Genomic DNA, 72,089 nt, shown 5'->3' on the forward strand with positions numbered 1-72,089 from the left:
GGTGCTTATATCAGCCCCACTCCTTAGCGCTCCCGACTATAGCCATGACTTTCTTCTATACCTGGCAGCCTCACCATCCTCTCTTGGAATGGTCTTGGTTCAAACTCATGATGACCAGAGTGAACATGTGATCTATTATCTGTCAAAGGCCTAGCTGGGCCCGAACTCAGAGATTCACATGTGAAAAATCTGTCATTGGTAGTCGTCTTTGCTGTCAACCGATTCTAACACTACATACTACAGCGACAGACTACTGTCATCCCTTGGAGAATCCCATGAGACATATTTTGTCTCGTCAAGTAATTGGCAGAAAATATTCAAAATGGATCGTGATCCTCCAACAATTTGATTTGGTTTTAACAAGTGCCAAGGAGAATAACTCCTTAGTCTTCATTGAACTTTTGTCGGAACTTCCCATCGTCGATCCAAACGAGAAAGCCCATGATCCTCTCTCAGGTGAGGCTATCTATCTTATCGACACCACTGACCCTTGCTATGGGGACATTCTTTTCTACCTCCAAGCACAACGGTTCCACCCCGAACTATCGACAGGCGACCGTCATTATATCCGCCACCAAGCACGACAATATCTAGTGATTAACGATACGTTATATCGTTGTAGTGCGGATACAGTGCTTCAGCGTTTCCTCACTCATGAAGAGGCAGAACACGTTTTAAATGACTTCCATGTTAGGGCATGTGGCGGTCATCTTTCTGGCATATCTACCGCACAGAAAATCTTACGCGCAGGCTATTACTACCCGACCTTATTCAAAGATTGTGTCAAGGCCATCCAGCAATGTCATCCTTGTCAAGTATTCACGAAGAAAATGTGCGCTCCTCCGATCCCACTGCACGTGATGATCTCCATTGGCCCCTTTTCCAAATGGGGGATAGACTTCGTAACATGCAATCCCATTTCCTCTGCTGGACACAACTACATCATAGTAGCTATGGACTATTTCATGAAATGGGCCAAAGCCCTTCCCACATACAAAGATGATGGAGAAACCGCAACGCTATGCCTATTCAATCAAGTTATTTATCATTTTGATGTACCCTGCATGATCGTTATAGACCATGGATCTCATTTCCAGAACCATATGATGTTTGATTTAATGTCGCTGCTTGGTTTTCATTAGGATCAATCATCCTCCTACTACCCCCAAGCTAATGGTAAAGTAGAATCCATCAATGGTGTCTTAAAAACCATGATCCGTAGGTTGGTAAGAAATCATAAAACCAATTGGAATCGAATGTTATATTCAACATGATGGGCATACCAAAATTCAGTAAAAGTAGCTAGGGGCTTTACACCTTTTCAACTCGCTTACAGCCTGGAAGTAGTTTTACCCATCGAGGGTCAAATCCCTTCCCTGCAAATAGCCGTTGAAATCCTGCCTAGCACTATTGTCGAAGAAGAATGCTTAATATACCTTAATCAACTGGACAAAACCCGTCGAGATGTCGAATTGGCACTTGAGGCTCACAAGTGCCGAGTGAAAACCCAATACGACGAAAAGTTCAAGCCTCATTCTTACCAATAGGGAGATCTTGTTTTGCTCTATGATCAAAAACATGACCTCTTGGGGGCAGGAACACTTCAACCGTTTGTTATAGAAAATTTTGGGCACTGCAACCCCAATCGATTATGTCCATAAACCCAGAGCTCCTAAGTCCCTAAAAGTATTCTTCCAACCCCTAAAAGAACAAGGTCAACTAATTACATCATCTCCCAGAAGTTCTCCATGGAAAACTACTCATAACTGGTCAAAACTGGACCATCTCACCTGCTCCGTGGTCAAAGTGCGCTGCATCCCACCTAAATGCACACGGGAGGTGTGATGCATACTGAAAAGCCCTTCTATGGGGTGCGATGGGCGAGAATGGACAAATGGTAGAGTCAATTTGCGAGGTGGAGGATCATGAAATCTTCCAGAAACTTCTCCTGTGACACTTGCCTCTCTGCATTCGCCCAGGGATGAGTAAGAGATCATCAATCTCCAAGTGGAATCAAGAAATATCAGAGAGAAGACACTAATCAAATCTCAGAAGCTGACTCACCCCCTTGCAAACATTTATATATGGATCCCTCATCCTAGAGATCCAGAGGCTAGAATTTTGTATCTTGTAAGGAAGTGTTGTTGGTTTCTTGGTGTAACATCATAGTGTTGGGTGATCTAAGCTTTTCATGAGGTGAAAAAGGGTTTTCTTGCTGAGAGGATGATGCTGGGTTAGAATAATTGGTTGTAATCCTCTTTGCTATTCTTGATATTAAAGATCTATTCAAGTTGTCCTCCACATTCTTCTATGATTGATGATATATGCATTTGTGTGGTCAATATATATCTAGTCCTATATTGTTTATGATAGTATATCTCTATTCTTGGATAGCGTTATCATACTTTGATTCCACAGGTGCTCTTTGAAGCTGGGTAGACGAGGAAGCGAGTGGCAAAGATATATCATAAGGGAGAGGAATCATGCAAGGAACCAAGCGCAAAACAGAGGTTGGTCTCCTTTATTCCCCTCTTATCTACTTCTCATAAAGGAAAACGAAAGTAGTTTTAGTTTGTTTGTTTCTAAGATAGCTACCAATCTTAGTGGGACTAGCAGCTTTGCATAGGCACTAGATTTCCTGATAACAAAATGGCGACTCCACTAGGGAGTGAATAAATTGTTTGTTGTCTATATTTGTTTGCTTTATAAACTTACAAATGGAGCCTGAAGTCAATCCAGCTAGCCTTCAAACTGCATTTTCTATGCAAGTACAAAGTAGATCAATGTTGCTTCAGTCTATCTCCGGGTTTTGTTTATGAACTCAACAATCGATTTACAAACTCTCTAACTGCCCTTGTGGTGGCTCTAGTAACCTCCTTAGATCTACCCCTGTGATTTATTTACTGATTACCACTTGTTCGGCCTAAATCCCTGAACTGTTGCTACAAACTGTGATCAAGAACTGGATCAAAAGTCTCGCACTGTACCATCGCACCCTCTGTTCAAGGATATCAGTATGCATCGCACTTCCCGTGTGTTGTAGGTGGGATGCATACTGGAATCCCTGTGTAATAGGTGCACTGATCAGAAAAGGCTAATTTTGCCTCCAGACTTTGGTTTTTCTTCACTCCTTTCAGCTCTATTCAGGAGTTTTGTTGTTTGTAATCAGTATACCTTTGTTGGAAACACCCTTCCTTGCCATTATCCCACTTCCATTGTGCAAAGAACTATAAATGTTTTTATGTATTGTGAGCCATTTTCAGTTCTCTTTTACAAAGAAGTAGCGTAATTGAACTATCGTTTCTTGATTTGGAAGTGTCGCAAGTGTCATTTTCAGTCATAGAAGAGAATTTGATTGTTCTTGATAGTCGATTACACTGTTACTCTTGTATTTGATTTGAATTAGTAGTTTTTCAAGTGTCGAAAGAAAGTTTTCAATTCCGAATCACAAAGTGTCGTCATTGTCTTCATTTGGTCTCGAAAAGAAGCTCGTTAGTAATGTCGCTTTGAAAAATAATTCAGATTTGCGCTTAGCTTTCTTTTTATCATTCACACATTAAGAAAGCTGAAAACAAATACATGCATGTGCATTTGCATTTATACTGTTTGTTGGTTTGATTTTTGACAGTGCATATAGTGTGTGCTCTCTACTCTATGTTGAAAGAATATCATCTCTCTTTCTTTAGTAGCTAAGATTTTCATTGCAAAAAGAAGATTAAACGATTGTTTATCATCTTAGATTGCATTTTTAGGAATTGTATCTCTACATCACATGGTGAACCTGAAAGGAAAATTTCTTAAGCAAGATCAACTGTAAATAAATTTAATGAATCTAAAAATGTTTTGGAACCTAACGCACAACATTTAGAAGTCTAGGCTAGAGACGTATTCTGGCGTCGTAAAGCCTAGTAACTATTGTTTTCATTGTTGGTTGGGTGATTCCTCCACTTTGAGATGACAAGTGCCAGTACAGACTTGTGCTCCCACGTACCGTTGAGTATATATTGGGAGACCGCAATAGGCTATATTCTTTATCCATAGGAAGTCGTGTCTGCCGCCCTATCAATTGCAATGCACTAAACACAGCATTCAGGAAGATTGATTGTCGTACCGTAAAAAGTATTCTGCAATTTTTCGATTGGTTTGGTAATCCCTCTGTTTAGATTTCAGAGTAGTCTATTTCGTTCCTTTTCAGACTCCTTAAAGGAAAAGGTCCATCTGAGCACTTGTCACTTCAAGCTCATTAAAAATCGAAGGCGACTAGAGTCATCTTTTGTTTTTTCTCGACTCTTAAAAATTGAAAAAACAAGTTGTGTCAAAGCATCTAAAATTTATTTTAATCAGAATAAAGATCACCTTTCCTACGTTGGTCTTAGGTCGAGAAAAATGGAGTCCACCAACCAAGGAGTTCCCCTTGGACGAAATCCTAGTCCTTTCTCCTCTTGGGGAGATGTTAGTGCACCTCATATTGCCACATTGTCTCTTCCAAGATTGACAATCGGCCTGCCCGTATGGCTCTTCTCGACCTCTGTCGTTCAGAACACCGTGATTCTTGAGCAATCAAGCAAGCAACTAGACGATACCAAAGCTACCCCCAACCTTCTACTTCGTCTGATTCTCCCTCTCCTCCTTCCTCTTCGCTTGATAAAGCTGGTAAAGCCAAAAGTCAAGTAACTAAGAAGAAGAAGGAGAAGAAGAAGAAAGAGAAGAAGAAGGAGGAGCCAAAGGCAACAGGGGGCAACCAGGCATCATCTAGTGAAAATCCACACACTGCACTGTCAAAGCCTAAATCTCCACGTGTCATTTGCAAAGGAGATCACTATCATCGAGATTTTCCTTGCATCCCTCGAATCTTAAGGGACTGGTCTCCTTGTTTGCACAATCCGGTGTCAACAACCTCTGATGGTCATGTTGAAAGTACACCGTCAACTAGTGAAAGCGAAGCGTCGGGACAGGAAAAGGAAAAGTAAATTCCCTTGTAAACTGTGTGAAGGAGATCATGTCGTCCACTGTTGTCCCTTCCTAGACGAGGCTAAAATAGTTTTGGATGACCGTCCGGTTTCACAGTTACGGCTTCCTCCTGGATATAAGAAACTCTTGCCAAGTCCATCACTAGTTGAAAATCCAACTGACACGCCATTGTGGTCAGTCGAAGCATCTATCATTGAAGATAAACAATCTGAATTCACACCAAACGAAAGTCGAAATGTCGAGACGGCAGTTGACCTGGTCTTGCCTTCAGAAGGCCCATCTTCAGATGATACAGTCACCAAAGAGAACAAGAGCGACACCGTTCAAATTCTCTTCATAAACATAGACTCCGATGAACATGGGGGCAGTCTACCTATTCCTTTACCGTAGGAAGGAAGTTCGTCAAATTCATATCCGACCGTCTATTTGGCCCACCTCCAAGCAAGCTAGTTGTTTCCTTCGATTGGAATCTACTAGGCAAACCCCGTTTACTGGCTAGTGTACTATTTTGAATCATTGCCCAAATATACAGAATGGTCATGGCCGGTACCATCATAGATAAAGGAGCTTATGTGAGTATCATTTCCTGAACTGCTTGGAAAGAACTTGGTTCTCCATCGCTTTTGCCTGAGATGAGAAATATAACAGGCTTTGACAAAGGAACAAGTCGACCATTAGGGATCCTTCCCAATGTGCCGATAACATTGAGAAGGAAAACCGTTCACATGAACGTAATGGTAGTCCAAGGACCCCTGGATTATAATCTACTCCTTGGACGCGACTATATTTATTGCATGGGAGCCATTGTCTCCTCACTCTTTAGAGTAATGTGTTTTCCGCATGAAGGAAGAGTGGTCAAGCTCGTAGACCAGCTTTCATTCCCCGGTTCACACATAGCAAATAGTCAAATACCATCCCTGAATGGTCTTTTCACGCAAGGAATGTCTCATCAATCCCCAATCCGTCCACCTGATGAGCGCGAGTGATTCGGAGGACATGACTGAAACCTAGGGGGCATGCACCCTGGTCTGTTTCGACAGGAAAACCTTGGGTATAGGGTAGGTTTCCGCGAAGGATATATGACTGGTTTGTGAGATTAAACTGGAATAAGATTCCTTCGTCAAAGTTATGTGAGTGGAGGCAAGTTGCGCCGCTCACCTTTGTCTATTTCGGTAGACATCGTCGAGGAAGTGTTTTGTTTGAAGTGCGGATAGAACAATCTTTGGTAACCTGGAAATTTTTCGCTATACCTGGGGGAATGCAAACCTTTTGGCATGCAAGCGAAGAGCGACCATTTATTTTTTAAATTTGTAGGTCCTCTAACCCTTTAAACTCGTATAATTGGTCATTTCCTAACTTGCATAAAGAAAGGATGCAGGGCAAAGCTTTGAAAAAATGCCATCTTAAATGAGACATCCTTATTATACGACTATATCGAGCAGTTTTTATGTGGAGTTCAAGCTCGTTAAAAATTAAACATAAGCAGTGAGCAAATGTTTCCCCCGGAGTTTAAGCTCATTCATTAAAAAATGAACCAATTTCCGATAAATAACCATCGTGAATGCATTATCATCAGCCTTTGAAGGCTTGGTCGTGTTCTCATCATCACCTCCACTCTATTTGGTTGATCATTCACCTCCACTTGATTGTTTACCTTTTTGAGGAACAGCTGCGAAGAGTGATCCTGTTAGCCATCCTTATGACACTACCGTTATTGGAAAATTCCAAACCTTACCTGGAATTAGTTGCTACCCGAATTTATCACTCGTTCCTCGAAAAATGAGTCTCCTTTAAGCTCTTTTCATCTAACTCGTAAAATATGAAAATATTGCCGAGAAATTGACCTCTCCAGCTCGTTAAAGTGACCAGAAGTGTTATCCCTCCTTTAGATTTTAATGTTTTTGGACCTGAGGGATTATTACACAAAAAGATCGAGCACTTGTTTTGTTCGGCTCGTTAAAATTACCGCAAATTCATCCCTTTTGTATTATTTTATACTTTTTCAGACTTAAGGTATTATATGACGAAAAAGGATTGTTGGAGTTTTCTTTACGTCCCTTTTCAAACTCTCTAAAATTGAAAAGGACCGAGTTATCTTTGTCGTTAAACTCGTTAAAACCGAATAGCGACGAACTTGTCCATACAGACAAGAACGAGTTTCACTATCGCTAGGCTCGTTAAAACATAGTGATGGGTTTGCCCAAAGGGAAAATTATAGAACAAGCATATGTTATCCTCCTTAAGCTTGACAAAAATAAAGAGGTACTGTTCAGTAATGACTGGGAAGAAAACTTGAAAAAACTTTATTGGTAGCAAGTCACTCTTGAACATGACACTTTCACTCCGCATCCGAGTCGGGTTGGGTTGTTCTGTTCACTGGTCATATCACCATTGGTCCATCACACCATCTATAATTTGGGTTAACGCTACCAATCCATCATGTCAGTGTCGCCGGTATGTTCAAGAGAAGTCGCTCAGATAATTCACCTGTGTCTCATCCACTGCAATACATTTACGCTCCATTATTTCATGATCGCCACCCTGAACCTCATATCATCAAATCGTTTTCACCACCATTAAAATCATTTGCTCCATTCCGTGTCATAGATGTGGGATTCACTAAGGCCCTCCTATTACGGATCGCTTCTTTTCGACATCAGCTCATTTTCCAAGAAGTCGATCTAGGAACAACCCTTTCAGTACTTTGAAGCTTGCATACCTCAATGGCAAGTTTCTCACTTCCGGCAACAAGTTTACATCAATGGCCTTCGACCGAAAGCTTTTGCGTGGTGTTCGACTACAAGTCCCTTATTCACACCATGTGAATTATACTGTAGTACCTTGAGGGTCATGATCATTATCGGTGATTCCTCTCACGCCTGTTAACAGCTTACATCATTGGCTGGTAATCAGGCGATGTCTTTCCATGTTCGACTCCAGAACATCTCTCACATGGATCGACTTGTACTTTGAGTGAAGATCGAACGAGATTGAAGACCCCGGATCTAGTTTAATCCATCTGGGCTGCGATATATGTTCAGGAAGATAAAGACATCAAATGTACATCATTGCTGCACAGATAATCATCCAATATAAGGGATGATGGCTCTACCATAATCATTAGTCTACACACAGACGATTATCTGTCCTATGTACATGAAAATGAATTTATAAAGCTGAGCATGGGAATGCCCGCCTCAGCTAGATCATGAAAATATTATGAATAAAATGTATTGTATTGTATCTTATTACAAGTCGCCTTCCAGCTCGAAAAAACTTCGGATCCTCATGATAAAGCATTTCACCCGACATCAAAAGATTAACGATCTCATGCTTTAGGGGGCAATTGTTATAGAAATTTTTGGGCACTGCAACCCCAATCAATTACGTCCATAAACCCAGGGCTCCTAAGTCCCTAAAAGTTTTGTTCCAACCCCTAAAAGAACAAATTCAACTGATTACATCATCTCCCAGAAGTTCTCCATGGAAAACTACTCAGAACTGGTCAAAACCGGACCATCTCACCTGCTCCATGGTCAAAGTGCGCTGCATCCCACCTAAATTCACACGATATGTGCAATGCATACTAAAAAACCCTTCTACGGGGTGCGATGAGCGATAATGGACAAATGACAGAGTCAATTTGCGAGGTGGAGGATCATGGAATCTTCCAAAAACTTCTCCTGTGACACTTGCCTCTCTGCATTCACCCAGGGATGAGTAAGAGATCATCAATCTCCAAGTGGAATCAAGAACTATCAGAGAAAGGAGACTAATCAAATCTCAGAAGCTGACTCACCCCCCTTGCAAACATCTATATATGGATCCCTCATCCCAGAGATCCAGAGGCTGGAATTTTGTATCTTGTAAGGAAGTGTTTCTGGTTTCTTGGTGTAACATCATACTGTTGGGTGATCTAAGCTTTTCATGAGGTGAAGGGCTTTCTTGCTGAGAGGATGATGTTGGGTCAGAACAATTGGTTGTAATCCTCTTTTCTATTCTTGATATTAATAAAGCTATTTAAGTTTTCCTCCATATTCTTGTATAATTGATGATATATGCATTTGTGTGGTCAATATATATCTGGTCCTATATTTTTTATGATAGTAGATCTCTGTTCTTGGATAGTGTTATGTTGCTTTGATTCCACAGGTGCTCTTTGAAGCTGGGTAGACGAGGAAGCGAGTGGCAAAGATCTATCATAAGGGAGAGGAATCAAGCAAGGAACCAAGCGCAAGATAGAGGTTGGTCTCCTTTGTTCTCCTCATATCTACTTCTCATAAAGGAAAACGAAAGTAGTTTTAATTTGTTTGTTTCTAAGATAGCTACCATTGTTAGTGGGACTGACAGCTCTGCATAGACACTAGATTTCCCAATAACACCGTTATGGCTAGGTCCCTATGTCGTCAATAAAGTCCTCTCAAGAAGGGCATATGAACTACAGGACTGGGAAGGAATCTCGCTCGCGGAGCCCAGAAATGGGCTCTATCTGAAAAAGTATTATGCCTAGTATTTCGCTAGGCATGTGCTTTGTAATTTTATGTATTCATAAGTTTTTCTTCCCTTTTTTGTGTGATTGGATTGTTTTGATATTTATTGTAGTACTTGTCTCATACATTCTTCTCACAATGCAGATGTATTCGTTACCCTTAATATACGTAAGATACGTGGATGGTCCCAGTCATCACACATGGCACATTGCATCAGTTGCTTGGGTTATCTACACACCTGAGTCGGAACTATTTTGTTCCAGGGGAGTCTTTCTTGGTACTGCCACCAACAATATTGCCGAGTACATGTCCGTAATTTCACTTCTCACAGAAGCGTCATCAAGGGACATCTCCAATCTGGTGGTCAGGTTAGACTCCCAGCTAGTCGTTATGCAATTGACAAATTGTTATCACAATTTTAATCCAACATTATTACGTCATTATTTAAGGGTACAACTCCTGGAATGTCAATTTGAAATAATCACATATGAACACATTCCTAGAGAATTTAATGCGGTTGTTGATTCATTAGCTAACTATGTATTAGATTGGCATCTCTTTCATTCACTATAGAAGCATGCATGAAAAGTAAAAATTTACTGAGTTAAAAATTTTACAAAAACCATTTACGCCATCAAAATACCAAAATATTTGTATATATATAGATCAAAATCCAGTCTTTTACATCGAAATATTCCAAACTTGGATGTTTTAAGTACAAAATGGCTACTAAGCCCAGCTACAAACACCCATTATCTACACCAAAACACCTGCTAAAAAGAGCCTATTGCTCCTGAAATGTTAAAACCGCTCTAACTGTCCTCCGAAGAGGAACCAGAAACTGCTCAGGTACACCGACTGTGTATCGTTGCATATGAGCGGGAATCTCCCTCATAGGAAGGGAGGGGACACCCATGCTCAAGCCCTCCAGGTTCCTCAGAACCTCGCAAAGAATGTTGGCATCACCCCTCCCCCTCCCCAACAGGTAGTTGGCCTCCTCGTCGCATATGGCGAGGTTCGCCTGCAGGTCATAGTGGCGCCACATCTGTGTTAAGAATAAAACTTCATGTCAGTACTTATTTCGCCTATAAGAACATTACATAAACATTCAAAACCTACAAAATACTTGAAGTACTTTCAAAAATCATTCTCACCTTCCGGACCCCAGTTGATCTTGGGCAGTAGCATCAAGTCAGGGTTGTCAGTAAAGTCCATGCCCTGCATAGTCATCAATCATCACAATTTGGCCGCGAAGCCACTGGAAGAAATCTTCCTCGAAGAAATTCTGGATTGGTCCTCCTCCTGTAAGGGGATCGAGTGATGACCATCTCCTCTGCCTCGGCTCCCTCAGATCAAAGGGACCTAAGCTCATCCTTGGGCGCATAACAAGTACCCTCTCAAGAATGAATGAAACTATGAGAGTATCATACCCAAAACTGTGTTGGGTACGAGTCTTGCATGCTGTTAATTCTGCCTTCAACTAGCAAAGCACTGCTTCACACCAGTTGAAAATTTGTGGCTAGACACAGTCAGCTAAAAGCAACAGTTAGGCCTTTTTCGCAACATGGGGACTCTTTGACCCCACCAGCCGCACAATCAACCATAAAATTTCCCTCATAGACCTGGACCTTATCCTCTCTATGGGGACTCTATTGATGACTAGTACACTCTCAGGGATGCAATAGGATTACACCAACTCTAGGGTAGATCATGGACTTGGCCTACCCCCAGTGAGGTTCACCTGTGCCCCACGGCACGACAGACCATTTAAAAAATATATGTCATCACAGTCAATAACCAGAGCCTGATCTTCAATCTTGAACACTTGCTCATGTTCATCCTAGCGCTGGATAATCCATCTCAATAAATCCCCCTACACTTTCATCAGCGCCAACTTTGCATACTTCAGTAAACCGCAGTGGCACAATGCAAGTATGTGTGCTGGATCGTTTCGCATCAACAATTCCTGGCTATCATGGGCCCGTTCTCTCCATAGACTAGTCATTATGGCCTGAAACCTGCGCAAAATAACCCTAAAAACAATCAAAATGGGGCAAAATAGCTTCAGGAATCCTTGCATGAGGTTTTAAACTACGCCCTTCAGCTCTAACTCTCCCCCCAATGGTACACAGGGAGGATTAATGCCCTCCAGTAGGTCGTACAAGGCATTTAACGCTCCCTATAGGCCATCTGGAGGGCATTAGTGCACAAACACTGCTTTAGGGCACCTCAAATCTGCAAAAATCCACCCCTGAAACTGTCAAGAAAGGTTAAGAAATGCATAGAGAAAGGTTTTAGCCTCTACCTAGGACTGACGACACGTCGAATGGTCGCCCAAATCTCCTGCAATGGTCCGCAGAAAATCTACTCTTTAGCTCCAAAATGCTCTCACAATTCTCAAATAGTGAAAATGGTGAATGTGAAAGCTCAAAACACTTCCTTATATTTATTTTTGGAGACATGATTTTTGAAATCATTAAAGAGAAAGTAGTCCATTCCCCATGATTTTTTATCATGCATGAACCCATATGGATAGGAATTGCTGCTTTTTATACTTTTTCTACTTTTGATGAAAGTACTTTCAGGAATGAAAAGCAGTAAAAGCTACATGCAATTCTCAAAGAGCACTTTTATTTTATGGGATATTTTCTCACTCTCAAAAAACTGAAAAATCCTCGAGTTTCTCATTGTTGGGCTCATTAAACACATACGACGACGGTCTGAGCAACTCCTTTTTTCTCTTTTTCTAGCTCATTAAATTGAAAAAGACCATTAGAGCATTCTTTTTAGGCGTTTTTTTCTCGCTCATAAAACTGAAAAAATACCGAATTTTTCTTTAGGCTCGTTAAACATTTATAAAGATGACCCGAGCATTCTTTTAGGTACTTTTCTCGCTCGTTAAACTAAAAAATCCCGAGTTTTTGTCACTAGGCTCGTTAAAAATCTATGGCAGCAACAAGAGCACTTCCTTTTTTTGGGACCATTTCTCGCTCTTAAATCGAAAAATCCCCAAGCTTTTCCCCTTCTTCGGGCTCATTAAATCTACGCAGAAGGAATAAGCAGTTATTTTACCTCTTTTTCCTTGCTCAATAAACTTAAAAAGATACTTGGAGTTTTCTTCATTTGACTTGTTAAAATTTGATGAAGGTATTGAGTTTGTTGTTGTGTGACTCATTAAAAATTCATGACGAAAAACGAGTTTAGTCCATCACCTCATACTCGTAACAAAATGAGGTCGACATCTATTGAACATATGTTTTTCTTTATTTGGATTCAATAGATTAACTCACAGAAAAGTAATAGATACGGGTATACTATTAACCTTTTGTTGCACCTGGTTAACAACTATGACAAAGGGACCACCATGGAGTCATTCTTTACAATCTTTTTAGCCTCTCTAAATATGAAAATACCACCGAGTTGTCTAGTCTGGACTCATTAAATTACACAGACAAGATATATGGTCTCTCTTTTTACGATCCTTTTTCAGACTCTCAAAACATGAAAAGATCGATGAGTTTTCCTGTCTGGACTTGTTAGCTCTGCTACAATTTCATTGTTTAAAGGTCAATATCAGATTGGACAATGTTGTTTTGATTGCTATGGTGCTCGCAATTGTTGGCTTCTTTTGCCCCTTGTTCTCCTTTTAAACCCTGTTTAATCCTGTGTGGTCTCTGAACCCCGATTTCTCCGCTTTGTTTCCAAAATTTCTTCTTTCCCCTGCGGCCTTTGTTTTTCTTTTCAAACTCTTCATAGCTCCTCTTCTTTAGGCCTTGGGCGCTAGACTTTTGAGCCCGCGCTCATGTGACCCGCCCCTTTGTAACCCTTCACAGCCCTTTTCCCGCACATTAAACATTGTGTATTTTCCCTTTCATCTGATCGTCCATCGCCAGATCGATGGTAGTCACAAGCCCTCTTCCCGTAACTTGCGCATTCGTTAGGCAGCGGGGAAGGCGGTTTCCCACCAGACCTGCTTGCCACGCGTCGCAGCCTTATTCGATCGTGCCTCTGTGTACGTAAACCACCCAGTGCCGATAGGCGGTGCGGGGAATACCGCCTGCCTCCCTAAACTGCTCTCCCACTGTTTAAACTTCGTGCATCTTCCATCTGCGATAACAGTTGGATCTGCTACCTCCAGATCCAACAGTCCTCGTTAACTCCGATCGTCCACCACCTGATAGCTCTTCCCGATGCGATCTCCACCGTTCATTTTCGCGATCCGACAGCCCACATTCGCCCATCCGCTAAACTTCCGATAGCCTCTGTCAATTGATCACAACCATTGATCTCTACGATCCGACGGTTGTTATTTACTCCATCTGTTCTTCTCGATTCCTCCCACCAATGATCTCCATCGTTGATCTCTGCGATCCAACGGCTGGGATTTATCCCCAGCCTGCTCTTACTCCTGCCGTGAAATCTCATTTCCTTTTTACTGTCTCAAGCTCGCGATGGAGGGAGGAAGCCATCATCCGGTGCCTGCATAGTTAATGGCTCCAACAACCACATTAAATAACAAAATTGTCGTGGGACAAACAGGACGACCTCGAGCAATGAAAATCATTTATCAGGCATGGGATTTAATCCATAGTTCATTCTAGCTTCCAGAGAAGGACATCAGACAATCTAAACAGGCCAATTTGTCCATTAAAGCTCTGAGAATTGCAGCAGAGGCCCATTTCATATTGTAAATGTGGTTGGTGGTCATTTATTGACACCTCCACGCATAGCCTAGCAAAGCAACTTTGTAAACAGATTCGATATATATCCAAAGACAATGTAATCAGGTTGATGAGTGTTGGATGAGTGTTATTTTGCTGTAAGGTTCAACTTCTAGAGATTGTAACTGTTGTGATACCTGCAGCGTCTGGTCTTCATTTTCAGCTAATGCAAGCTTCTTTTGTTGTTAATTGCTCACTATCCACTTCTTCTTCTTGTTCCAGGCTATGCTTGTCTTGCATTTATTCATGTGTTGTTAATGTTAGCATTAGAGGGGCTGTCATCCCACCTTTGTGTTAGGATTTAGCATGTATCATTGAATTTGTATGCAGGTTTCTGTTCTTTTAGTGCCAGAGAGCTATGATCTTGTCTATGTATTAGAAAACAGATTTACAGACCTTTTAACTGGTTGCAATCGGCCATCACAGGATCCTGTGCATCTGCTGGTGTGGTCAGTCTTCTCCATTATCACCTTATCCTCAAACTGTGAGTAATTGGTGGTTAAAATCCTTGTAGTCTGGGGGTTTTCACCCATGCCTGGGGTTAAGCATAGTATGAGTGGTTATCTCGCTTGAATATGCAGCATTTGTTTCATTCATCCACCAATTTATCCAACTTTTTGTTGAGTTTGTAATGTTCCCGACCATCTCTGATATACAACCTAGGAGAGTTTCTCGGGGTGATAACATTAATTGGCACCGTTTTCGGGGAGAGGAGAATTGAAGCTCAACTTCCCTGGGAGAATGACACAGCTTCAAACTTTGATGATAGACAAGGTTTGAACACATATTTTGGTTGTAATCATCTATCTGGCGACTTCACATTGCAGTTTTGGTGCAGTTGGTGAGGCATGTTCGGAGATTCCTTAGAAACCATCAGCTGAACTAATTCCTGATCCTGAGAAGATCGTTCAGCAAAAGAAATATCGTAGTAAGGAGCACCAGGATCAGGTAAGCCTTAAAAGTTCCATGTTTCTCTGTTAGTGAATGTCACCTTCAGAGATTCATACAACTCCTAGTCGTTCATTTCCCTTTCAAATCTCAATTGAAAGAAGCATCCATGTTGTCCATCATATTCCTCTGTCTCCATTATCCTTTTCATTGATTCATTTCACTCAGTCCACCAGTATCCTTTTTGTATACCTTAGTCATGGCAGGCCAGCAAGCTCTTACAAAGATAGAAAGAATAGTTGTTGCTAGGTATGGACCCTTGGTCTTGCCTTCCCCTTTGAATGCCATGCCTGCAGGAGATTATCAAGAATTTATGCCAAAGTTTACTAGTTTAGAAGAAGTATCAGCTAAAGAGCACCTTGAGTCCTTTTATAGCTATGCTAATAACCTGGATATCAATGAAGAGGATGTCTGGATGAGGGTTTTTGTCCAAAGCCTAGATGGGGAGGCTAGAAAATGGTTCAGAAATTTACCCCCTAGGTCTATTGCAAACATTGATGCTTTAGATGATGTATTTTTAAAGCACTGGGGAAATAATAAAGATTTTCTCTTTTATCATGATGAATTTGGGAACCTGCAGAGAGAAGATGGTGAGTTGTTGTCTGATTTCAACATCAGATTCAATCTTATGTACAGCAAAATGCCAGATGAAGTAAGACCCACCCCTACTTCTGCCATGATTACTTATTCTAATGCCTTCGATTCTCAGTTCTGCCTACTATTAAGAGAACGAAGATGTGCTTCTTTGGCTGATATACAAAATGCAGCCTTTGAAATAGAAGCAAACATCATTGCTGCAGAAAGTCTCGAAGATGATGATGAAAATAGAAGGCAGGGAGGTGAATCCCTATCATCCTATGATACTGAAATCGATGAATTAGCCAGGATGATAGAGGCATTAGCCTCTACAGTTTCTAGATTAGAGGCTGAGCAGTATTCTGAGGAAGCAGGAGCTCCTTGTGACTTTTCTTTTTCAACTCCAAATCCACATAGAGAAACACAGGAGCAGTTGTAGATTTTGCAGAGAAGCAGAGATACAAACGACGATCAAAGGGTGAAGACCCTTTGCCAAAATATAGTCATGGAGGAAGAGCATCCTTATGAAGAGGAGGAGGTCCGTGTTTTGGAAGGTGCCCCTTTCCTAACAAGGGTTTCTTATGAGAAAGCAATGTCCAAAGGCACTACTCAGCAATTTCTTGTAGCTGCAGAACAAGTTTGCCAGTAGTGCCAGACAGCAGCAGATCCCTTCCTCCAAGAATTCGAGCCCGAAGCCAGCTCATCTTCACATGGCTATGCAAATATGCCAATTTTTCAGCCTGCTATCATCCCCAGTCCAGTGATAAAGAAGGGAGAAGAAAGCTCCCCATCATCTTTTGTTTCTCTGTCTGATCAAATGAAAATCCCTCAAAGTTGCCCCTTGAACACTGAGGTAGGAAATAGCTCTATTCTTAAGGCTGATACTGATCACCTCAGTTTTGATTCTTTGAATCCTGGTCAGATGGCCTCCACACAGAATGAAAGGGCAGATTATCAGATAACAGAGGAAGAGGGTGTACAGTTGTGGGATTCCTCCTTGGATGAGGATCGTTCAAAGAAAAATTCAGGAGAAGGAAATGTTTCTGTGTCCCCTGCACAAGAATACAGTGGTGCATCTTTCATATTAGTTGTGCAGGCCAAAGAAGACACAGACATGTACACAGCAACAATGGTTATCCAGCAGGTGTACAAAGGCTCCCATGAAAAACATCCAAGGAGGAATACACAGAAGGGAAATAAAAATTGATCCATATCTGCCTGTCAAGCTCAAATGTCCTAAACTGTTTGAGGTAGAGGATCAATTAAATCCTTTCTTGATGATCTATGATGAACCGGATCACAGGCAACAATTTTGATGGCCCAGCAAATGGGCAGCTTTTGAAGTTTAAAGTTTTCAGGCTTTAATGATTGTAAACAGTTTCTTGTTCAGTTTTTAGTATATGCTTAGTTTGACTCCATGCCCAATGGACACTAGGCAAATGTTTTTAAAGCTGAGTTTTGCATGAAGGCATTGGTCTGCAGTTCTTGAGACCTCGCAGGGAGGATCTCATCCCCAGAAGGAGCCAGTGTTAGCTCTGCTACAGTTTCATTGTTTAAAGTTCAATATCAGATTGGACAATGTTGTTTTGGTTGCTATGGTGCTCGCAACTGTTGGCTTCCTTTGCCCCTCGTTCTCCTTTTAAACTCTGTTTAATCCTGTGTGGTCTCTGAGCCCCGATTTCTCCGCTTTGTTTCCAAAATTTCTTCTTTCCCCCACGGCCTTTGTTTTTCTTTTCAAACTCTGTATAGCTCCTTTTCTTTAGGCCCCGAGCACTAAACTTTTGAGCCCACGCTCATGTGACCCACCCCTCCATAACCCTTCACAGCCCTTTTCCCACACATTAAACATTGTGCATTTTCCCTTTCATCTAACCGTCCATCGACAATAATCGCAAGCCCTCTTCCCGTAACTTGTGCGTCTGTTAGGTAGCGGGGAATTCGGTTTCCCGCCAGACCTGATTTCCATGCAGCGCAACCTTATTTGATCGCGCCTCCATGTACGTAAACCGAATACCGCCGGCCTCCCTAAACCGTTCTCTGGCTATTTAAACTTCGTGCATCTTCCGTCTGCAATGACCGTCGAATCTGCCACGTCCAGATCCGACGGCCCTCGTTAACTCCGATCGTCCGCCTCCCGATAGCTCTTCCCGATGCAATCTCCACCGTTCATTTTCGCGATCCGACGGCCCACATTCACCCGTCCGCTAAACTTCCGATAGCCTCTGTCAATTGATCGCAACCGTTGATCTTTGTGATCTGATGGTTGTTATTTACTCCGTCTGTTCTTCCTGATTCCTCTCACCAGCGATCTCTGTCGTTGATCTCTGCGATCCAACGGCTGAGATTTATCCCCGTCCTACTCTTACTCCCACCATGAAATCTCATTTCCTTTTTACTGTCTCAAACTCGCGATGGAGGGAGGAAGCCATCATCCGGTGCCTGCACAGTTAATGGCTCCAACAACCGCATTAAACAACAGAATGGCCGAAGGACAAACAGGATGACCTCGAGCAATGAAAAGCATTTATTAGGCATGGGATTTAATCCATAGTTCATTCCAGCTGCCAGAGAAGGACATCAGACAATCTAAACAGGCCGATTTGTCCATTAAAGCTCTGAGAATTGTAGCAGAGACCCATTTCATATTGTAAATGTGGTTGGTGGTCATTTATTGACACCTCCACACATAGCCTAGCAGAGCAACTTTGTAAACAGATTCTATATATATCCAGAGACACAATGTAATCAGGTTGATGAGTGTTAGATGAGTGTTATTTTGTTTTAAGGTTCAACTTTTGGAGATTGTAACTACTGTGATATCTACAGCGTCCGGTCTTCATTTTCAGCTAATGCAAGCTTCTTTCGTTGTTAATTGCTCATTGTCCACTTCTTCTTCTTGTTCCAGGTTGTGCCTGTCTTGCATTTATTCATGTGTTGTTAATGTTAGCATTAGAGGGGCTGTCATCCCACCTCTGTGTTAGGATTTAGAATGTATCATTGAATTTGTATGCATGTTTCTATTCTTTTAGTGCTAGAGAGTTGTCATCATGTCTGTGTATTAGAAAACAGATTTACAGACCTTTTAACTAGTTGCAGCCGGCCATCACAGGATCCTGTGCACTTGCTGGTGTGGTCAATCTTCTCCACTATCACCTTATCCTCAAACTGTGAGTAATTGGTGGTTAAAATCCTTGTAGTCTGGGGGTGTTCACCCATTCCTGAGTTAAGTATAGTAGGAGTGGTTATCTGGCTTGAATATGCAGCATTTGTTTCATTCATCCACCAATTTATCCAACTTTTTGTTGAGTTTGTAATGTTCCCGAGCATCTCTAATATACAACCTGGGAGAGTTTCTTGGGGTGATAACAGGACTCATTAAACTAATCAGATAGGGCATATAGTCTCTCTTTTCGGGGTCCTTTTCAGACTCTTAAAATAGGAAAATATCGACGAGTTTACCCGTCTAGACTCACTAAACTAATCAGAGGGGGAAAGTAGACAATGCAACTGCAATCAGTATTAGAAAGTGTGGTTTGGGAGCATTCGTTCCCTTGAACATAGCACTCCCTTAAATAAACCTTACTTGTGACGGCTCTCAATATGAATCCTACCATCCTATGAGTTTAGCCAAAATACCTGATGTTCTTGCATCTCTGTATCCCAACACTCTTTGGTGTTCATGAGTCTAGTGTTGTATGGTTAAAACCATTGTCGCACCTTCTATTGTTCAAGGGTTAACATTTGGTTTCCTCCATCAACCCATTAAGCATATCCTTTCAACATGCCCTTTGTTGTTTAGACCCAATGCTCAAAGATCCCTCAAAAAACAAATCATTCTTGTCCCATTTCATGTCGATTGATGTAGGACACATTATTGCCTACCTTTCGACACGTATCTTCCTATCTAATTCAACACTCTATCTAGGAATACTACCCAGAAACACATCCAGTGCCTTGGTACTTGCAGACATTAGTGGCAGGTTGCCTTGTGTTTGATCAGGGGTTCTCATTATTGGCTCCTAGTTAAGCAATTCTACGAGTGTTAGATTGCATTTTGCATCTTGGAGACCATCACCATTATTGGTGGCCTTCCTCACATTTGTTAACAGTCTCCATTATTTACTGGTAATCAGATGATTTTCGTGCACGTTCGACGTCAACGCATATATTCACATGTATCAATCTATGTTGTTCGGTGAAGCAGAAATCAAGACCTTGGGTAGAGGTTTGCACTCAGCCTTGTTTCCTCTTCCAAGTTGCGTATATTTTTTTTGAGACAACTTATCAGGATGATTCTATTATGACATCAGATCTGCATTATGCTTATTGGCGGCCAGAATCGTCATATCTCTTTTGAGATAATCACTCTGACATAGCTACTGAGCATGGGAATGCCCGACTCAGGACATGATTTTAGTAGTTTTATATGTATGTGTTCTATCAGGTTTCCCGTACCACCCGAAGCTCCGATCCTCTCTCTCTTCTTGTCAAAGAAGGAAAATTACAGTTAAGTAAAGTATTTCAACCATCGTCACAGCCTATGATCTCACACTTTAGGGGGCATCTGTTATATAACAAATTGACCCCCTCATCAAGCTCAGAGGAGAAAGACATGATAGCTAAAGCAAAGTCCAAGATCACATGCCTTGTTTCCACACTAACGTTGGTTATGCACTGATAGCCTGCTTTATAAAGCTTCTCTGCAAGCCTAAGGGTGCGTTAGTGACCCTAATAACTCTAGTTGCTAATTCGGGAATAGCGTTAGTGGATCCTAATGAAGTTCTAAGGGTCAAAGGAGCGAATTGACTCATAAATATCTTGATATTTGCTCCTCAATCTACTCAAAAAAATCAAGGAAACATCTCAAGTTCGATCTATTTTGGGGATTTCTAATCCTAATGAAGGAGGAAAATGGAAAAGAGCAGAAAAGCATGGCAACTTCATTGCTTTTACCCTAAGGAACCCATGGAGGAACTTGGCAACCCTAACTCAATTGCTACATAAGCAAAGCTAGGGCTATGGTGATAGGAGTCAGATCATTTGAAAGGATAGCATACTTGATTGTTGAGCATTGTCTCAAATCAGAAGAAGTTGGTAAGAAGGGAGAGAGAAAAAGAAGTTGGAGGGGTGTTGAGGAGGTAAATCCTCTCTGCGGACAGAGACGATCTCTACTAGCCCAGACCGGGTCTAGCAACAATCACACAATGCTACCACGCAAGTTCCTAATTGCAAATACAAAGTAGATCGTGAGAACCTACTTGGATTCCAACGCTAGTTTTCGTCGAAGAGATGTCGCCCTCATTCCTTTGCCTTGGCCGGTCACGATCCTCACGATCTCTGTGATTGGACACCTGCACATGCAAAGAACAACACAAAAACAAGCATAAAATCTAGTAGACGCAATTATATATCAGTTAGAAAAGATATAACTCAACATCAAACATAAGACAATGAGAGTGGAACCATAATGATAGTCATCTATTATTAATAAATATCAAAGAAGAATACAACCATTGTTCTGATGTCAAATCCTCCTTTGGCTGGGTAGTCAGCTACACAAGTCTTGCAAAGCTTGTTGGGATGAGGAACAAGCCTCTCTCTCTTTGGGTGACAAGAATCTCCTTACTTAGATTTGGCCTTATGGGTGCAAAGAAGGCTCTTGCAGCTCCAAACTCTTGATCTCCTGGAACTACTGACTATTGTAACTGTAACTGTAACTAGCTTGCTCAAGGCATAGAGACAAGCTTTTATAGATAGAGAGGGAAAAGATAGGATCAACCACATTATTCATGGGATTGGCTTCATCACTTGGAAACTTCCATGAAAGGTGGCAAACCACTTTCCCTTCTATGGAGATTCGAAGCCAAACCATCCTAGCTCAACATAGATTCAGTTGGTTAATGGGTTGAAGAGAACCTTCGGGAGTTTGGTGGTTGAAAACTTTACTCAATTCGGTTGGCGCGAGTGCGACTCTGAGACAGAGCGCCAATGGCGCGCCCTTTTTAGAGGATTTCCCTCATTGGCGTGGGCAGTGAACTGTGGACCCGCGCTAATGCAAAAAGAGCTGTTTTCATGAGTATTTTGGAGGAGATGTCTTCAAGGCGAATGAAGCTCATGCTCAGAGGAATATAATGCAAGTGGTTTCAGGTCATGTCACTTCTCACAAGTCCCGGAATGAGTCATCCAGTGTACAGGTGAGGGGTAACAGGGACGGTGACAAACGGTGACAAATTGTTGTGTAACAAGGGGTAAGGGAAGGCTGATGCAACAGATGGTTGTAATCACTCTTTCAACATTAATATAGAACTACAATTGTATTGTCTACTCCGTGGTGTTGGTACTATCATTCATTAGCTTGTTTGTCTGATACCTTTTAGCATGAGTAGCTTAGTTATATGTAAATAGATGTTCTTTGATGTATTCATGTATTAGTTATCAAGGTTGTATGCTGTGATTATGCTTGTCCCTTTTTTGTGCGGGAATTGATCTGGAGCCGGCTCAAGGGACTTCCACCTTGCTGCATTGTGCTCTCCAACAAATCTACACGGAGGCTTGAGGTAATTTATTTGTCCTACTTTGATAGTTAGTTATTGTTTATGAACATGCATGTAACTTTGTGACGGTTGTAGATAATCTTACAGTCTGCCAAAGGTCCCGGGAATACCTTTGAGGGTATCTCCATTCTCCATACATTGTGCATTTTATCTTATAGCACATAGTCATCTACAACATATTTTCTCCTTCTATCACCCCTTCTTCTATCATCTCTTCTTCTTCTATCATCATTCCTTATCCTATCATTGTACTTGTTTTTTTTTTGGCTCAATTGGATCTTGGAGCATCGCTCTTTCTCAGACAGTCTCATGTCTCATGCATAATGACCATACTTGTGGAAATTGTAGCATTCAACTTGAGGCCCTTCTTTTCTAAATATTTTCTTGGAGTCTTTTGATTCAGGAGAGAAATTCCTCGTATCATATGGTCTCCCTCTACCATTCTTCTTATCATGTGAAACAAATGCAGAGGGATCTCCTTCTTCCTACTTTTGAATCCTTCCTCGGGCCCTCATCCTGGTTTCATCTTGAGTGCATTGTCCAACAAACTCATCAAATGTAGCGATTCTATTGTTGTTACTTATTGTTAGGTCAAGAGGTAATTCCACGAATTGAAATTTGTTTTGCATTAAGATAAAACATGAATATATACATGGATAGGGAGACTATTGGGTTTCTTCTCCCAATGTCTCTTCATCTTCCAATTTTCTTTATTTTTCTATTTACAATATTTACATGGATTTACCTAATCCAAAAGATTAGGTGTCAACATTCCCCCCCTAACATAAGGGATGTTGGTGAGTCCAAGCATCATTCTGAATATCTCAAACTTTTATCTTCCAAGTGCTTTGGTGAAGATGTATGCAATCTGTTAATTTGTGTAACAATTGCGTAGGTGGATTGTCTTGGCCCTAACATGATTTCAGATCAAATGGTATTTTGTATCGATGTAATCTATTCAATCATGGAACTTTGGGTTCTTCGCCAACTTTATTGAAAAAGTGTTTTCAATCAAAAGAGGAGTTGAATGCACTTGTTTCTCTTGCAAATCTTCCAGAATTTTCCTGAGTCACACAATTTCCTTTGTTACTTCAGTTGTTGTCACATATTCTACCTTAGTTGTGGAATCTCCATTCATGGATATGATCAGAGATGTGGGTAGAGATGTCTTGGCATAGAGTAGTAAAGGAGTTATATTCTGGTTTTGTAGTGGATAGGAAGTTGGAAGTGCTTTAAGAATTCCATTTCCAAGGAACCAAATGTATTGACTGACGTGCGAGGTATCTCAATGTACCACTTGGTAACATTGCAAATAAGGGTGAGGGGGAAGAGTCTGAGCCGAATATTGTCATCAACCATGGAGTTTGATACACACCATAAATGGTAGGTGGTGACATGTGTAGCCGGATCATCCCCTTGTTTCCCTTCAAATTTTGGAATGTTGGCAGGTATCTTATGCGGGATTGGGGGCCAATGCAAATTATGATTGATGGAATCATTAGTCAATTTATACAAATCGGGGATATCAAGTGTCTCCATAAAAGGAAAAGTTGTAGGTGCCCCCAAGTCTTACCAAGGTGATGATGAATGACATGAAGGACCAAGGGGTCCCCCATCAAGTTGTTTCCAATAGGATACATAGGATTCATTGAATAATAACCTCTAGGTTATGGTGGTGCAAACATATAAGATGGCAGTCCATATGGGATAGTAGGTTGGGGTGAAAAGGGTTGGTTTCCCCTAGGATAAAAAGTGTCCCCTGACTCGATTGTGGTTGAGGAGGAGGTGCCCAAATTGATGTAGCAAGACTAGGTTGAGGGATAATGCTAGCCATATAGCTTGCAGTAGGCACATGAATGACAATAGAATGGTATCCACATGGAGGAGGTAAGACAATCAATAAAGATCCAAGTTTACATATAGTCGGAAGGGGAACAAGGATTCTCCCTATTAGTATATTCATGTTGGGAACATTGCCCCCATGTATCTGAACCTAGGGGTGAGAACTTAGAAAAGGGTTCCAACCAAAAGGGTTACTGAATGAATTCATGCTAAAAATTCTACTAGGAGCGATAACCATAGGTCCAGGAGTTGACACAAAAGGGGTAGAAATCGGGAGGTGTTGCATTCCACTCATATCTGGTTTAACTAGGTTTCTTGGACTAGGCATAGTCTAAATAAAGGGGTAACCAATCAGCTATGTAGTACTGACCATAGGAGGGGGAAGTGATGATGGAGTAAAATTGTCCACAAAGGACCACGACTCATTAGTCGATAGAGGAATATTAGATGTGGGTATTGACGAAGACATAATAGGTATAGGTGTTACTTGAACCAACATTGGTCTAAGAGAATCGGTGAGGGGAGGATTATAAGGAGTTATTACTCCTTTATTTAAAAATCCCTCTAGTAGTATGGTTCCTTGGGAAGTGTTATGTGATTCAATGTTAGACACTAGAGACTAATTTCTTGAAGAGGGAGAATTTGGATCACCAAGGCTCGACAGATCCTCCAGGGTCAATGGAGGAATACCTCTTTGTCGTTTAGATAGATAATGAGGGCTGAATGTAGCCATGGTGACAAATATATTTATCAATTTTTTAAAGTGATATTATTATAGTCTTAGTGATAACAAACTAGCACCTACAAATAAAAAAAATAATCTAAAATACAACTAGTAGCCAGGGGATATAAGTATGTCTAATAACCACCACTTTTTGGAGATGAAACCCAGTATCACAGTGGCTAAAAGAGAGAGACGACTAAATGTAAAGTTATGATTACTCTTGAGATTCATCAGAACCTCATATTAAGGGGCCAAGTACTATCTTGAAGATGAGCACCCTCTAAAAAATTGAAGACAGAATAGGTTTGTTTGTTTAGGTACCAGGGCATCCTGCCCTAGTCACCTTGTGTTTGTCCCTAGAAATTCTAGCCACTAAGGTTACCACAAATCACAAGCACCACTAAGGGGGACATGGTCATAGAAAATACGTTGTGTGGGAAAGATACTTGAGTCCCCGACTCAGCTTCTATATCCATGAGGAGATCCCTAGTACACAAAATACACATTGGAAATGAAATCGAAAGTGAGATGCCTTCTCTCACACTCTAATGTTGTCTCGCATTTAACTCCTTTGTGAGGAGAGTGGTCCCAGATGATATGTGTTGCTATATTTTACGCTCATTAATGATACTAGTCTCAAATTTTTGATCTTGGGTAGTTTACTCACTACTACCTATCCCAAGATCCTAGCCTAGACTAATATGTGTGTAAGCTCAAAAAAGAGAGTTGTTGATTACCTTTTTTAAGCGTTGATATTATGTGAACTTGTATTAATGTCTCCGGAGGGGGTGTTGATGTATGGAGTTCAATGAGACTCTCACTCAAACCATGCAAGAAAAATTATTTAAGTTTTTCATTCGATGAAAGAGCTTCTTATAGGGAGATATTTATACATCATTTTAACAGGATACATCCAAATGTAGTAAACACACGCACAAAATGCAGAAATACAATGCTCTAACAACTAACCCAATATAAATAGAAACAAACCAACTAAAACAGAAAGCTAAAGTAAATTTTTTCATTTTCTTTTTCCTGAAAATAAAATGCAATTAAGCTATTTTCTAAAAATAAAAATGAGCATGCAAACAACCAACCAAGCAAACTTCACAGTTGCATATCCCAAGGGCCATACCATAAGCAACCTATCAACCTAAGAATCCACAGAACTGGGTGGATGTCAAGCTATTGGTTCAGTAATGCTCCTCAGAAGGACAAATAGAGCATTAATAGCAAGACTAACGCTTTGTGCCAGACATTGGGGTGCGTTATAGTGCTCTGGATTGCACAAGGAAGTGTGTTACAGAGAAACATGATGCAAAAAGGGTCCAGTTAGGGTCTAATCAGAAGTTGTGAGTAGCAGAAGAGGTTGGGAAGCATACTGGGTGATCAAAATGAGAATCCAAAAGAATAAGAAGGCCTAGAGAGAAAGAGAGATCTAGGAACAAGGAGAGTAAAGTTGGGAACTAAGAGCGCTCCCTAGTGAAGTCACCAATTATGTTGGAGGAATTAATGCACTGGTGGTTGTAGACAAAAAAACCCTCTCGTGTCTCCCGGGACCCAAGGTAGATGGAATCAGATTACTTGCAACTATTCAAATATACATGCATATATTCATGTTACTTTTATAATCAACAAAGTAGAAGAGAAGAGTTACCTCTTCGTCTCTAGTGTAGCTTCATCAGAGATCTCAGTGTGGTAAAGGAAGGATTGCTTCACCCGCTCCTAGAGGAGAACCTGCACATAAACAAGATAAGCAATAACCTTCACAACATATACATATTGATGATTAAAATCTTTTAATATATAGGAATACAGAAAGCTAGCATGCATCTAAGATAAACATCAATTTCGAATCCTCATCAACATATACAGAAAAGAGTTTTCAACATCATCAAGTAGACAAAATAGGATCAAATCTATATTATCATATGAGAGAAGAATGATTACAACCATGGTTTTTGAATCAATTATTCCCTTACCTCCTTGGCTCCTTTCCCCTCTCTCTCTCTCCTAAGTCTTCGATAACATAATAATATTGATCTAGAAAAATCTAATCCTTGTTACAATTGCCAAGCCTCTAATTTATAGATGAGGAGAGGCTCTTTGCTTTCCAATTCCTTCATGAATTCCAATTAGGAAAAACCTTGGATGTTGCCTCACTTTATTGATCTTTCCCTTCCCATGAAGATTTGTTAGGAATAAAGATGTCCTTAGTTATGCCTGAGGTAGATGTTTCCTACTTTCTTAGTTGACATTTGAGTGAAAATCGGAGTGTCATTCAGTCAACTCGCGCTTTGACCTCCAAAATCTCATAAATATCTAGTAATTCTACCCTTTAGGAAAAACAATGTGTTAACCTAGGGACTAACGCCCTCTGCTAAGTCATGGGGAGCGTTATAACTCATTCTGTCTGTTTCTGGGATGTGTTACTCTTGAAAATAGGCCTGCAACTTTAGAGTTTTCTTCCAGTTAAAGTTTCCTTCTCCTTTGAGTTGATGAGGTCATTTTGTGTATAACAAATTCCCCATAAAGTGTGAGGTCAGAGACATAGACGATGACTGAAATAATTTATATATAAGAGAGAGAGAGGATTGGAGCTTCGGAACTGCAGGAGACCTGAAAACAATAACATATGTTAGAAATATATAAATATGTCCTGAGTCGGGAAATCCCATGCTTAGTAGCTAAATCAGAGTGATTTCTCAGAAGAGGTATGATTGTCATGTCCACCAATAAGAATAATGTGGAAGTTGTGCCATAATATGATCAATCTGAAAAGCTATCTCCAAAAATAATAAACGCAACTTGCGAGAGGAAGCAAGGTTGAGTGATGTAAGCCTCTACCGAAGGTCTTGGTCGTCGCCTCTTTGAACAACATATTTTTTCACATGTGAATAAATGAGTTGAAGTCGAACATGTGAGAAATCGTCAGATTACCAATCAATGATGTAAATTTTTAACAAACACGAGGATGACCACCGATAAGAATGATAGTCTCCAATATGTCCAATACAAACTAGTGAGTGTGAAAAGTGTGTTGTCATCAAACACTCATAGAATTGTTCAACTGGGAGCCAATAATGAAAACCCCCAATCAAACACAGGGTAACCTACCACTAAGGACTACAAGTTCCAGGGTACTGATATGTTTATGGATCTTCTTTTTATATAGAGTTTTGAAGTCGATAGGAAGAGATCTGTCAAAAGGTAGGCAATAAGGTATCGTAAATTAGTTGACACGAAACAGGACAAGAATGATTGTTTTGGAGATATATTAAAGCAATGGGTCAAATAGATGAAGGGAAATTTCAAGCATATGATGGTATGGTATATACAAGTGTAACACCCTCCTCCCACATCTACTGAAGCAATTGGTCAGCCAAGGTAAACATGCAACGAGAGGTCACTATGATATGATTCGACCTCTAAATCACATTAAGGAAGTGGAATCGATGGAAACACACAATACATACATTAATTATCAGCTACATGACCCCCAGGAACAAATATGATACTTTAGACCGCTTGCCTTGGGGTGTTAAGTTTAGGTATGTTCTATGCTTAGAGCAATTTATTTCAATTTTCACAGTTAGTTCAATACCTTTTCCAAATTAGCAATCACGTCAGAATTAAAGTAAACTGCAAATAGAACATAAACATAAATCGCAAAAGACAAGCCAAGACAAGAGGACACAGGATGTGGCGCTAGCCAGGGACAAACCCCAATGTGGGTAACCCTTGATCAATTATTCTTATATGTTCTTCAATAGTTCAGCAGAGAGAGAGAGAGGGAGAGAGAGAGAGTACATTTACAACAGAAGTCAACAATTTGACTTATCTAGATAAGAGCATAGATCATCTCTAAGAAGATGATACATGAGATCAGTTTAAAGCATGCTGCTTCAACTGATTCTCCAAGGTGACTCCTTCACCTATCATTGTGATGCATCTCGTCATCATGCTGCACCTCACTGTGTTGCACCATGCTGCACCCGTCATCACAATGTTGGACCTTATGACCATATTGTACACATATTACTGTTGCACCTTATGCTGCATTATTGTTCCATGTGTCATACAACATGTCGCATGTGCTTGCAGCACCATGCTTGCCACTGCTATCCATGTTGTCCATGCTTGCCATGCTACACCATGTTTGCCAGGTTGCCCATGCTTGCTATGTTGCACCATGCTTGCCATGTTGTCCATGCTTCACCATGCTCGTTGTTGTCCATGCTTGCTGTTATCCCATGTGCCTTTGTTGCCATGTAATAGTTGTCCCATGTATCTATACAGCATTATGTACCTTACTGTCCCATGCATCTTGGCAACACCATGTAGCCCAGTTGTCCTATTTACTTTGCTTCACTATGTAATAGCACAATGTAGCCTAGTTTTCCCATTTATTAGCATTGTTGTACTAGTTTCCTTGTTGTCCCATGCATCTATCTATCAATCCACAAACAACCTTCAATTCTGTTGCATTCTATTGCTAATTTCTTCCTAGGGTTCTTTGCATGTACTAGTATGGTTATGGCACACCAACAAACCTAACATATAGGGAGAATACCCCTATTTTCCTCGATGTCCTTAGAGATCACTGCAACCTAGTTAGGAGATCCTTTCTAGGCCTCTTGGCCACCTAAACTTCATCTCCCAACAGCTTTTGTAATAGTCCCTCATTGCGGCCTTATAAACAGAGATATACACCCAAAAATCATGCATGAAACAATCATGAAACTCACCTCTAGTTTACGGCCTGATTTTCACGGTAATATTGATCCAACATGTCACCTTAAGGTATCCTTCTTGCCTCCTGCAATGGCTAAGAGTTGCAGCTCTTCTTCTCTAAAATCCGCACCCAAAACAATCCACAAACTCGGACCTGCCTCAAGCTTCCTTGCTCCAAACTCGCACTATATTTCAAAGCTTGTGATGATTGATGTGCCATAGCATTGCGTTAGGGCATCCTGCGTTAGGGATGCTTTAGGTATGTGTTAGGGCAGCGTTTAGGTCTGTGTTAGAGAAGCCTTTATGATTGCGTTAGGGAAACATTCTATCTGCGTCTAGGGTTGCCTTCCATCAGTGTCTAGGGCTGCCTTCCATCTATGTCTAGGGCAGCCTCCTTTCCTCCAACGTCTAGGGCTTCCACTCCTAGATTTCTCTTCCACTAAAACCCAAGACAAGAGGAGAGAAATCAAGATACATGTGTGTGAAATGACTCTCAATTCATCTCCTTTTATACTAAAAGGTTGAGCACATGTGGGGTTTATTTGGTTGATGGTTGACCTTGACAAATTGTCTTATAACACAAATAAATTCATAACTCCATGAATACTTATCGGAATCAGATGATCTTTAGATCAATCCTACACCTCTCGATGAGAGGGATACAAGAAAAATATCAGCTACCATAAATAAGATGACCCACATGGAGTTTGGCCCTTGTTGCCAATTTAACACTCCCTCTCAACTAAGGAGAACTCCATCCGTTGATCCATCTGTCTCACTGTACTATCTCTACCATCAGTGCCCTGCACAGCTCTGCTCTGCTGAATCATGAAGAAGAAGAATTTATCGAGAATGTCTCATACCATTCTCTACTAACCCGAAGTCAGTTCCATATTAAGAGAGTGTATCAAATCACTCTTACTGACCCGAAGTCAATTTTATTGATCCCATATCAATATCATAAGAGAGTGCCTCAAACTACTCATACTGATCTCGGATCAATTTCATTGATCACGGATCAATTTCATTGATCACAGATCAATGGAGGTCATCCTATCATAGGGAGTACGGTAGATACAACAATGTGTTCATCGATAGTACTACTATGGTCCCTAACCCCATTTCCATGCTCATTGGCCAGATGAGAGGTAATTCCCATGAGTCCCACGCTGCATGGGTAGGATGCCTCAACAAGAGAACCACACATCTTGTCCCTCAGTCGCTGCGGGGTATCACAGGCGAAGGCTGAACCATTCACCCTATACACAATGCACCATTAGGGGAGGGTGAGTTGCCCTATGGTTGCTTGTTGCTCCAAGTAGTACCCCAAGCCCCCTAGAGCTCCTAGAGCTCAATGCATGCATCATGCAAGACCCTCATAAGAAGGTCTTTCAATGACTCCAAGTCATTCGGAAAAGTCACAAATTTGACCTTTCCCCGAGGCATAGACAGAATGTCCATGACCTGTACATCAGTCTTAATGCGATGGAGCCTCCTCGCTCATCAATGTACCATATCCCAAATAAGGAAGCATCTGATGTCCATATGCTAGAGCAATTATAGAATACGGAATTCCTCAACAATCGAATCCGCCTTGGCTGACACAAAGGATTACGATGGTATCCATCATGTGTACAAACAACTCTTTAAAGAGCTTCCACAACCAGGTAGCTTCACACGTGATCATACTCGTAGTTATGTATTCTGTCTCAATAGTGCTTATAGAAACCGACTTATGCTCCCTACTCATCCAGGATATCGAAGCAGAATCCAAAGAGAACCAGCACTCAGAAGTGCTCTTGCGATCCTCCACACTGCCTGCCCAGTCAACATTCGAATAATCATGCAGCTTAATATTTCCAGTAGTGTATCTCAATCCATGAGAGATTGTGCCCCAAAGACATTTCAGAATATTCTTGGCACCAATCCAGTGTGGCTTAACCATATATGAGCTCATCATACTAGCTACAAATCAAAATTCCGGACAGAAGTTCACCAAGAACACCAACTTGAATGAGTTTAAGAAATTCAGAGACATTTCACAAATTTGGTCCGGCATCACTAGCATATAACTTCTGAAAGTTAAGATCCTCAAGGTAGTCACAGGCTTGCAGTTTACCATTCCACATCTGGAATCCAACTCCCTCTTACTTCTGCAAATGAGAGGGTCTACACCTATCAGAAATAGGTCGTCCTAAGAAGGTGTCGATATGATAGGTCTATCATCCACAACCTTCAAGCAATGGTTTGGATCGACTTCACTCCTAGTGAATCTCAACGTCATCAGACAGCGATCAATCCTCTCATACTATGCTCGGGGTGTTTTGCTTCAAGCCATAAAGGGTTTTCTTCCACCTGCATACGTGAGATTCCCGATCATGAATCTCAAACCCCTCAAGTTGTTCCAAATCTATGGACCTGCTACATGAGGGGAATGGTCCCCTTGTAAGATTTTCCTTCGGTACATCTCAGACATGTACCTTCATGCTCTTTTTGAATTCAGGTATCCATGTCACCATCCGACTCATATCGGGTAGGGCCCCATAAAGTAGACGAGATGTGTCAACTGACATGGTCCCCAATGGAATTCCTTTCCATCGATGAATGCCACCCTAAAACCTTTGAATTCCATTGTTAGAATGGACACCAAGTTCTTCTTGCGATCAGGTACATAAAGATATTCTTGTAAATGAATCGAGTTACCCTCATTCAATTGAGGGGTAACATTCCTTACACCCTTTCCAGGATAGGTGGAATCGACTCCAAGTATAATCCCACAATTGTTTCCATCTCTACTAAATTAGAGAGATCACCCTTCTATCCGATGAAGTGCCTTGAAGCACTACAATTAATAAGCTAGATTCCCACAAAATCTGAAGGAGAGGGCCAATACAAGATAACGCTTCTTTATCTTATCAGAAACAACATTTGAATCTTCATACCTGGGGTTCCTTGCTTTCTTGAATAGTTGACCATTTCCTTGATGACCTGCATTACCTGCCATTCCTTCGATCATTTGAAGATGTCCCTGGAATGATTGTTATCTTCATAAAGAGATGTGTCCCTGCCATTCGTACACTCCTTCGCATAATGGCCGAACTTATTATAAACAAGGCATCTGTCTTTCTTTCCACCCTTAGATCCAGACTTCCCATTGAAGTGGTCTTTAGATAGGCCATCAGAAGCTTCTGTTGCGCCATTCTGATAATATTCTCTGCTTCGATTTCACACTTGGTGAATTTGAAGAGGGATGAGGAATCCACTGATCCTTTTGTCCTTTCCCAACTGTCTTCGAGGATTTCTATTTCACTCTTGCTTGGGCTTTGTCTTCACCTCACCTATGATATCATGTTAAGTTTAGGTATGTTCTATGCTTAGAGCAATTTATTTCAATTTTCACAATTAGCTCAATATCTTTTCCAAATTAGCAATCACATCAACATTAAATTAAATTGCAGATAGAACATAAACATAAATCACAGAAGACAAGCAAAGACGAGGACACAAGATGTGGCGCTAGCCAAGGACAAACCCCAATGTGGGGAAACCCTTGATCAATTCTTCTTATATGTTCTTTAGTAGTTCAGCAGAGAGAGAGAGAGAGAGATAGATAGTACATTTACAACAGAAGTCGACACTTTGACTTATCTAGATAAGAGCATAGATCATCTCTAAGAAAAAGATACATGAGATCAGTTGAAGACATGCTGATCAACTGATTCTCCAAGGTGACTCCTTCACCTATCATTGTGTTGCATCTCGTCATCATGTTGCACCCATCATCACAATGCTGGACCTTATGACCATACTGTACACATCATACTGCTACACCTTAAGTTGCATTGTTGTCCCATGTGTCATAACCATGTTCTCATACAACATGTCTCATGTGCTTGTAGCACCATGCTTGCCACCACTATCCATGTTGTCCATGCTTTCCATGTTGCGCCATGTTGTCCATGCTTTCCATGTTGCACCATGCTTGCCATGTTGCCCATGCTTCACCATGCTAGCTAATGTCCATGCTTGTTGTTGTCCCATGTATCTATACACCACTATGTACCTTGATGTCCCATGCATCTTGGCAGCACCATGTAACCCAATTGTGTTATTTACTTTGTTGCACTAGTTAGTAGCACCATGTAGCCCATTAGTCCCATTTATTAGCACTGTTGTACTAGTTGCCTTGTTGTCCCATGCATCTATCTATAAGTCCACAAACAACATTCAATTCTATTGCATTCCACTGCTAATTTTTGCGTAAGGTTCTGTGCATGTACTAGTCTGGTTAGGGCACACCAATAAGCCTAATGTATAGGGAGAATATCCATGTTTGCCTCGATGTCCTTAGAGATGATTGTAGCCTAGTTAGGAGATCCTTTCTAGGCCTCTTGGCCACCTAAACTTCATCTCCCAACAATTGTTGTAATAGTCCTTCACTATTGCCCTATAAAGTAATTATCAACATAAGAAAATATTTATGCATTTCTGATTTTCTAAGATGGTATCAAAGATAAGGTGAAAGAAGTAAGAAAAAGACAGCTTGAAGATCTATTGAAAGGAGAATAAGGATTTTTAAGGTGAAGTCATAAAGAGTAGCTTATATCAAGATGAAAAACTCAATGCAAGAAAAAAACAAGTTAAAAGGAGCCTCCAATTATAGGTCTTGGAAAAAGTAGATCTCATCCTCAAAAAGGACAAAGTTTTGAATCTTGTTTAAGGAAAAATCAAGAAGCCTATAGATGAAGCAAGTGAAACTGAGAAAAAAAGTTCAAGAGCCAAAATCTTGGCTATGATCCTAATAGTGGATGGATTTAAGGGCTTAATTCCATACATATCCAACATAAATTCTGCTCAAGAAATGTGCGAGGCTCTCTCCAAATTATTCACTATCAAGAACATAGGTCAAATAAGAAGCCTTAATAATGAACTAAGGACTATTCAGATGACAAAAGACGATATTGTATCATCCTACTTAATAAGAATATCTAGAATTAGATATGAACTCCAAGCAATAGATGAAGTTTTCCTAGAAAAGGAGCTCGTAACTACTTCTCTTCTAGGACTACCAAAATTAGAGTCTCTTTGCATCAGGATTTAATAGTTGGAAGGATAATCCAACATTTGAACAAATGTGTAATTCCTGCAATTAAGAAGCTCGAATATCATTTGTAATTAACGAGGATGAAGAAAAAAATATCTCTAATGCCTATTTTGCTCATCACAAGAGGAAGGGAACCTTCAAGAAGTTCAAAGGACCAAAGAAGAAAGTTGACCTATCCAAGATAGAATGTTAAAATTGTCACAAGATGGGTCTCTACAAAAACCAATTTCTGTAGAATCTAAGGAACAAAAATAGAGATAGGGAACAAGCAGATAATACCGACGAAGCTCATGGACCATATAACCATGCACCATGGCTAAAGTTGCAAGTGTGGGCTCACAAAAAACAACAAAGATCTATTTGCAAGATTGACAGTGAGAAGTAATAGCTAGACCCCCCTCCCTTTTGCAATGTCAATGACCGGAGGGGGGGGTCCCACCTCGATCACAGAGGTTGATGGAGTCGAAAATATCAACAGCCAGGAAATCAACAGGGCCTTCTCCCTATGATGTCAACAAAGGGAAGGTGAGGTCTTGCTAGTCGTCGAATCATTCGGGCAACAATGAACCGATGGATATATTAATTTTTCAATGTTATTTGTTGTAATAATCACTTTAACAATTTCTTCTTTTAGTAGCGATAACTTTTCGAATTTTTCAATCATCCAATAACATTAAGAATTTGTAGATAGAATAATAAGCAATATGCACAATAGAAGACAACCAAGATCAATTAAATACAGAGATTAAAGCCAAAGACCAAGGAAAAACCCCACAAGGGAGAAAACCCAACCCATATTCTTCTTCAATTAGATATTCATCAAATGTTCAAAAAGTCGATACAACATATGTTTCTTTTATTCAAACTTTGTAAGAGATTGGAGGACACCACATGATCATTTAGGTGCTTAGTCAAAGACATAAGGAAATTATTGTTGCATTGCATATAATGACTTTTGGCTTGAAGGATAAATAGATAGTTATAAACTCAACTCAAAGATCAAATCAAATGGAAATCAATCATAATGTGATGTGTCTTTGTTTTAATTAATTGAAAAACAAGCATAAAGTGGATAACTAACTCAAGGAAGAGAGTTAATGAATATCAATCTTAAGGCCATCCTTATGTACAACATCCTTCTTATATATGAACAAAAGACCAAGAAGAGGACGATTACACTAGAAAATAGAACCTCAAAATGTTGTAGTACCAATACCAACACTGCTCCACGGCCTAATAAAGGTGGCTTTTAATTGAAGTCTAAGAGTCATCTAAAGCATCTTGGTGAAATAAAGGTGCAAAATCTATGGATCACGATGAAGCTTTTATAAATGTGCATCCAAGAGAAACCGGGTTTACAATGTAGAAAGACGAGAACCACTGGAAAAGTTAGCATAGTGTGAAAGACATAGATCTACACAATCACATATTGGAAAATAGAACCTCAAAACATAATAGTACCAATACCAACATAGTAAAGGTGGTTTTTCATTGAAGTTTGAAAGAAGAAGCCTTTGAAGCATATTTCTCAAATAAAGGATAAAAAATTATGGATTGCATTGAAAATGCCACTAAATGTGCATCCATGAGAAACCAAGATTACAATGGGAAAATCACATTGATCTATTGAAAGAAGTTGAGATTCATTTGTAAAATTAGTAGAAAAATAAGATGCAATGGATACTATAGAGCTCTAAGCGGAAACAACAAGAAGATTTTAGAGAGGTCTCCCTTTGCAAAGAAACAATTATACTCATTAGAATAACTACAAATCACTACCAAAGGTTGAGTAGGGTTAGATAACCAACAATGGTATTCAATAATAATAAGAACAAAAAAAAACAAGCCTTTGAATAAAGAGAATATCTCCAAACAATATGTAAATAGTACTGAGAATAACAACTTATAAAATAGGGAGAATCAAATCTACAAAGTACATCATATACATGTCAAAGAAACAATGCATCTAGTCCACTAACAAGAAATATCTATGATGAACTTAAGAAAACCAATTAAAGAGGATAAAAAACTTATGCAACCCAATAGGCAAACTACCACTAAGTAATTTCATAAATCCATAGAATAATCGAGAATTTTACTACCAAACCATTCTCTAGACAAATTATAAGAATTCCCCCCCTTAGAAAGCCTTGTTTTACACATAAAACAACCCTAAAAATCTTAAGACTTCCCTAAACAAAGAAAAGGCAAGGGTGTTGCCCTAAGATTCCCTTAAATCCATTGAAAAAACCAACCCATTGTTAAAGGAAAAGAGTGCAAGTGAATGAGAAAGCTAAAAACCCTAGAACCCTAGAAATTTATTGTTATCCCAAAAAAAACATTGAAAATAAACCTAAATTCAACCCTAAAACAAATGCTAGATAGAGAAGGAAGAATGTTGGGTCCCTATAATACTAGTGATTACCCCATTACTATTGTAGTTATACCCCTTATTTATATTGATGTACCCATGTAGTGCCCATATTGTTACTATTGTGCCACATAGAAGCCCACTATTGTTATTGTTGTGCCCTACAATATTATTGTTATGTAGGCTTTGATTGTATTGGGACCACTTAGACTCCTATATATAGAAAGGAGGTATTTTCATTTGTATCATCGGAGAATTGTTCATTTATGTAATGTAAAGGAGGTTGCCCCCTCGAAGAGGCTGAATTCTAAGGCGTGGATCTCTCTTTTCTATCTTTTTGTGAGCTGGTTTCATAACATTTGGTATCAGAGCTTTGGATTCTAGGGTTTCGCTGCTCCAAACAGGTCATCGTGGCATTTTCGCTATAACTTTTTTTCTGTGATGTTTCAGAAGTCGCAAAAAAAACCCATTTGCGAAGAATTGGCGCTGAACCTTGGGTCCGAATTTCAGAGCTTTTCGCGCGATATTTTTGGAGATATGATCTGAGGAAGTTGGCCTTTTTGCAGACTCCTGAATTACATTCAAAACAGGTGACCTGGGGAAAATCGTCATAACCTTCTCTCTGGGGATCGGATTGAAATTTCGTAAGAAGGTGCAGAAAGAGGACGGACTGTAGTTTCTTGTGTGTGAGTTTCAGATTCAAAGGTTGAAACAGTGACTCGTGGCACGTCATACAAGTTCGCTCTGCTGAACCAGTCTAAAAGCAAGTCACTGTGGGAGATTTCACATAACTCTTCCTTGGAGAATCCAATTTGGCTCAGACTTGTGGCATTGGAAAGAGGACGCAGAAGGCTACTACAGGTAGCAATTTCATAATTGGATGATCCGAAATTACAGAGATACATCAGATTCAATATCAGGCTTCTATAGAGTGAAAAAATGTGTGTAGTTTTTTTTTTTAATTTTTATGTAAGCTTGGTTTAACGGAATTCAAAGGGCATAGTAAAACATTATTATCGGTAACTGATGCCCCGAGGAAAGAAAATGCAAACACCTAGTAAGGAACCTGAAAGTTCTAGCATGACTCATGAAGAAGAGGAAGAAATGCTACATGATATATCAAAATTACAAGAACAAGTGCAACAAATGTCACGCTCACAAAAGCTAACAGAAGCTAAGATAAGTGGCGTGGAATCTAAGGTAAATGGCGTGGAATCTAAGATAAAGGGCATGGAAGCTAAGATGGATTATTTGAAGATAGATTTGAAGACAGACATGGAAGCTAAGATGGATGATTTGAAGATAGATATAAAGACAGACATGAAAGAATTGAAGAAGTTGCTACAAGAAAGGGTTACTAATGGTGAGAAGGTAGTAAAGGAACCTCATGATGAGAACAAAAGAAATGTTAATCATGATTCCATAGATGCTAATGTTGGATCGAAGAATCACCACATTCCAAAAATCGATATGAGGAAGTTTGATGGCAAGGATCCCGCCACATGGATATTACAGATGGAGCAATTCTTCGATCTCAATAATGTGCAAAACACACAAAAGGTACGTATGGCAACTTTATATTTGGAACCAAATCAGTTTGTATGGTATCAATGGCTTTGTTCTCGTAAACAATTTATCACTTGGGCAATTTTTACGGAAGAATTGATAGCACATTATGAGGATACAAAAAGCAACACTTTTTTTAGCCAATTGATGAGTCTCAAACAAAAGGGTTCAATAATGGAGCACATTGAGGAGTTCCAAAAATTAAACATAAGGGTAAAAGATATTCCAGAGGAGCATAGGATTGATGTGTTCATAGGGTCTTTAAAGGATAATATCCAACATGATGTGCGCCTTTGGGAACCTGATTCATTAGAGAAGGGATTCAGGTTAGCAAGAAAAATGGAAAGCAAAATTATGGCAACTAGGAAGCATACCATTCACAACTATAAAGATGGAAGTGTTGTTGCCCATAGTCTTCCACAACCTACAAGGTTGACACCGCAACAATTGGAAGAAAAAAGAGCAAAAGGGCTTTGTTACAATTGTGATAGCAAATACACAAAAGGTCATAAGTGTGCTGAGAAGAAATTATTCTACATAGATTGTGAAGAGGAAAAAGAAAAGGAGCAAGAAAGGTCAAAAGAAGAGGATATATTCCAGGAACAAAGCCTATATGAAGAAAAAATAAATCCGACCATATCTTGTAATGCATTGGCGGGAATTACCACTCCTCAAACCATCAAGATAGAAGGACAAATCAAGAAGAAAAAGGTGATAGTGTTGATTGATTCAAGAAGCACCCACAATTTTATTCATTGTAGGGTAACAAAAGAATTGAATTGCTTCCTATATCCAGCACCAGAGTGTCAAGTAATGATTGCAAATGGAGGAATAATAAATTGATCTGGAAAGTGCCATAATATCAAGCTATCCATGGGAGAATATGTATTGACTAGCTCAATGCTTTCCATTCCAATAATCTCTTCATTATTAGAAGGACAAATCAAGAAGAAAAAGGTATCATTTTGAAATAATGAAGAGATCATTAATCTATAGTAAACACTTTTAGCAACCCCTAAACCAACAAAAATCTTTAAAAAGAACCTAACAAGGAACTAAACCATGAACAAAAGAACAAGAGATATACTACCCTTAGACAAACGAATTAACCAATTAAAACTCCAATATATTATACCACATAGGCATAAGGGATATATTTATAACAAGTAAAAATCACCATCATTAATTCACATAATATTAATTCACTATTTCAGATACTAATTCACATAATTTCCATCATTTAGAGTGTTGTATGATTAGTGTCAAGTTGTACACTTCTTATTTTATAAGAAAATTTGTTTTAAATCTAACTTTCTGGATGGTTTTCGTGTTATGAATTTTTTATTTCATTTGTTTTATGGTTCTGTAGATTAATGGTAAGTTTGAATTAACAAATTTTTAGGGTGATGACATAAACTTGAATTATTATTCGATTAAAGTTGAGAAGGAGATGGAGACTGCTACCATTTCTTATTTAAATATATTCTTCTATTTTTTTAAATAATGGGTAAATTTTCCAAATAACTCGTTTTCTCTCCTAGGCTCCTTCCATTTAAATATATCCCAACATAATTGAAATGCATTGATATAATTTTAATTCGTCTAATTTCATTGAGTATGGTACAAATAAAAATAATCATTGCTCTTACACAACAAATGGTTACATACAAAGCAATTCAAATTAATGGTTACATAAAAAGCAATTCAAATTATATAACAGAATTCACTGGTGGATTATGAATAAAAATAAATTATATAGCAGAATTCACTGGTGGATTATGAATAAAAATATATAATTTGGAGTACAATCTTGTGGTGTAGCGGTAAAATTTAGTTGGGGTTCGACGAGGTTTGGAAGATTGGTTGTGGGTTGAAATCACTTACCACTTCAAAGTTGCAGACCAAATGGTTACATACAAAGCAATTCAAATTATATAACAGAATTCACTGGTGGATTATGAATAAAAATAAATTATATTCACTGGTGGATTATGAATAAAAATATATAATTTGGAGTACAATCTTGTGGTGTAGCGGTAAAATTTAGTAGGGGTTCGACGAGGTTTGGAAGATTGGTTGTGGGTTGAAATCACTTACCACTTCAAAGTAGATTATTGAAGTAGATTATTGCCTAATCTAGATTTGATTTTTTCCATCGTGAACACTCCATCCATTTTCTCACTCGTTCTGGGTTCAATTTGCACAATGAATTATTTGATTTTGCTTTATGAACCATTTTGCTATACCTATTAGAAAATTGGACCTCCAAAACATTTAATTATGGTAAAATACACTCGACGGGTAAGTTCAATTTCCATTTTTTATTTGAAAACAATTGGAAGGATCTATGCCACTGTTTGACTACAGCACGAATTCAACAATGATCTTCACAAAATTCCAGAGAATTTGTCAATGTGCAGTGACAATGTACAGATGTGATTAATAAATGGCGAATTGCCTTTGGATATGATTAAGTATGATGGATTGTAACTATTGTACAACGACTTAGATTGGATGTGACGCTGCATGCTGGATTGCAGATATTGTACAACAAATTGTGGCTACCTGTGATGATGTATCATCAGCGTTCGTTTTTTGCAACAACATATGGCCATCTGGATATAACAAATTAATGAGCAACATGATTGGATCTTGTGATGGATTTTTAATCTATGAACGGATCTTTCCGGCCAATCGCACACCCTTAAACACAGCCTAAAAGTGAACGAAAACCCTTAAACACAAACAAAAATAAAAATAAATTAAAAACAATAAAATTAAAAAGACAATGGAAACTAGCGAGAACCATGTGTATACAACTTTTAACTAAAAACCCGAACCCTAAGGAATGGGGCACCCAAATGATCACCATTTGGGCATTGATATCTGATGGAATTTTTAATCTGTGAACTGATCTTTCCAGCCAATTGCACACCCTTAACACATAGCATAAATGAGAAAGAAGACCCTACACAAAGACAAATAAACTGGAAACTAACAAGATCTATATGAGTACATCTGATAACCAAAAACATATTTCAGCAGCAGAATACAACAATACAACGAAAATATGGCAGAGATCCCAATCCTGCCCGCAAGCTGAAGAAAGGCTATGTACCCACAAAAATATCACACCAACTTTCTAGACAGCGATCAGGAAGAGTGATGTTGGCTGACAGCACTCCCACCTATGATATCAGATGCACCTTGGACCACCGTACAACCTCCACAAAAAGCCCCGGGGATGAGATTCTCCAACAAACAGAAAGGGCTAAACAACTACCGATTCACCAAGTCCACCATCTTTTCAAATAGTATGATGATTTGGTCAAAGATCCACTAGTTACATCACAAAGCGACCAGGCCATATCTAAATAAATAAGATTCTTAGCATAACTTTTGATAAAGATTCCACCCACCCCCATCACATATATCCCATATCGATCCGATCAAACTACGACTTCTGGGTAAGATTCTTAGCATAACTTTTGATAAGATTCCATCCAGCCACTTGTCATATATCCCAGAGCAACCACCACAAGATTCTTAGTCTCGTATCTTGCATATCAGTACAAGATTCTTAGTGTCATCTCTTGCATATCACATATTCCATTCTATGTTTTTTCCCAAATATCAGTAGGGCAACATATCAGAGCTCATAAGGGGTATTAATGGAAGTACCATAAAAATGTTCAAACTATCAATCAAGTTTACTCGAGGCCATCAGAGGCAAAACCTAGCATTCATAATTCCAACAAATCACTTATATCTTCAGAAGAGTTTCAGAATGATATGTAGAACAAAGAAAATAAGAACACAAAATAAGACCACAAATTCTGATTGGGGTCATTTTAAGAAGAATGGGGCATTAGAAACCATAGGAAGATGGACAATTCCCCATAACTCAATGCATCCACAATCTTCATCATTTAGTTAAATCTGATAGGATCTGTAAAGATTCAGCCAACTCTTCACTACCCATTTTTTAAAGTTGGAATTGAATATTTGACACACTTAATCAGAAAAATACAAACCTAATGTAGAAATACAAACATGGGACACTCAGTACCATCACCCATTACCACTAAGCATCTAAACAGCACACAAAAAATGTTGCGCCCAAATTTCTCTAGTTTCATGATACGAAGAACCCATAGCAGTGGCAGAAAATATTTCTTAACCATCCCACTAGCAACCACCACGCAGAGCCAGCACGAGATGAAGAACAGAACCACCCTCAATGTTGTACTCACGGGCTGTCTTTTCATCATTCATCTGTTTTCCTCCATAGATGAGCCTGCAGTGGGCATAAAAACAGGAAATTTTTTAGCCTAAAAAATACCAATTCTTCAACACAGAAAAGAAATTTGATTATTGACATTATTCAGCATTTCAATATTTTAGCCCGCACAAAGGTATCTATACTGAGCATCAAAGTAAGTCAAATTCCAATCTAAAAAATACCAATCCATCTACATAGATAAGAAATTAGCTTATTCCAAGGGATCAGTTCAACGAGTTGTCAGGCAGTGTTACTGGGCACTTGGGTGCTCAGTTCAAGTCCCCCAGGTAAGAAGCACTTGTCTACACAGATAACTTAACTAGGGATGCCCAATGTCACATGGTTCGGGTTCGAGTTAGGGTTCGACAATGATTGGGTTCGGTTTGAGTTCAAATTTTTTGATGAGGTTCGCTATTAGGTTCGTCTATATATATAAAAACACATATTAATTTAAAATGAATTATAGGATAAAATAGTAACAAATCAACATCAATAAACATAAAATATGCTATCACAAACTTGGAAACTGCAAGGATAAAACATATATTAATTTCAAATGAATTATAGGATAAAATAGTAACAAATCAACATCAATAAACATAAAATATGCTATCACAAACTTGGAAACTGCAAGGATAAAATAAAAGCTTGGGTTGTGACATGAAGTTATGAGTTTTGATCTATGGACTTGGTCATTGGCTATGAGGTTCGATGAGGTTCGTCGAACCTCAAAACATTTATGAGGTTCGCCAAAATTCAAACCTCAAGGTTAAAGTTTGACGAACCTTGTGACATAGGGGATGCCATCCACTAATATGGGGAAACATCCCTTGGGTTTCTCTATGGGGTCTCCACAATCTAGAAAGAAACACAATTTCATTACCATAATGAAGAAATTACTTCATTTCTGCATAAAGAAATCAGGTCACAAGTGTACTCAGTTGCATTCTAAAATACAACAGCAAAAATGAAACTGCTATCATTTTTTCTAAAACAGATTCAGTCAAATATATAGATAGTAGATTTAAAGCAAAACACAGGTACCCTCAAAATGGGAAATACTAGCAAGGTGCACATATAAGTGGTCCTATAAAGCAAAACACAGGTACCCTCAAAATGGGAAATACTAGCAGATTTTATGTCACAAACCTTTTGAATACAACCAATCAACAGTACAAGAAATGTATAATTCCAGATTTCATTAGCACTTTTGAATCTAGATAGTCTGCTATATTATTTTAGGAACAACTAAATTATTTGACACAAACAAAGTATAACTCTGCCTGGGTAAGGTATAATTACTTGGAAGTGTCCAAGAGGCCATGCGTAAATCTGATATTCTTAAAATTGATGTTGAAGTATAGAAAATGTAGAAACCTTTGTAAAAAGGCATTTTAATGCATGGAAAATGATAGATTTAAGAGGGAAAACTAGCTTAAAATATCTTAAGTACGGCAATACAACAGAACTGGCTAATCTCTTTTGAATTTATAAAATGCAAAATTACAACCATTATAGATGACTTTACAGGGAAAACAAAGTTAAATTTTATAATCTAGATAATAGCTCACAAAATATATAGCAGAATCCTGTTGAGTAGCAAATTTAAAATTCACAGTTTGCTTCCAGAAAGCTTCCCTGCTTAGAAGGCAATCTGCTATATAGTCTACAAAAAGCAGTTGCAACTTACAACAGAAGTTCTTATCAAATTTCCAGAGAGAAATATAAGGGCAGAAACCTGAAACATTAATGAACTTCCCAAGAGAAAGGGAGGAAAATTGCACCTATTGCCTATGCCTTTCTTCTACAATGGCTCAACACAGAAACATGAATCATACCAGCTACTTAAAAACCCATATAAGTACAGAATTTTGAACAAAATCCTTGTGGCTGATGCTTATGCAAATTTGATTTGAGCGGGAAAAGCCCAGTGCTGCAACATTGACTTGAGCTGGAAAAGCTTGTTAGGGTCTAGACTCTAATCTCTAGGAATTTTATGCATAAGAACACACATATGATCAACTTACAATAATACAGTCACTTGCACAATGAAATCATACTATAAAGTAACTAAATTATATTATAGAAGGCACACAAATAGATGAAATCATACTATAAAGGAACCAAATTATTTAATTATATTATAGAAGGCACACAAATAGATGAAATCATACTATAAAAGAACTAAATTATATTATAAAAGGCACACAAATATACTTGCACATGGATCTAGGAGTATTGCATACCTTTGCTGTATAGGCGGTATTCCTTCCTTTTCCTCAACTGGCTGCTTAATTTGGTCAATTGTATCATTGGGTTCAATATCTATCTCGACTTCCTTTCCTGTAAGGGTTTTCACCTTGATGGAAATGCCTCCCCTTAACCGCAAAACCAAGTGAAGAGTTGATTCGTTTTCCATATTATAATCAGCTAGAGTGAGCCCATCTTCTAGTTGTTTTCCAGCAAATATTAATCGCTGCTGATGTGGAGGGATACCCTCCTTGTACTGTCACAACAACCAAATAACAGACCCACTTACAGGATAACTACAATTGCACTTTAGAAAAGAAACAAAATTCACTATAAACAGTGCTTAAACCTCAAATACCACACAAACCCTTAAAAATCTGCAACGATTTAAAAGACTATAAGCAAGTACCATACATATTACAAGCCCTTAAAAATCCACAATGATTAATAAGCAAGTACCATACATATTACAAGCCCTTAAAAAGCCACAATGATTTAAAAGACTATCAGTTAGTACTCTACAAACCTTTCCAAATCTGCAAAGATTCAAAAGGCTATCAGCAAGCACTATACAAGCAGTAAAAATCCACAATGATTTTAACGAGTATTAGTAAGTACCAATACCAAATAATCAAATTTTGGTACGCCTGACAGGCTCGGGAGTAACAGTGAGGAGTTAGAAGTTTCTCACGACAGGGTAAGGTTCCATCCCCACCAGCTTTCGCTCACTTGGAGATATGGCTCAAACTTATGACACCCGGAGATGAATACCAGGTGAACATATTAATGATCCAAGCACACCCCCATTTTCTCCCTAAGGCCTCAGAAAAAGGGAGTTTCACATTATTGACCAGGGTTACATTTTCACGGCCTTAAGGTAATTGTCAGGGCCCTGGAGGTAGGGGTTGAACTTACGGAATTTGTGTCCACTGGAAAGGTGTACCTTCTCATCATTGTGTTCTTATTAAGACTTGCCAAATTTAAGAGTCTGTTGCATTTTGGCAACAGTGATGAACCAAGTTTGAGTTCTAGAAGACGTGACCCACCTGATAACAGGCTGTGTTAAAACAGAAAAAGCGATCAGCCAGATAACAGGCTGTGATAAAACAGAAAAAGGGATCAGACTGATAACCAGCTGTGTTAAAACAGAAAAAGGGGGGCCGCCTGATAACAGGCTGTGTAAAACCAGAAAAAAGGGACTGCGTTTCCACCGTAAATAAAGGAAGTTTCATAGTGACTTGCCACAAGAGGTCAGCTGGGTGGGTGAAAGTGGGGCGCTGGCATAGCCTCCACCAGGTTCGATCCTGGCAAGAAGTGGCGGACACACTACCTACATGGAGTTGAGAAGGGTTAAGTCCAGGTGGGTAGATAGGTGTATAATGTAAGAAGCATCTTAAAAATAAAAGTCAAATAGCATTCCATTAACACAACCAAAAAAATTACAAAAAATGCAAGATAGAATTGTTAAAGCACAATCACTGACAATCCAAAGTTGCAGAATCTTGAAAAAGAAATCCCTCCCCCTTGCAAAAAATTACAAAAAATGCAAGATAGAATGCCCAATTGTTAAAAGCACAATCACTGACAATACAAAGTTGCAGAATCTTGAGACAAAAAAAAAAAAAAAACAGTCCCCCTTATATCAAAAGTGAAGGCAACGTATACGTACACAAAGCTCACATGACACAACAAAAACCCGCAATAAATAAAATAAAACGGCAACAACACGGCATGAATGCCGGACATAAAACCACAGAGACCAGAAAGAAAATCATAAAAGAATCCATTCATAACCAGATGTCACAGTAAAAGCAAAACCCCAACATGCAACATAAAAATCAAAGACAAAAACTTAGTTCTACTATTCTGTCATACAAAACCCCACTCGCACCAAACAACTAAACAAACGAAAACATAAACCTAATTTGGATACGCCATGATCCCAATTTCAAGAGAAATACCTGGATTTTTCTCTTCACATTATCAATGGTATCGCTGCTTTCAACATCGAGGGTGATCGTCTTCCCTGTGAGAGTCTTCACAAATATCTGCATCTTGGCCTGCAAATATCACTGAACCCCGCAAAACCTCTACGATATAGGGGGAATACAGCCCGGATTGAAGGGTGGTGAGAACTACAGAGACCAGACGAGTAGCCTCTTTCAAAATGAAATTTATTGAGGGCGGAGTAGATAGATAGAAGGGGCATGGATTTATATGGATAAAAATGGAAGAAATATGCCAAAGAAAGAAGAATCCCTAACAGAAAGGCAATGAAGAATTTGACACGGAGCGGATGCTTGATTCGCCAGGACAATCATAAGTCTACTATTGTGTCGCAAAGAACCCCAAGAGGTTCACACGAGTGGATGAAAATTATTTTACTCTAGATGCAAATTTGCTTTGCACATCCAAGGGTGGGCATGACCACAACCATTAGAGTTGTGGTCTGGTATTGCAGGCATCTACCAAAATTAACTTGTATCATTTTCAACTCAATTTTGTAATCAAATTTATTGAATTTCTTCTCTACTCAAATTTCTAATGAAATTTATTGAATTTCTTTTTAAACTAAGTAGGGTATGAATGTGATTATTGAATAAAACATATATAAAATATTGTGGATACATATGCTTTATAAAATATTATATTTTTGCGGATATAGATGCTTTTTATGTTAGTGATAATGTAATCTATGAGAAATTTTTCGGAATAAATCACATGATATTACATATTTTGATGCGTTTCGAACCAACTAGTGTGATTCGTCGTCAGGATAAGTTGAAGAATCAGATTTAGGTTGCATGTTAAATAGGCAAAGCAAAACCTCCAATAGCTATATTTGGCCAACCAACGGCTAAATTGACAAGCTAACGGTTATATTTGACTAGGAAACAGCGAGTTGGACCGACCAAGGGAAAGGAGAGCATTTAATTAAAAATTGAAATTAAAACAAGTTAAAGTTAGAGAATTTAAATAATTATTAAGTCAATAGTTAGTTATACTATTATTAAATTAAAAGGGGTTTTACATTAAAAATACATAAAAAGTATTAATTATTTCATATTTATTTTAATTTTAGAGGTTAATAAAAATTAAAATCCTATTGTTAGAATTGTTATATATGTTAGATCGAAGCTATTAAAATAAATTAATTTAAGTCTTATATAATAAGAATAAATCTTTTATATTTTAATTTTTTATTTAATTGTTTATTTATTAATTAATTTGTTTATTCATTTTAACTATAAATTAATAAGTCAAAAAACATATTATCATTTTTAATTTAAGTCTAAATATAGATTAAATTTCAATATCAAAGTAATTTTTAATTTTATTTTATTTAGTTAAATTTCTGTATGTAACTAATAGCTTAAACTAAATACTAATTGAATATCTTATACTACCCATCAAAGAGGATCAAAGAACTATGGTAAAAGGGAGTAGGTTAAAGGATAACAAGGGGAAACTAACATATAAGAGAACCAGAACAAGCTATAAAAAGAGGGAGGGGAGGAGGGGAAGCACCCGACTAAGAAGTGAGGGCTGGGACCCAGCAACTACTGATCTTCCAGCCGTCCTCTCTATTGAGATTGTTTGGCCCTTTTTCAATCTCAAGGGCTTCCCTAAATTTGCGGTGATGGAACTGCGAAACTCTAGCAATAACACTGGCCTCCTCAATACAAACATGATGTTTGGTTTGCTCAACATGCTCTGCTAGTCCAGAAGACTTGGTCCTCCTATGTTTAAGGTTTGTTGCGTGCTCACTAATCCTCTAATTAATTGAGCGTCTAGACTCACCAATATAGTGGGTCCCACAAGAATAAGGAATAATATAGACACCCTTCATGTCCTTAGGGTCGATAGGATCCTTCACTGATCGGAGGTACTTACGAATGGTGTTAGGGGTTCTAAAGGTCGAGGGAACATTATTTAGGCAAAGGTCTAAAGGTCTAAAGGTTGAGGGAATATTTTAATTTAGGCAAAAAAAATTACAATTAAATTTAAAATAAATTATAAATCTGTCTCGTTCATGGTATTTTTAACATATAGTATTTTTTCTAATATGATTTATTTAAAGGCTAATAATTAAATCAGCTTGTATCCATTATATACAATTTGAGTGGGCTTAATGGTTAAGAGCATGTGTTTCCTCCTAAGAGGTCACGCGTTCAAAACTAGAGGGGGTAGAGTATGTATGCCTTCGTAGACCTAGCAATGAAATCATTTCGTAGAAGTGGGTCCCTTGTCCCACAAAGAAGGGAATCTCATACACCAAATTGGTGTCTGGCTTGGTTGTGACCTTAAACCTTAAAATTGAATAGTAATAATAATAATTAACTATGGATCTACCAAGCGCACCGAGAGGGATCAAATCTATTTTCACTCTAAAAGTGGTTTGCACCTCAAGAGAGAGTTTTGATCCCTCTTGGTGCTTGGTGGATCTGGAGTTAAGATGGATCTAAGATGTCATAATTTTCTAAAAGTGCCTCATATGTTTATTAAATATGTTTAAAATTAATTAATTGTGTCGAGAGGCACTTTCCAACCTAGTATGCAAGAGACGTTGTGATGTCTTGTCTTGACATGTAAACATTTTGACTCTACAAAAAAAAATGTAATGTAATGTAAACATTTTAACTTCGTCAAAATAAAATAAAATTAACTCTATGTTAAAATAAAAAAATCTATGTTATTATTTTTTTTAATATTTTTTGTTGAGTAGTTAAGGTAAACTTGACTTGGTAGTGGTTTTTGAGCTCTAGGTTTATGAGAACCCATGGTATTGTTCATGGTATTCGTGTGAAATGTATTCTTTTTAAAGGGGGGAATTAAACCAGCCTAGATCCATCTTAACTCCGGATTTGCAAAGTGCCAAGAGGGATCAAATCTCTTGAGATGGAAATATATTAAGATGCAAAAAGATTTGATATTCATGTGAAATGTATTCTTTTTAAAGGGGGGAATTAAACCAGCCTAGCTCCATCTTAACTCCAGATTTGGAAAGTGCCAAGAGGGATCAAATCTCTTGAGATGGAAATATCTTAAGATGCAAAAAGATTTGATCCCTCTTGACGCTTGGTAGATCCGTAGTTAAGATGGATCTAAGTTGGTTTATAATTAGTATAGTATATGTTTAAAATGGATTCAAGGAAATGTCAAAATAAAAACTATTTAAAGGAATTAGATGTAATGGTGAAAACCAATAAGGTTTTTGGTATAAGTACAATTCTTGTGAGGTCTGTTTATCTTAAAAGTTATGGGAATACCTTGATGTAATGGTCAAATTGTTGGTTACACAGTGAGAGATTATATTAATGACTTTGTGACCCATGCAGACATAAGCAAATTAATTGGGTCACTTATTTTTAAAAATATGGAAATGCCTTGAGGTATTAATTGAACCATGTGGTTGCACCCTGAGATATTATATTAATGGTCTTGTGACCTATGCACACATAAGTGGATTAAGCTCACCCCATCTTTCTTTTATAAAAATCCCCTAGGATATAGATAAGTGTGTGAGGGAGTGCATTCTTAAGGCACTCCTTATAACATCATTGGTTCAAACCTCAATTAACCCTATATGTCAAGTGTGGGGTAGCATGGGAATACCTAGGGGTTATAATGACAGTAAACAAGATCAACCTCATGTCATGTGAGTAAAAGTTTGCCCTAATTATCATTTCCACCAAATAATCTATATATAATTTAATAAAAACCATAATATATATATATATAATAACCTCCTCATATAAATGAAAATAACTATATATTTTTTAAAAAGAAAGAGAACAAATCCTATTATATTGAGGATCCAACATGAACTATTCTAAAAATATCATTATAGCTATATATTGTTATAGAATTTATTAGTAATAATAATTGATATTAACATACAAAGAAAGAATCCCCCACGATAAGTGAAGGATCTCACCAAATGTCATTGCCATGAATTGGACATGTGGAACATGTGGCCACCTGGCCCAACACTCATTCCTTGCTACGTTCGACCACACTCAAATACATTTTCATGTGATGGAAACATTTACGAGCCCCCGACGATCGTACGATGTACCTTACTAGGCTCAATCGATAATGATTTCTCCTAATTATTTCTTAGAGAGGCTCACCTCTATCATGGCAGGAGATAGCATAATTGTTTGTTGGTGTCCCTCTTTAGGTATTCCTCTAACCCTTGTGAGACACTCTGTAATTCTCTCTGCACTGTCAACTATGCCCATTCAAAGTCGTTATGCCTACATTCCTCATAGCGGCCATGCATTCTTTGATTGGTTTGACCCTCTATCTTTATTGGTTTTATCAGAGGTGGTGGGTATGTGTCTCAATTCATCTTTTGATTGGCACCCTCTAGTCTCTGACATTTGCATGGTGGCTCTAGGGATTTATTTAGCCTATGAGGATTACATTAATGGTCCACCTCTCACGCAGGGTTATTTGCTTTATTTTGTTTTTGCGAGCTTCTCTAGTCGAGCCTTAGGCTCAAAATTGCTCTCTTCTAGGTCTTTAATGGTTATTCCCTCATAGCTCAACATTGGGCTCCATTTTAATGGTTGTGGGTCTCACAAGAATCGAAGGTTCGAGGATTGTAGTGGTCAATGGTCCATCATCGGGATTCATGCCGCCCCATCCACCTTTCCTATAGACCACTTTGTGGCTTGTTCATTCTAATTGGAATTTGGTTTGCTCTTTGTTGGTTATGGACGTCATGGTGGTTGTGAGGTCTAAGAGATGTCAATCTCATTCAGACCATAGTTCGTGGGTCACTATTATGTTGGAGGAGCATCTTTGCATGGCTCATGGGTGGCACCTCTAGGCCACAAAAATTGGTTGTTGGTTCAAGCACTCTGGTTGGAAAATGGTGTTTACTCATTGTTTATGGCTCTCTACAGGTCGTGGTTTGTTGCACAACGTGAGGAAACTTCAGGATACTATGCACTGAAAACTTCAAGTTTTGTTGAAGTAATAGTAATTTTGTCTTGTATAAATGAAAATAGGAGGTCTCTTTTTCAGTTGGCATAACTCTTTAGAACATAGCCTTAATGTTTATAGTCATCTGGAGCTCCTTGTCGATTTTGGCTATGCTTTCTTTTTATCTGTTGAACTCATTAAGAGAAGCATCTATAATCTCAACCTACTTAATCTGTGTTATTGGGTTGGTTTCCCAACAGGCAAGCCAGTAGCACATATCACTACCACTTGTAATGCGTTACTTTGATAATAAAATGACGAACTTCACACAGAAAAACATACAAATAAAGAAATATAGGAATAAATATTTATAACCAACCTAGATCCATTTTAACTCTTGATCTACCAAGCGCCAAGAGGGATCAAATCTCTTTTCGCTTTAAAAGAGGTTTGTATCTCAAGAGATTTGATCCCTCTTGGCACTACGTAGATCTAGAGTTATTTTTATTTTTATTTGTTAAACGGAACATTACAACATCTCTACCATACTAAGTTGGAGTGTGCTTCTTGACACAATAAAATACCATCCTAGATCCATCTTAACTTTGAATCTACCAAGCACCAAGAGGGATCAAGAGATTATGCATACCTCTTTTAGAGTGGAAAGAGAATTGGTCCCTCTCAACACTTGGTAGATCTAGAGTTAATATGTATCTACGTTGGTTTAATTATTAATTATAATTATTAATTTTTATTTTTATTTTATATTATTTTTAGTTTTAGTTTTGTGTAATTTAACCGAGTCAAAATGTTAAACAAGACATTACATTACAACATATTTACCATACTGGGTTGGAGATCTCCTCTCAACACAATAAGATATGTTTTCAAAAATCATTTTTTAATGTATTTTGTTTATTAACTATTATTAAAATTGTTACACCGAGAGGTGCTCTACAACCAAATATAGAGGATATGTGTAGGCATTAGGTGTAATGTAAGAAAGATAATATGTCAATATTTTTTAAATACCGACCCAATATGTTGAGTTTGTATTTATTTACATGTTATTTATATCCATTTTTAGTGTAAATACTTTCTTAAATTATGGTGGGAAATGTCCGCTTGGGGTAGCTCAATTGGCAATGGTCATGGAAATGAAGTCTCACCGAACTGGAAGCCTTGGGTTCAAATCTTGTGTTATCCCCCCTGATCGAGGTGAGAAGTTGGACATGATGAAGATGTAGTCCTATCAAGCTTACAAAAAAAATTATGGTGGGAAATAACTGATTGTAGATATATTATTATGTGAATATGAACTATTTTCAAGGATTTCATTTTGGGATTAAAAAACCACTACACAAATATTTAAAAATAATACATGAATATTGCAACCAAATCCATAAATTGTGGCATAAAATATGTGATGTAGTTATCTACATGGCATTATATTATGCAAAAGCTACAATAAGACTTTCAAGTTATGGTCCAATCACATATTTGAAAAATAGCTTTTTAATAATATTGAAAAATAAATATTTTCTTTTCCAAGTTAAACATTATAAGTTGCATTGGTCAACTCTAAATTAATAGTGGCCAATGAGAAAATCCATTACTAGAGTCCTAAATGATTTTGTAACCATATTTAAAGTTATTTGTAAGCACATAAAACTATTACTTACAATAAACTCACAATATAACAAAATTCTTAACCATGGATATTCACCCCCACTTTGCCATGGATATTATTAGCTTGTTAGGCCGATAGGCCTTCCTTTGAGTGAGACTTTCGTCGTCCTTTTCTTTCTAATGTTGACACCTAGCGTCCACATTCGGCGGGCATACAACGGGCAAATTGTTCATGTGTTGTTTATTCTCAGCAATTTCCGAGAACTTCCCGCAAAACCTCAACGGAAAACTGTTATGCCAACGCCTTTCTCCATAATGATGGCGGTCTCGAATCTTCACCCACTACATGAAGCCGGCAGAAATATCCGCAAATTTGTTACAGATTCCTGTAATCCGTGAACAAAACGTTACAAATTACTAAGAAGGCAGTTTAGAGTTAGCAGCGATGGGGGTTTCGAGACACCACCTTCCTTTATTTCTCACAATATGACAGAGTAGGTGAAATGCCTAAACTGGAGTGATTTTTATTTAATAATTGGACAAGGAACAGGCACTTTCTTTCAGTGCAACACAATCCATAATTTAATTTCGAAGCGTGATGGGGATCGAACCTAGAAGTATAAAGCTTCTGCTCATCCTCGCAATAGCAGCCATCTTTCACTGCACTTCAGTCCGGTGCATACACACAGAGGAAGAATTCACCGAGGAATTGCTGCTGAAACCCCTGCCAGACCGCAAAGTTTTGGCCCACTTCCACTTCACTAACAGCTTGCCTCCCACGAAGATCCATGGCCACCACCACAAGCTTTTTCCCAAAGCCATTTACCAGCTGGTAAGTACACGATGTCATTTCTCGGTGCCAAGTTTCAAAGATTTGTAAATGAAACACTTAAGAAAAATTGAAATCATTTAAAAGCATGGTATTGTTCGAGCTAAATTATTGTCCATGTAGTGATGCGATACAACAGAGAAAAAAAATTTAGTGATTTTGCTTTAAAGAACTTTTATTTTTTGAGAGGATCTTGATTCTTGCCCTAGGTAAATCTGTAATTTTAAGAAGGATGTATGTTTGGTGTGATATTTTATTGTGTAACGCCCAGCTGGCTTATGTTCTAGCGCTAGGCGGAGCACATTCTGTAATGACTGTTACGACACGGGTTCAAACCTCTTTGGGTTTGCCCCACCGTGTGTTGGCACTGGCCCGTGATAATGCGGGGCAAATGGGCAAGGCAAGGTGTAAGTCCTGGGTGAATTTTGACAGAATAGAAGGCCCTCCGGTGTGGCTGGTTGCTTAATGGACCTGATTTTGATAACGTGCTATCTTGAGGGTAATGCTTCCCCTATTCACCGAGCAAAAGAAAAAAAGTTTGACAGCAAAATTTAGAAACCTTTAAATGCTTGGGTAGATTTTACAGGGAATCTGACAAGATGGATCTTAGTAATTGAAAACTCTTCGAAGTTAGATCTGGGCCTTTTGCCAGAACTCGTTGAACTTTGTGCAGGATTTTCCAGTTTTTTTTTTCAATAATCCCAAGAAGATATTAGATCTTGGCTTAAGAAGATCTTTGAACTCCTAAGAGGATTTTGTCATAGAAATAGTATCGAATTTTGATAAAGGTTTTTCACCATGAAAACCATTATGTTTTTAGAAAAATGTGAAGGATGAATTTTCATGTGGTTGATGCTTGTCGTCAATTGGAATTTGCATACGCGCAGGTTCAGAAATTTAACATCTGAGAGATGGAACCTTTGGTACGTGAACTTTGAAGCAAAATGCAAAGAAAAAATCCCTGCCCGACCGCAAAGTTTTGGCCCACTTCCACTTCACTAACAGCTTGCCTCCCACAAAGATCCATGGCCGCCACCACAAGCTTTTTCCCAAAGCCATTTACCAGCTGGTAAGTACACGATGCCATTTCTCGGTGCCAAGTTTGAAAGATTTGTAAATGAAACACTTAAGAAAAATTGAAATCATTTGAAAGCATGGTATTGTTCGAGCTAAATTATTGTCCATGCAGTGATGCGATACAACAAAGAAAAAAATTTAGTGATTTTTCTTTAAAGAACTTTTATTTTTTGAGAGGATCTTGATTCTTGCCCTAGGTAAATCTGTAATTTTAAGAAGGATGTATGTTTGGTGTGATATTTTTATTGTGTAATGCCCATCTGACTTATGTTCTAGCGCTAGGCGAAGCACATTCTATAATGACTGTTACGACACAGATTCAACCTCTTTGGGTTTGCCCCACCGTGTGTAATGCGGGGCAAATGGGCAAGGCAAGGTGTAAGTCCTGGGTGAATTTTGACAGAATAGAAGGCCCTCCGATGTGGTTGGTTGCTTAATGGACCTGATTTTGATAACATGTTATCTTGAGGGTAATGCTTCCCCTATTCACCAAGCAAAAGAAAAAAAGTTTGACAGCAAAATTTAGAAACCTTTAAATGCTTGGGTAGATTTTACAGGGAATCTAACAAGATGGATCCTAGTAATTGAAAACTCTTCGAAGTTAGATCTGGGCCTTTTGCCAGAACTCGTTGAACTTTGTGCTGGATTTTCCAGTTTTTTTTCAATAATCCCAAGAAGATATTAGATCTTGGCTTAAGAAGATCTTTGAACTCCTAGGAGGATTTTGTCATAGAAATAGTATTGAATTTTGATAAAGGTTTTTCACCATGAAAACGATTATGTTTTTAGCAAAATGTGAAGGATGAATTTTCATGTGGTTGATGCTTGTCATCAATTGGAATTTGCATACGCGCAGGTTCAGAAATTTAACATCTGAGAGATGGAACCTTTGGTACGCGAAACTTTGAAGCAAAATGTAAATAAAAAATCACTTGAGACATTGATAAAGAGACTGAGAGAGTTGAGTTGATGTAATGATGAAAATGCTTTATTTATGGAGTTGGAAAATCGTCATTTTGTAGGGTTAATAACCTTGTCTAATAATCATTACTCGAAAAGAGGCCATTGCCTCAATTCTTCTTCTTTCTAAGTTCCTCATCCTATTGTTTTGTAGTCACCATCAATAGTCACAGCTAATGTTCTGGTAAAATATTCCTCCTCGAGAGCAATGGAATCTTAGTTAATGGACATTTATAACAAATTCTTGTGAAGTGTGGAGGATGGAGAACATTGTACATCAAGATGGGGCTCCATTCATGTATTATCACACTTACAATGTAAGCCTTCCAGGCCCACGTATTCATGAATTTTCCTTTTTAGTTTAGAAAATATATCTAAAACAGCTAGGACAACATTTTAAATTCTCAAATTCTCTTCCTTTTTTGGTTCAATCATGTCAACATTTTTAAATACATGTGAATGAATCTGGACCCCAAGAAATACATGTTGAGTCAGAAAGTCTTGTGGTTTTCTTTATGTTCTTCTGCGTTTACATGCTGCTCTGTTCTCTTTTTCTCTTCCAGTATAAAGGACTTACATTCCCAGTCTGTTTTGTCTCCTATATATTTTACTCTATTTCAGATTTAATAAGTTGTACAATATCAATAGCAAAATATCACAGAGGTTCTATAAACCTATATTGTGAGCTATCTGGTGCATTATTCTTGTCTACTATCAGAAAACAGTAGCTGGATTCCTATTATGTAACACGGAGCTGGCATTTTGTTCCTTTTGATTCAAAAGTTTCAAATTCAACTTGCCATAAGATCTTATCTAATTATTTACTAACCTACATGTTTGAAACCACCATACCCACTATTAAATCCCCTAATGTTGAATGCAGTTTCTGTCACTTCTTTGTTGATTTTGCTAGGTGTTTGATTCAAGAGCACATATTTTGAACCTGAGAATTAATTATGAATGAATGAAACGTCTCTACATTGATAAGGATGATTGAATGCCAATGAAAATATATATTACCTTTCTTTGGGATATCAAGTCCTGCTTTAGCACTATTGTGAACAAATGGCAGAGTGCAAGGAAACCATCTAATGCTTCCCAAAGTTGGACTTTTGCACCAAAATTTGTGTATGCATTTCAACTTCCAGGGCTATTGTCCCTCACTCTCTTGATTTAAGATTAGCCAATACAAAGAGGCTTTGGAAGAGATGCAGCACTCAACTAGGCAAGAATATATTGCGTCTCTCAGGAGGTACATGGTTTTCTTAATGTATTTTATTTATTTAAAACATGTGTATATATTGTCCCATATATTTTGGATATTTTCAATGAGAAAATTTTCCTTAATCCACTGAGTTTCACTTTTTTTTTTAAGAAGTAATAGGCAGTTGCTTTGATTAATTTTGCAGAAATAGTAGTGGCTTTTCAAGGGGTGCATCAAAATATCCACTGAGTTTCACATTTTTTTTAAGAAGTAATAAATAGTTGCTTTGATTAATTTTGCAGAAATAGTAATGGCTTTTCAAGGGGTGCATCAAAATATCAGGGAGTAACCAGGTATGCATTTAATTTGATGAAATTTTTTGGATTATTGTGTGAACTTATAATCACTAAAGCTTCACTCAATGACATATCAAAGAAATCACATAAAATAAACTACGTCTTTATATTTCAAACAGAAAGTCATTCTTTTATTTTTCCTCTTAGTGTTAAGAGAAGCAACTCCATGGTATAAGTTGAAGTCTATAAAACAGTGAAATCTGCCGATTACAAAGGCAGACATCACATGCCCAGCCAAATACCAGTGATTGTTGGATTGCTTCAGAGCTGGAGATTGGTCTTTTTTTTCCTAGGTGGCTATGATCAAGAAGAGAAAGCTGTGAGAGCTTATGATATGGAAGCTCTCAATTACTAGGGACTTAGAACAATTACAAACTTTCTTGTATGACTGTTGATGATATGGCAGCTCTCAAATACTGGGGACCTAGAACAATTACAAACCTTCCTGTATGATTTTCTGTTAATACTGGATTCAACATAATTGTAAAAAAATTCTGAAAAAAGGATCATGGCTAGGGTTTACAGCAGGGCCGCCGACAATGTGCGATGCGAGGAGGCGAAGTCATCGACAGAGACCTGGAGATTGAAGGCCGAAGTCCACGACCTGACTACGCCGTCCTGGATAGGGTACTGCGGAGGACTCGAGCTCATCCCCCAGGCAACAAATCACGCCTTGATTGGAGAAAGCTCGGCTTACAGGTCTTTCTGGTTTTCCCATTTACTGAATAAAGCTTATTTTCATGGTAAAACCCCTGCCCAGCTTGTAGCAGGTCACGGCCAGCATGATTTCGAATGCTTATGTTCAGATCTGCTTTCGACCGTTGGCCTATGGCCAGATCTGCTTTTGATGATACAGTCACGCCTCGATCTGCACCTTCTGAATGCGAATAACGGCAAGTATGGTACGCTGTGGCTGGAGGTCCGTCAATGTACAGATCCGCCCCTGGTAATACAGTTTCATCCGCTCCCTCTGACCTCAAATAACGTCAAGTATGGATCAGTGTGGACGGAGAGGGCCGCGCTAGCAGGGGTCACACTGTACATCGAGCCCCCATATTCAGACGGAAAAAGAAAGAGCGACCCGGACCTGAAATCAGAGAGCCCTGGTACCTTATATCAGGCAGATCTGGCATATGAACCAGTGAATCAGGGGTTTTTCCACACCAGCACAGATCTGATCCAGATCTTTATAAAAACTATTGCAGGCAAACATTTTTGCATGCGACTAAGTAAGGGTTCGCCTGTACACGAATTAAAGAAGAGGATCCAGGGGCAGCTGGGAATCCCAGCTCATTATCAAAACCTTATCTATTCTGGCTACAGTTTACAGGACAGCCACACTCTTCAACAAAGCAGTATTACCAATGATTCAACCATCATTATTAATCTACGACTGTGTGGTGGTAGCAGTGGATCCAGCTCAAAAAACACCAGCTCATTTCGGGATGCAGTGAAAGGGAAAAAAATGGAACACAAAACAGCACCACCGTCAGAGCTGCCGGGTCCATACATTGTTGAACAAAAGCCAGAATCACCAACTCTACAAGTTACTGAGCCAGAGGTAAATTATTTACTCACCGATCTAGCCAACACTGCAATTATTTGTAGATTCAATGGCTTCTGGCCTAAATCAGATGCCCTAAATCAATGGATCTACTCAACATGGTCCCCTAACTGTGAAGTTTATCTATGCCCTAAGGGTTTCTTCATAGTTAAATTTGACACAGAACAGGAAAGAGACAGCATTATCAACCAGGGCCCTTGGTTCTGGGGCAGTGCTGGTCTATTCACCACCCCCTGGTTCTCGGACTTTGATGCTACAACAATGAAAGTCTCAAAAATGCCTGTATGGGTAAGGATGCATGGACTCCCACTTCACTTCTGGCACCACAAAGTACTAATCGCTATTGGGAATTCTCTAGGGAAATTCCTAAAAATGGATGAAGAAAGAGCTATCAGGGGAATCTTCACATTTGCCAGAATATGCGTCGAAGTGGATCTGAGCGAAGGGCTACCCGACCACATCACGCTGAACTTTAATAATACTCAATGGATACAGCAGCTCGACTATGAAAACACAGCTTTCCGATGCAGGACCTGTTTACAGACAGGGCACCTTCAAAATAACTGCCCATTAGCTCGAAAAGACCCAAGGAAAACTAAGAAACAACCAAAAAAGCCCAAAGGCTGGCAGAACACAGACCCAATAGAAGAAGAAGACATAAATGAGGAAATCACAGAGAACCTGAAGGAACCAGACTCTCAAATGGAACATAAACATGCTCAAGCAGCGAATCCACCATCCACCCAAGCGGGGCCAATCATCACAGATCTGCAACAGGAACCACAATTGGAAGCAAGCGGCATAAAGAGAACCCACAGCTCAGGGGGCTCGGAATCGGACAAAGAACCACCAGTGAACACTATGGAGAACCAGCTAGCTATCATTACACCCATCGCTGACTCAGGAGGATGGCGACGGGTGGAAAAGAAGAAAGGAAGGAAAGCATAGGCTAGCTGGCATACACAATTTATTTTTACTGTTACTCTGTTGTCTCCTGACTTTTCAGGATAGTTTCTCTGCTACCTAGTGTTATTGTTTTTTGACCGCTGCCTGTGATTAACAGGATCAGCCATTTGCATATGCCTTGGGCATCTACAAAATGTAATTTTATCAATTTCTTGAATAAAATTACGACTTTTTCCTAGGGGAAAAAAAACATAATTGTAAAATAATTAATATTTCTGTAGCTCTAATATATCATACACCATAAAATTTGCCATGTTTAATGTGCTTCGGCCATCCTGTGCATCAAGATATGTATAGCTGAGATTCTTGAGGGATTTTAAGTGCCTTAAAGAGTCTCTACCTTTTTTAAATTGTTTTTCAGTAGTTGTACATTTGAATGAAAACAATGTGTTTTTCTGTTCTGCTCTCTTAATTCCCTTGGTGTTGCCTTTTAAGCATAATTATTGAGAAAACTGTATAAACTAATTAGTGAGCCTTATGAAAAGTAACAACACTGAACCATTAAAGCCCGCTTGGTCATATATGAGCGTTGCATTACCCAAATTGAATTTGAAGTTTGCTTGATGCAATAACTATAGTCATGAGTTTTGTCATTTAGTAAATTACTCTAAGTAAGAAGAGTTACAATTGTGGAAGCATATGGTTGCATAAAAGTTAACCAATACCCAAATTGAAAATACAATTGAGATTTTAATTAATATATATATATATGAATAAAATATTTTACACTGTACATCTTATATGGTTTCCAACATTCATTATTTTCTATTTTTAATATTTTTTACAAAAATACTTGTACTTTTAAATCCTTTATAAAAATTCAACAATTCTAACTTCATAAGTCTATCGGCCTCTCTTTGTACCTTTTGGGACAATTGCTAGTAAATAAGTTTTGTTACATTACCATGGTTTATCAATACCACATGCTAAAAAACCATAACTCATTTTACAATCAAAATATTTTATAAATATTTCATTTTTAATTTATTTTTATAACATTTTTTAATTAAATTTAATATATATATAGAGAGAGAGAGAGGGAGGGAGGGAGAGATCTATCTAAACCCTCTACCCTCACTACCCCTAAAAATATTCCATGGAAATTCCATAGAGATTCAATCAAGGTTTTAATAGAATTAAAATTGAGAAATATATAGAGATAGGAAATTTAAATAATACCAGCCTAGATCCATTTTAACTTTGAATCTACCAAGCACCAAGAGGGATCAAATCTCTTTTTACTCCAAAAGAGTTTTGCACCTCAAGAGATTTGATCCCTCCAAGTTAAGATGGAAATAGGTTGGTTTTATTTCATTTTTTCCCTTCATATATCACTTACTATTAAAATATTTATTCAAAATAAGAAAATATATACATCATATATATCATATATTTAATGAACCCACTTAAATTAATATATTTAAATGTTGAAATTCCTTGTAGATTCAAATTGCTTATGTAATTTGCTAAAACAAAAGACTTGAATCTACTCTACTCATAAGCGAAAATAATTAAACGGTCAAGAAATCACAACATAAACATGAGACAAGATCCAATAACATATGCTCATAGATTTATCTAAGAGGAAAGCAACTGCTCAAAACCCCTTCTTATCTCTATTGCATTAATCAGAAAATAGAGAAGAAATACAATGCTTGCTTAAGTCTAAGCAACCTCTGCACTAGTATAATCTATCTCACTGCTTCCTAGACAAGATTTGGTCAACACTTAACCAAATCCAAGTCTACCTAAGTCCCTATTCCCTTATGAATTTCCTCAAAGAATTAGCCCCCTGTTAATTAGGGAAATTCCCAATTAGAATTGTGCAATCCCTATAGGTCTTTCTCTGACTGCATGCACCACATGTACAACCAGGAAAATTATACAACTGATAGTACATTACACTTGAACTCCAATCTCAACTGGGCAACTTGAATTATATACATGCATCAATTATTCTAGGTTGATTGATGAGTTAACTAAAAAATCAGTTGAAGTTACACCCCACTACTGGACCCTCCACTAGTTCTTAATCAATTAGAACTAGTTAAACTCGTAATAACTCAAATTAACTGAACTTGATTGCTAGAAATTAGCAATCAATCATAATTAAACATAACTCAAGTGTCTCCAACTTGAATTAACTGAGTTAATTGAGTGAAAAGGTCATGTCACCTCAGTTAACTACTTCCAAGTATTTTTATGAAATTAGAATTCAAATTTATCCTAATTAATTTTGGGCAAATTTAAATTAGGAATTTCTTGTTGCATTTTCAACGCTCCTTCTCAGCAAGAAAGGGATTATTTGCTACCCCGATCCTACCTCTATGGAACTCGAATTTGCATCTTGACAATGCCTTTGTCAAAATATTTGCATCTTGCCTCTGTACGAATATACTCTAACAATATAATTCTCCTCTACACACAATCTCGTAAATGGTGATATCAGATGTCTATATACTTGGACCGATCATGAAAAAATGGATTCTTAGAGAGTTTGATACAACTCTGGTTGTCACAGTAAATCATTGTAGGATCCATCATCTGACCAAATAACCCAACTATTATCACCAAAAAATGATCACCTAGCCATTGCTAACTAGGTGGATCAAAATACACCATGTAGGATTAATTTTTACCATAGTAAAATCACTTTCACTGTGGAAAATAATTTAGTAAACCAGTTTTATTAAATTATTTTCTGATTTAAATAAAAAAAAAAACCCATGACAATAATTAGACAAATCATTATTTATTTAATTTTATCTAGGAATAATTATTAAATTATTTCTTAAATAATTATTCCTTGTCGTATTTGACTAAATCCCCTAGGAATAACTAAATATATCACTATTTATTTATTATTCCTTATTTCCATTATTAGAATAATTGTTAAATCACTATTTAATAATTATTTCAATTTCATGTCATTCTTAATCCTCGCGAAATAATTAATAAATCATTTTATTTGTTAATTATTTCTAAATAAAGATATTTAACCATTTTATCTTTTCCCTCTCCAATAAATATAATAAAGTATTCCTAACACTTAGATCTTGATTTGGTCAATATTATTTTATTATTCTCCATTTTTGAGATTAACTCAATACTTTGTTATGATTAGGAGGGTTTTCCATTCATTTTTCACCATGATGATATTAATCATCGTCACCAATATCTTCTTTTTTCTTTTGAGCTCTCATCTGAGTTCTCCAACTTTTGTATGGGTTTTTCACATATTGAGAGAGAATATCATTTATTGAAGCATCAAGGACATCAAAGGACCCATCCCACGGAGGGGGACTTACAGACCCTTCTGTAAATCTCCTTCACCGGGTGTTTTTTAATAAAGAGTTTATTCAATTAAAGTCTTTCCATTTGGGTTATTGCATTGAGTATCTTTACTGTTGTTTGTTGTTTTGGATCATCCATATTTTTTACAGGTTTTTCCATTTTTATAGTAGATCTGAATCATAAGCAACCATCAAATTGTTGTTTGGATCACTTGTCACCTAGTGACTTAAGTGAAGTGTTTTTGCTACACCTTCCAAGAAATTTCACACTAACAAATGGAGACTCCACTAGGTTTTTAGTTACATTTGTGATCAACAAATGGTGACTCCATGAGTGTAATAAGAGCATTATTGGGTGACTGAAGTTTCAGTAAATTTTAGGGTTTTCTACAGTTATTTTTACCCTCTCAATTTCTATTTATAGTATTATTTCTTTTTTTTTCAAATTTTAGGATTCTGGTGGTTGTCTGGTTCTTTCCATAGGTCATAGGTACCGGCAGAGCAGGAGACAGTGAAATTTGTGCGAGATCTGTCGACTGAGAGTATCGGGAGAAAAACACACTTTTTAGCCCTTGATCTGCGTTCCAGAGTGCACTATTTGGCCCAAATACTGTGTTTTCCGTTGTTCCAGGTCAGTCTCCATGTTTTGGTATTTTTCTCGAAATTTTTCAGAATTTTTTTCAAAATTGCCAAGAGTGTTGTCTACAAACTGGGTTGGTTATTTCACCTCTATTTTCAGTCTCCCCTAGGCCTGGATAAAATCCATTTGTCTCTTTGAGGAAGGAAAAACCCCTTAGGGTTTAGAGTACACCTCCACATTGTTAGGAAGATATTTGTTGAGTGAGGAGTCTAGGGTTTCAGCATTTTCAACCACTGATTTTCAGAGTCTGATCCATAACTTTTCAACTTTTTTGGATAGGTTTCTTTTATGTTTTCTCCCTTTTAGAGTTTGGGTTTTCCTTTTCCCCCTTAGGATCCCCTTGAGTACCCTAGGTTCTAGAGCTTCACACCTATCCTTTACAGCAATTTTCACCTCTAATCTTTGTTGTTTGTCTACACCATTTACATCAAATTAGTGCCTCTAGATTCCAGTCCCTTGACATTAGATGATTTAGGCCTTTTTATGTGTCTTTGAGTAGCTTGTTTTCCCTCTCTTGCTTAGCTTCTTAGTAACCCTTGTGGGTGGGGTTTTGTGTGCCTGATTGACTGTTTATTTTTTGTCATTTTCAGATTTTTTTACAATATTTCAGCACTTTACTTCCAACAACACGTGGCATCATAAAACATGCTCAATTAAATCATCAACTTGAAATATTATTTTCACACACTCATACCCTAAGAGAATGTGAGCTTGGTTAACACTGTTAAGTGAAGACTTGAAACACTACACCTTAATAACTCAACACACATAGATTAATCCCACTTGGGCACAAGGGCCAAACAATCTTTGTAGTGTAGGTGTAGGATCGGTGTGTTGAAAATAGCAACAAGAAACGCTAAATATAGAAGTGCTAAATTTAGTACTGTTATAAATAGCATTTCAGGTTACCTTCCTATTTTAGTTAATCCCTGAACTAAAATAGAGAAGTAAAAAATTCGAATTTGATCTTAGCAGTTGTTTGTAAAATAATTAATTAATTCACCTTGAGTTAATTAGCTGTAGAAAATCAAACATGAAGTCTATGTGGGGACATGTAACAGTTTCTCCATTGATTGAGGAATTTATCCATCAGTTAAAGAGATAAGGATGAGTTGTAATATTGAGTTGTAATTAGTTGGCTCAGTTAACTGAGTCAAGTCTAGTTAGATTAATTCAAATAGTTTGTTTAATTAATTGTAAGTTCAGTTAGTTAATGCATGCATGCATGTAACTGCTGCACTTCAGATAACTGAATATTCTCTCATAAATAACTCATGCATGTCAGTTCAGACAGAGACCTAGTTGAGATCAGATGGAGGGACAGTGTACTATCAGTTGCAGGAATATTCCATTGTGAATATCTCCTGCATGCAGAAGGAATTCATTCCTTGGAGATTGCGCAGTTACTTCTTCAGTTTAGTGAGTGTGATGAGGCCAATTCACACAGGTGGCATCATTGGACCCCAAGAAAAACTGCGCAAGGAAATAGGAGGCTTGGAGGGCTGAGGGAAGGCATATCTTGTGTCTACTTAGTTTGTGAGTTGTATTGTTTGATTGCAGAGAGAGCAAGATAGCTTGAGAGCTGATTATTTTTATAACTTGAACATATTTCCACTTATATGATAATATAGAGATTGGGGTTTTAGGCTGAGGCTTTCCTCGGGTTATTCTTCTGTGTTCATGTGTGATTGATTTCTCATTCTCAGTTATATGTGTTCTAATTGATCTTGCTCATATTCGATTAAGCTTCCGCAAAGTTTGTTGTAGAAGTAGATATTGTATTTTGCTTTAGTATATTGCATAATATGTTGATCTACAGTGGGAATTTCTACACGGTGGGATAGGCTTCTAATGACACCCATCGATCTCTTTCATTGAGACATGGAATTTGACATATTAGGGAGCTTAAAATCCTTCATCATCCCACGGTCCAAAGCCAGAGTGCGTCAGAAACTCGACGTATAGGGGGTTAGGTTAGGTCATCGTGCGAGCAGTTCTCCTCAAGGCTACCCAACCTGTGGTAGGGAATCCCATGCATTGGTTGACTAACAAGAAGCTCAAGACTTGACCACCCCCATGGGACAAAGGTAACTATAGTGACCAATATTATGAAAACACCCTATAGGAATTATTGTGGGAAGTAGTTGGTTCTCTACCCCACCTTTCTTTGGATAGCTCTGCTTGTGGGGATTAGATTCCATCAAGTAAGAAGTTCTTTGGAAGGCCATCTGAAACATTAGATCTAGGATTATTTGAGGATTTAGATCACCTATATGCTAGAGGTATTTTTCTTTGATAGGACATGTTTGCTTGTATTAGAGTAACATCATTAATATAGTTAGTTTACACTTGGCACCACTGGACTAGGTGTCTTCTTGTTGTTTGTTGTTCTTTGTATTCATATCATCACCCTTTAGTTCTTAGATCATTATTGTCATGACTTCATTGCGCCCCCTAGGCATTTTTCACATCAAATTCGAGGTCTTCACCCCCAATTCCTATTAGGACATATTACTCCTCCTGTTGAGTTAGAGTTCATCCTCCTAGTCCTTCATTGAGTCATCATTCTGATTCTGATTCTACTGATTCATCAAGTTCCTCCTTTGATTCTGCATCTTATCAACCTTGTATAACCACCATGTCAGGCACCAACATGGGTGCGACAAACCAAGGTGGTAACCCAGGTACCAACCAAGGTATCCCCACCGGTATGATCACTCCTACTCCATTGCTTCCTTTTATGGTTGGTTTGAGTCTCCCTGATTCCATCCAGCTTATCAACGATCCTCTTCTTCATGATCCCACATGGCCAATTATGCCTACTAAACTCCCTTCAGACATCCCAAAGTTTGAATGTAATCCTGTAGAAGATCCCACTAATCATGTTTTCTCATTCCACATGTTGTGTTCATCAAATTCCATTACTGAAGATTCCATTCGTCTTCGTATGTTCTAATGCACACTCACTGGAGCTGCTACTAAGTGGTATGTTGATCAACTTAGAGCCACCCATTCCACTTTTATGACTCTTTCCAAAGCTTTTCTTTCCTATTTCTAGTTACCTCTCCGTTATGACACTGGTATCGATATTTTGACTTATTTTCGTCAAACTTCTACCACTCGCCTTTTTTACCATGTTCAGGAACGACGTAGGAGGAGCATTTGTAGAGCTCTTGAATTCGAAGGTCGTGTTATCTCCATCTCACCCAAAAGTTCCCTTCCGAGGAAAGAGATTAGATGTAAACCTGCAAGGTGGCGAAAGAAACTGGTTCTAGGTATCTTAACCCCAAAATATTATATATATCTAGTCCACGAGAGAAGAAGCTATGCAAGAAAATTAAGTGATTTTAAAGTTTCAAACTAACGGTCCAAATGTTTGATCAAGGCTTATAAACCACACAGCTCAGGGCCCGTATCGGCCATCCTAATCCATTGACACATAACCTCAACATTGGCGGCATACATACAAAGGGGTTAAAGAAGACACAAATCTCCAGCGTTGAAATGTCAGCGCTCACCTGACAGCCACAATTCATTCAAGCACCCAACGAAGGATGCTTCCTATCCAGAGTACACCCCACTGTAACAAGGTGGGGACCACCTGACAGGTGGTCTTCTCCTATTGTCTCAACAATGTGGAAGGTATCAGATATCAGGTACCAGGTTAAAAGGTAAATTGGTAAGTAATTGATAAATTCATGAATAACTTGTCCCTCTACATATGCTCGTCCTCTATCACCTCAAGCCGATTCATGACTATCACATGTTTCCCACGCTTGAGTTCATCTCTCGCCACTTGGGCATTTATCCCTGTCCTTTGCATAAATCCCCTAGACCCTAAAGCTACCTCCCGATCGTGATCTTTCAGCCCTAGTCAAAGAACCTATCGCCTGGACAGTAGCACAGGATTTCTCTATGCACACTCCCAAAGGTTGATGCCTTCCCAAGTCGATTTCGTTCCTCCCTGTGGGCTTTAGGTAACCTGACACCCCGACCTCATTGTTTGTTACTTTTGTTTTATTCAGAGGGATGAAGCACACGACACTTGCAACCCCCAACACCCATGAGGTCGAAAGCATCGGTGTCGGGCCTTTAAGGGACACCGAAACCCAAATAGCTAGCACTGTCTATCTCTTTCCACTCGCAGGCATCTGTTACGAAATGTTCGCCGACCATGTGAGGAATGAGGACCCTTTTAGGGTTGTACTATCAGATTTCCCCTCCAGTCCATCACCTCCCTAAGTTTGTAACTTGGTTGGCCAACTCTTATCAAAAGGAGAGAAATTGCTTCATTTCTACTTCAAGGGTTGTAATCATCGAGATAACCCCTCTCTTAATCTAAAGAGCTCTTACTTTCCCTACATCCTCTATTATGTACACATTCATTGATGCAACTCTAGTCGGTTATTTCATAGCACTCCCAGCTGGAGAGCAACAATCATTCTTGGAACAAACCATCGCTCCAGAGGTCAAAACCCTGCCCTTAGATATATGATTTCCATTAAACCTCTTTAAGACATTTGTTCAACTTGTTTTAGCCGTTGTTGATTTTCTATTGGATGAAGACACCACCCTGAAAATAAGCAAGGTTTCCCTAGGATGTTTACATAAGATGAAGCAGTCTGGGTGTCAGATAAATATCCCATAATATCTTTTGGCTTCCATTTGCTTCCAATTTAACTATTTAAAGGTCTCCTCCTTCTTCCGATACTACTCATTGATGTTTTACTTGTTCCTCTATGCCCATATCGAGAAATTTCAATGTCTTCACCTGGATGTGTTTGCTCCCAATAAAGAGAGAAATCCAATCTTTGACTGAAATATATCAGTAAGGAAGAGGTATGGCTTGGGTGGGTGCTCTCATTTCATCTCGTCTTTTATGGCCATTTCTTACCAAATCATCCGTGGGGTCCCACCTCCCAGAATCTTCCCAGAGAAAAAATAGCTCCTCCAACTCAATGAGGAAGCTGCCATTAGAGACTGGTACCTCTATGAGGATCACACATAAATTCAGGTTTACGGATGTGAATTCCCTCCATATCACCTGCCAGTATTTCTGCCAAATGAGGATATTTTCCCTCGATTTCATCAGGAAATTCCTCAGTGTTTACCTACTCCACATTGTACCGGAAAAGAAAGGTTACATTTTTAAAATGGGATAGCTAGTAGGTCCTTTTGTGACAAATACCAGAAAAGCCTTCAAAATAGTTGAGGCCTTGATTGAAGCCTTGGGGTTTGAGAAAGGACAAATTTGGCATTATGATCCCTGAGGCATCCTTGCTCGAAGAAGGGAAAATATTAAAGCCTCAACTTATGTGCATGATCCTAAGCCCGAGGTTGAATGGAAATCTAACTTTGATTCCTGGCCTCTTAATACAAAAATGGAGACCGAATCCCCAGTCAGCACGAACAAAGCATAAAAGAGGACTGTTGACACTTCAAGGACAACTGACATGGAAGAAGGACCGATTCATAAAAGGGCAAGAAGTCAAGGGCTGGAACAGGAGCAAGAGGAAGAACAGTGTATCTAGCTTGAAACACAAGTGTCTGATAGCCTGGGTTTTCAGATCAACTTGGAAATACCACCAGTTGCCTCATCAACATCCTCGACTGAGGTAGATTACTAGAATACGAGGAAAACCTTTACACTGCAAGAGTAGGTTGGTGACAACATAAAGCCATCCAAGTGAGAAACAAGGGAGAAAAAGAAAAGTTGCACCAAGATCACTCCTCGACAAACCAAGGTACTAGTTGTGATGGACTTAGAGAAAGAGGATATGAAAATAATATTGGAGGATCCCTCCATCCAAACCTTGCCTTCTGGCTCCCACTTCCAGGATTTGGATGTGTCTTTGGATTTGACCAGTGTCGCTTTAGAAGAAAAATTCAATTTACATAGGCAGATGGGAGAGATTTTGTACAATGACATCAACAAGCACCAATGACCATTGACGAGGCTCAAGTCTATATAGAGAAAATCTCTGAAATGGTAAAGACGGAGAAGATCAAGTCCCATGCTATTTTTCAACAGAAGGAAGTATATAAAGACTTGATCATGAAGATGGCAATGGATCCCTAAGATAAGGTAGTAGTGGCAGCTATCTTACAGGCCACTCAGAAAGAGAATCTGGAGTTTAGATGACAATTAAAGATGACTAAGGGTGAGCACATTCAAACCCCTGAGTTGATCTAGAGAAAAAAGGAGAAAGAGGTTTTAATGCAAGAGTTGAACGAAAGTAGGAACATAGTTATTGCCTTAGAGCTGACAGTAACAGATTTATAGAATAGAATCATTTCTCATGTCTGCACGGTAGTTTTCCTTGATGATCCTCAAAACCCCACTGATCGCCTCGCCCAGGCATTAACTGAGTTGAAACTATCTGAAGGAGAGCTAATGAAAGCTCAAAGTGACTTAGATGCAACCAGAGTTCAAGTAGCCTAGAAAGAGAAGCTACTCCAAGCTTTGATTGCAAATACATACAAGCTCACGAGGGATCTACAAAGTTCCACTCAAGAAAACAAGGAACTAAAGACCCAGCTCAAAGGAAATTTGGCTCTCATTGAAGCTAGGCAGTTGGTCTAGGACAAGATCATTTATGAGATAAACCAAAGTTGGGAACAAATAGCCTTGATACATGATCAAAAGAAGCTTAATGTCGAATGTTCCCCTTCTCTCCTAAATGGCAAGTAGGCTAGCATCACCAACTCTCAGTATGCTAAGAAATATATTCAGTTCCTGACTGAGAGGTCAATTGGGGAGCTAAGGCCACTTGATATAACTGACAGAATGGATGCAATGGCGGAAATTTCAAAGGTTATTTTGAAGGAAGAAGCCAAAGCTAAAGCAGAGCAAATTTGATCAAAGCTACAAAAGGAGGTGGCAACTTTTGATGATAAGTTTAATTAGATTCTCGAAGCCGGGTTACCTAAGTTGTGGGGAGCTAATGGAGAGTTGTTCACACAGGAGTTATATACCCAGAAAATCGCTGAGATTAAAAGCAGGACTGGAGCAACTCCCTAGAAAACACAGTACTTAAAGGAACAACCATAATGAACTTCCTTGAGAAACAATTTCACCTTCTCGAGATGGTTAAAGGTATCTTTCAGTGCAAACTAGATTATGTAGGGGTGATCAATCTCAGGCTTCATTATAGATAGTTCAACTCTATCCCTTCGCCTCCTCTAGCCATGTGGCAATGATGCAAACAATTTACCAACTCCCACTACTTTAGATGGTTCATCCTCGGGTTTCAACTGCTTCTCACCAAGCATCAACATCATCTCACAGTTCCTAAAAGATCATGCTTATTGTGATAGTTATGCCCTTTTATTTCACTTTCCAGTTATTTTTACTCTAGGTTTTACTATGCTTTTGGAAAGACATTTTATTATGATTAGAAGGGTTGTGCTCTTGCGCATGCTATAATTTTGATATGTGATTTTTTGCAATGATGGAAAAGATCAAGAAATAATATTTCTTTAACAACCTATGTTTTAAGGTCTTT

At 38.5% G+C, this 72,089-nt stretch overlaps 1 protein-coding gene across 1 annotated transcript; it reads right to left on the reverse strand.

The window, feature by feature from the left end:
• Window positions 1-42,327: 42,327 nt before the first annotated feature.
• Window positions 42,328-47,554, reverse strand: LOC149164064 (ubiquitin-NEDD8-like protein RUB2). The gene is made up of 3 exons (XM_089431947.1): window positions 47,095-47,554; window positions 45,130-45,389; window positions 42,328-42,898 (listed from the first exon to the last, which is right to left on the reverse strand). Exons 1-3 carry the CDS (start codon window positions 47,185-47,187, stop codon window positions 42,790-42,792), a joined length of 462 nt encoding a protein of 153 aa, XP_089288073.1. The 5' UTR covers window positions 47,188-47,554; the 3' UTR covers window positions 42,328-42,789.
• Between the last annotated feature and the right edge of the window lie 24,535 nt (window positions 47,555-72,089).

The sequence above is a fragment of the Pinus tabuliformis genome, chromosome 5_1, assembly GCF_031772625.1.
Source record: "Pinus tabuliformis cultivar Carrire ecotype Pingquan chromosome 5_1, CPIR1, whole genome shotgun sequence".
NCBI lineage: Eukaryota > Viridiplantae > Streptophyta > Pinopsida > Pinales > Pinaceae > Pinus > Pinus tabuliformis.

Coding starts and splice junctions, on each gene's coding strand:
- LOC149164064 (XM_089431947.1), bottom strand. CDS start 47,187: ATGCAGATATTTGTGAAGACTCTCACAGGGAAGACGATCACCCTCGAT. Junction 45,390..47,094: donor ATGTGAAGAGAAAAATCCAG/GTATTTCTCTTG, acceptor TTGTTGTGACAG/TACAAGGAGGGTATCCCTCC. Junction 42,899..45,129: donor ATACCGCCTATACAGCAAAG/GTATGCAATACT, acceptor TGCCCACTGCAG/GCTCATCTATGGAGGAAAAC.